General features: G+C 42.8%; 3 protein-coding genes, 1 long non-coding RNA gene and 1 pseudogene across 9 annotated transcripts; 4 read left to right on the top strand and 1 right to left on the bottom strand.

Moving 5' to 3' along the window:
- The first annotated feature begins 11,909 nt into the window (after positions 1–11,909).
- On the top strand, positions 11,910–26,446 carry LOC106586243 (N-chimaerin). Of its 2 annotated transcripts, XM_014173305.3 has the most exons (8): positions 11,910–12,144; positions 12,300–12,629; positions 14,439–14,523; positions 21,932–22,105; positions 22,738–22,815; positions 23,634–23,771; positions 25,597–25,702; positions 25,849–26,446. In XM_014173305.3, the coding sequence occupies exons 2-8, from the start codon at positions 12,375–12,377 to the stop codon at positions 26,018–26,020; spliced, it is 1,008 nt and encodes a 335-aa protein (XP_014028780.3). In that variant the 5' UTR covers positions 11,910–12,144; positions 12,300–12,374; the 3' UTR covers positions 26,021–26,446. The 2 variants fall into 2 exon arrangements, with proteins under 2 accessions (XP_014028780.3, XP_014028779.3); XM_014173304.3 differs by having other exon boundaries at positions 11,962–12,629.
- A 5,524-nt stretch (positions 26,447–31,970) lies between these two features.
- Positions 31,971–37,258, top strand: LOC106586082 (acetylcholine receptor subunit alpha). The gene is made up of 8 exons (XM_014172944.3): positions 31,971–32,153; positions 32,259–32,303; positions 32,653–32,762; positions 33,147–33,342; positions 33,560–33,797; positions 35,269–35,492; positions 36,056–36,295; positions 36,388–37,258. Exons 1-8 carry the CDS (start codon positions 31,971–31,973, stop codon positions 36,517–36,519), a joined length of 1,368 nt encoding a protein of 455 aa, XP_014028419.3. The 3' UTR covers positions 36,520–37,258.
- A 215-nt stretch (positions 37,259–37,473) lies between these two features.
- On the top strand, positions 37,474–54,871 carry LOC106586242 (lysosomal cholesterol signaling protein). Of its 2 annotated transcripts, none has more exons than XM_014173301.3 (15): positions 37,474–37,559; positions 38,313–38,838; positions 39,035–39,434; positions 40,196–40,367; positions 40,464–40,619; positions 42,461–42,544; positions 42,746–42,866; positions 43,044–43,128; positions 43,229–43,319; positions 43,405–43,627; positions 45,270–45,388; positions 47,794–47,889; positions 47,990–48,054; positions 48,150–48,287; positions 50,086–54,871. In XM_014173301.3, the coding sequence occupies exons 2-15, from the start codon at positions 38,412–38,414 to the stop codon at positions 50,279–50,281; spliced, it is 2,373 nt and encodes a 790-aa protein (XP_014028776.1). In that variant the 5' UTR covers positions 37,474–37,559; positions 38,313–38,411; the 3' UTR covers positions 50,282–54,871. The 2 variants fall into 2 exon arrangements, with proteins under 2 accessions (XP_014028776.1, XP_014028778.1); XM_014173303.3 differs by having other exon boundaries at positions 50,034–54,871.
- A 6,352-nt stretch (positions 54,872–61,223) lies between these two features.
- Positions 61,224–62,598, bottom strand: LOC106586081 (secernin-3-like; annotated as a pseudogene).
- A 1,720-nt stretch (positions 62,599–64,318) lies between these two features.
- LOC106586241 (corepressor of RBPJ and splicing regulator) lies at positions 64,319–70,592 on the top strand. Of its 4 annotated transcripts, none has more exons than XR_014382616.1 (7): positions 64,319–65,349; positions 65,584–65,634; positions 65,740–65,788; positions 66,137–66,302; positions 66,908–67,014; positions 67,418–67,503; positions 67,621–70,592. It is a non-coding gene; the product is annotated as a corepressor of RBPJ and splicing regulator (long non-coding RNA). The 4 variants fall into 4 exon arrangements; XR_014382617.1 differs by having other exon boundaries at positions 64,319–65,433; positions 66,173–66,302; XR_014382615.1 differs by having other exon boundaries at positions 64,319–65,433.
- The last annotated feature ends 654 nt before the right edge of the window (positions 70,593–71,246 follow it).

Genomic DNA, 71,246 nt, shown 5'->3' with positions numbered 1-71,246 from the left:
TCAATTAAAAATCATTATTTATAACCTTGTCAACGTCTTGACTATATTTCCTATTCATTTTGCAACTCATTTCAAATATGTTTTCATGGAAAACAAGGACATTTCTTAGTGACCCCAATCTTTTGAACGGTAGTGTAATATATATACATTTTTTGTGATTATAGATCATATAGTGATGGGCAATTCCAGGGTAACGGAATTAGGCTTTGACTCAGATTTTTTACATTAAAATATATGCCAAACAAAAAATATTGATTTAAAAGTTTGACAAACCATACAACTCTATGCTCAAGGACTACTGAAATGTACACCGAAAAGTTCACAGAAACACATTTACTGGATGAAATGTGCAGATGCAAAGTTTGGTAACAGAATTACAGTAACATTTCCCTCCATTTTTTAAGCGAACACATTTTCCAAAAACTCTGCTCCTAATTCAGATTCAAAGATGTCTGCAGAAAGAATCGGGTGTCAGCTATGACATGACAAAAATCGATTTTGATTATTGAACTACAGTAGGTGAAGTGAATTTAAATTCAGTAACAGAAAGGGGGATACCTAGTCAGTTGTCCAACTGAATGTATTCAACTGAAATGTGTCTTCCGCATTTAACCCAACCTCTCTGAATCAGAGAGGTGCAGGGGGCTGCCTTAATCAACATCCACGGCGCCCAAGGAACAGTGGGTTAACTGCCTTGCTCAGGCACAGAATGACAGATTTTTACCTTATCAGCTCAGGGATTTGATCTAGCAACCTTCCGGTTACTGGCCCAACACTCTAACCACAAGGCTACCTGAAGCCCATCATGGGTCCCTGATCTGTACTACACAGAAATTAATAATGATGAATATGAATATCATTCTATTCATGGTGATGTATCCTGAATAGATACACAAAGGTAGAAATATGCAATATCCTTCTTTTGCATGTTTGGGTATTATTCTACACACTGGCTATTATTGTAATGCTCTCTGCCCCCAAACAAGACAACATTTGGTTGGTCCGAACTAGACCAAATCTGAAACAATCCTAGATGTCTATATTTCACAGCGCAGTACAGCACAGTAAAGCACATTAGAGTACAGCACAGTAGAGTAGAGTTCAGTACAGTAAAGTAGATATGTACAGTACAATACAATACAGTACATTATACTGTACTCTTGAGTGCTCTACTGTACTGAACTCTACTGTACAGTACAGTATAATACTTAATTGTACTGTTCTGTACTGCACTGTAGTGTTCTCTACTGTGCTCTACTGTACTGTACCATGCTGTCAACTTGTTTTTTTTATTTATTTTTAATTTCACCTTTATTTAACCAGGTAGGCTAGTTGAGAACAAGTTCTCATTTGCAACTGCGACCTGGCCAAGATAAAGCATAACAATTCGACACATACAACAACACAGAGTTACACATGGAATAAACAAAACATACAGTCAATAATACAGTAGAACAAAAGAAAACAAAAAGTCTATAAACAGTGAGTGCAAATGAGGTAAGTTAAGGCAATAAATAGGCCATGGTGGCGAAGTAATTACAATATAGCAATTAAACACTGGAATGGTAGATGTGCAGAAGATGAATGTGGAAGTAGAGATACTGGGGTGCAAAGGAGCAAGATAAATAAATAAATACAGTATGGGGATGAGGTAGGTAGATAGATTGGTTGTGAAACATAGACGTCTTTGATTGATTCAGATTTGGTCCGGCCAGGGCGGACTGACCAAATTTAAACCAAGTTTCAACGTCCATGGACAACACAACGTCTGGTGTCGGTCGGTGCTTAGTGGGTGAGGATACTTGTTACAGTAAATGGAAAGAGGGTAGATGGTAGGTGTCAGTAAGAGCCAGGAGAAGTGACATTAATTGGAGAGAGAGAGAGAGAAGAAAGAGCGGGCAGAAGAGGGAGAGTGAGAGGGAGGAGTTGTCCAGACTGTTTTCACACTCTTGCTTTGAAGACCAGATGACAGAAAGAAAGAAAAAAACAGTTATGAGCTGAACATAACAGTATGTAAGTGGAAGGGAGGACAGTAGCAGGTGACCCAACTGTGACCAAACTGTTAGTGACTACTATGATTTCCCATTGTAGCAAAATTCAATTGCAGTAATTATGTTACAGATTTGTTTTACTTTACTTCAACATTATTGTGTTTTGATGTACTTCTAATACCGTTTAAGACTTTTTCTGGTAAGTATTGTTGTCACATGTGCTCCCTTTCCGGCCTTTAGGTCACCAGGCTGCTCGTTATGGTGCACACCTGTCACCATCGTTACGCACATTATGACACTCACCTCCTTGATTACCTGCCCTATATATGTCACTCCCTTTGGTTCCTTCCCCATGCGTCATTGTTTCTGTTTCATGTGTGTGCTGTTAGTGTTTCTTGTTTTGAATTAAGTTCCGTTTATTTTATTAAAACACTCACTCCCTGAACTTGCTTCCCGACTCTCAGCGCACATCGTTACAATTGTCTAAGACTCCTTTTCCATCTGTTCGACCAGAAATCAAAGCATTTGCTCATTCCTAATTTTTAGCATAGATAATGGTTGAAAAATGTATATATGCATTAATTTAAAAAAAATAGATATACACTCTAAGCTTTCATTTTACATCCAATTTGATGTGCTCTTATGAACTTCACATGTTGGTTCTCATGGGTCCTTTTACATGGAAATGACTTGGTGCTCATGGGTCCTTTTACATGGAAATCCCCTGATTTATCCCGTCTCTTCCTAGCTTTGAGTTGGTGAGCTCTCTGATTCTTTACAATTAAATGCACATCTTGTCTCTATGTGAAAATGGCCATGCAGCCTACAGAAGCACTGTCAGCGCTAGCGCTTATGAAACATTCCTTGTAACTTTAATGCGCAGGGAGCTGCAGCTGTGAGGACTTCTCTCTGGTCATGCGGGGGAGTGTTACACAGGTAGCACGGTTGCATAACCACAGAACACAGAGAAATGGACAGAGTGGTCGCTACAAAGGAAGGTATTAATACTAGGCCTCTGTGTACTGTATGATCGGTGAACTTCTCAACCAACGCTCTCTGTAATCCCTCCCTGCTATCCTTCATCAGTTTCAGGAAGAGAAATCAAAAGGCAGAAGAGTTTATCTGATAACTGGGATTAGATAAGTGTAAATCTGTGGACAATGTATTTGATTGCTTTTTAGAGAGGATTAATGTTGCTAGTGTATGCTGATCGTCATCCGTTGTTCAGTCAGAGACAGAGCATCGTTGCCCTAATATTAGACATGGATAAAGATAGTAGACGTTTGACCAGAGAATGGTCAGTCTGAGTTTACATTTGCTGGTTATTTAACATATTTAATGAGATCGACAAGTCATTCTTATCAAGGTTGACTGGTACAGTTTCTCTAAAATAGCTAAATGAGCATGTTTTTCGAGTTGATGAAAATTCATCGTTTGTTCAGGAGAGAGATACTGTATTACCCTATACCCCACATACCAGTGTAGTGTGGATTAACACACAGTACAGTACCTATGCATCCCATAAACTGCGTGGATGTGTCCTTGTATAACCCTGCTGTGGGGACTCCACTGTGGATGGCAAAGTGGGATAGCAGCACACCATACATCACTGTCGAGGCAACAGCCAAAATCACAGCCAGGTAATGTATTTGTCTTGGAGAAATACGGTCTGAATGGTTTCTCTTTTTTGCTAGGCAAGCAAAAATTGTGAGATTTTCAGCAACAGTACCATTTCCCAGGGAAAGGTTGCCCAAGCCACAGCTGTAATGATATCAATACTGAACTGTAGTCTTCCCCTCTATGGAAGCTCTCAATGACGTGGGGGGGGGGTGCGTAATGAGCAGGTACAGTAGGGATGGTTTCATTCTGTTGCCAGATTAGGCCATAGTTGATTCCAGCCATCACTGTTCCTAATGAAGACATTAGTTATGAAAAAATTGACAAGCCCCAATTTAGAGTGGTACTGGTCTGGGTACCAGTCTGTTTAGCTATCATTGCACTCATGTCATGATAAACACTCTTGCCATCTTTAATTTAACTTGGCAAGTCATTTAAGAACAAATTGTTATTTACAATGACAGCCTACCCCGGGCCAAACCCTAACCCAGACGACGCTGGGCCAATTGTGCACCGCCCTATGGGACTCCCAATCACGGCTGGTTGTGATACAGCCTGGAATCAAACCAGGGTCTGTTGTGACACATCTAGCACTGACATGCAGTGCCTTAGACCGCTGCGCCACTCAGAAGCCCAACATATGACATGGAGTACAAGGAGTTGAATGTTACCTAAACAGACTGTTCCCCCAGCCTGGTCTCATAGATTAGACGTAACATAGTAAATGTAAATCAGGGACACTCAAATTAGTATGATATGTTACGTTTGGTGTGGTTACCTAAGACATACATGTATGGTTACTTCAGGCAAAAATGAAAGTAAGGTCGTTGGTCCTGGTGGATGGGTGGGCATATAACACTAACGTCTAGCAACCCAAAGGTTACCAGTTCAAATCTCATCACAGACAACTTGAGCTAATTAGCAACTACTTAGCATGTTATCTCACCTTAACCCTTTAACCTAACTCCTGAACTTAAGCCTAACCTTAACCCCAACACCTAGCCTAGCTAATGTTGTCAACCTAGCCACATAGCTAGAATTCGTAACATATCATACGTTTAGCAAATTCATAACATATTGTACGTTTTACATATTGTATGTTTAGAAATTATAAACTATAATACAACTAGTAACATACTGTATTATATGAAAAATGGTGATGGACATCCACAAATGAATACATAACATACAAAACTTAACATATCATACTAAATGGAGTGTCTTAGATTTATGTACTAAATAATACGAAATTGTCATGTCCACTCCCACTCCCCCTCTCCAGCGATCAATGTCGCCGGTCTACTAACCACTGGTCCTGGCAACCCATCCTGACGCACACCTGGCAACCTTCATTACGCACACCTGCACTTCATTAGGCACACCTGGACTTTATCAACTCCCTGATTACTGCCCCTTTATATAGCACTCCGTTGTTATCATCAACCAGGCAATATTGTTTATGTTTCCATGTTTAGATGCACTTCTTGTTTTGGTTCGTTCAATGTTCTTCATCATTAAACTCACTAACTGCACTTGCTTCCTGACTCATTGCATCTACGTTACAGAATATTGCCCCCAGAATAGAAGCAGCAGCCAACCGAGACATCTCCCAGATTCTCGGTGAACAGGAAGACCTACTTCGCCAACACCACGATCAGCTGGCGCAACTGGGGATGATGATGGATGAGGTCCTCTGCGTTCTTCAATGTCTAGATCTTCCCCAAGGGGCGTCACTCCCAACGAGCGGAGGATCCTCTACCATGAGTCGACCAAGCAAGCCAATACCCCAGCCTATTCAGCAGTCTGCCTAAGTCAGCGATGCCCGTTTGTCCCTTTCAGACAAATATGACGGGACTCCATCCAAATGCCGTGGCTTCCTCTTCCAGTACTCCCTCTATTTTGCTCATCAAACGGGAGCCCTCACCTCCAAGTTTGCCATGGTTATTTCCCAGTTGACCGGGCAGCGTTGGAATGGGCTACGGCCGTCTGGGAGAAAGGAGAGGAGGTTCATGGCTCAGTTCAGAGGAGTCTTCAATCACCCACCGGAGGGCAGAGAGGGGCGTGAGTGCCTACTGGAACTTCGTCAGGAGGACCAGACCGCTGCGGAGTATGTCCTCACCTTTCGTACAGTGGCAGCATCCAGCCGATGGAATGAGCCGGCGCTCCACACCTTATTCAAAAGAGGTCCAGACGGAACTGGCATGCCGAGATGACACCCTCTCATTGGACACTCATCGCGATGGCCATCCGTCTGGATAACCTCCTTTGGGAGCGTCAGCACCCTCATCGCATCTCTCCCTCCTTCGTTGACCGATCTGAGTCAGTGCCTGAACCCATGGATGTAGTCGCCACATGCCTCTCCTGCGGCTGAGCGACGCCGTCGGAGACAACTGGGCTCTGTCCCTATTGTGGCCAGGAGGGACACCAGCTTCAACGGTGTCCGCTACGCTCTAACCCGAGAGTCACTAGAGCAGAGGGACGGTCCAGTGATCATCCGTCTCCTGGTGTAGGTGTGAGTATCCCATCATCTTCACTCTCCACCAAGCCTTCTTAGTACAGATTTCACTAGCTGGCTGTCCCTCATGTGTTGTTTCCATAGCTCTAGTGGACTCCGGAGCTGCGGGAAATTGTATTGACCAGGCCCTTGCCTCCTCCCTGAACATAACATCATACCCGCTCTCCTCTCCGTTTCCGGTTCAAGCACTGGATAACCGACCACTGGGATCGGTTGAGAGTCCTGTGGTTGCCCTCCAGGCCGACATCCCGGAAGTTTACCAGGATCTCCGTGAGGTTTTCTCCAAGACTTGCACCACCTGTCTCCCTCCTCATCGCCCCTGGGACTGTGCCATCGACCTGCTAACAGACTGCTCCTCCGCAGCCACATCTACCCCCTGTCGGTGTTTGAAACCAACAGGGTTTCATCCGCCCATCCACCTCCACTGCTTCGGCTGGTTTCTTCTTTGTGGCCAAGAAGGAGGGGGGTCTTCGTCCGTGTACTGACTAGAGAGGTCTCAATGCCATCACCACCAAGTACCGCTATCCCCTCCCGTTTGTGTTGGCCGCCATTGAACAGCTCCGCGGGACCCAGTTTTTTTACCAAGCTGGACCTGCAGAGTGCATACAATTTGATCCGCATCTAGGAGGGGGATGAATGGAAGACGGCCTTCAGTACGGTGTCTGGACACTACGAGTACTTGGTGATGCCTTATGGTTTAGCCAATGCTCCGTCGGTGTTCCAGGCATTTGTGAACGAGGTGTTTTGAGACATGCTTGGGCGCCAGGTGGTCGTGTATATCGACGACATCCTGATCTACTTGGCCACCTTGGAGGAGCACATCGTCCACGTCTGGGTAGTACTGACACGCATCCTGGAAAACCATCTGTACGTGAAAGCAGAGAAGTGCCAATTCCATCAGGTCGCCGTCTCCTTCTTGGGATATCGGATCAGCCCGCAGGGAGTGGTTATGGAGGAATGGAAGGTCGATGCGGTCAGGTCATGGCCAGTCTCAAACAACATAAAGGGACTACAACGGTTTTTGGGGTTTGCCAACTTTTACTGCTGATTCATCTGGAACTTCTGCTCCATCGCCTATCCTCTCACCTCTCTCCTCAAATGTTGCCGTGAAATCCTGCAGCTGATGAGGCCTTCCACCTGCTGAAGGGGCGTTTCACCTCTGCTCCATTGCTGAAACACCCAGACCCTACGCTGCCCTTCGTGGTGGAGGTGGATGCCTCAGAAGTGGGAGTGGGGGGCGTCCTGTAACAACGTCAAGGTAATCCACAAAAACTGTATCCATGTGCATACTACTCTAAAAAACTGTCCCCTGCAGAGAGGAACTATGACATTGGTGATTGGGAGGTCCTGGCGGTGAAGTTGACATTAGAGGAGTGAAGACAGTGGTTTGAGGGCACCACGGACCCGTTTCTCATCTTCACTGGCCATCGGAACTTGGAGTACATATGGACAGCGAGGCGACTGAACCCACGCCAAGCAAGGTGGGCCCTTTTCTTTACTAGAGTCAACTTCACCTTGTCATACCGCCCAGGTTCAAAGAACATCAAAGCCGATGCCCTGTCCCGACTACACGATTCAGGAGAGGTTCCTGTCCTGAGTGGTCCCATCATACCGCCCTCCCGAATCATTGCCCCCGTGTTCTGGGACATAGACATGGACATCCGCCAGGCTCTGGAGAGGGAACCCGCTCCGGCTACCTATCCTCCGGAGCGTACCTACGTTCCCACAGAGGTAAGGGATCGGCTTTTGACCTGGGCGCACATATAGCCTTGCCGCTGGACACCCAGGTATCACCCGCACCACTCAATCCATCTCCATTAAGTACTGGTGGCCCACCTTGGCACAGGACATCAGCCGCTATGGCAACTCCTGCTCAGTATGTGCCCAAACCAAGTCTCCCTGGAATGCACCAGCAGGGAAACTCCTTCCCTTCAGCGGCCTTGTACCCATCTATCGATAGATTTTGTCACTGATCTTCTCCTGTCTGATGGTTTCACAACTGTTATGGTTGTTGTGGACAGATTCTCAAAATCCTGCTGTTTTTCCCTCTCTCTGGTCTCCTTATCACTCTCCAGGTCGTTGAGGCACTGTTTCAGAAGGTGTTCCGGCACTATGGCCTTCTGGAGGATATCGTCTCTGACCGTGGTCCCCAATTAAAGTCACGTGTATGGAGAGCCTTTGTGGAGAAGCTGGGGGTCACAGTCATCCTCAAATCCAGATACAGGCTTAGGTCCAACGGGCAGGTGGAAAGGAACAACCAGGAGCTGGGGAGGTTCCTGAGGAGTCACTGTCAGGACCGGCAGAGGGAGTGGGCCCGGTTTCTTCCCTGGGTGGAGTACGCCCAGAACTCAATTTGTCACTCCTCCACTGGGTTGTCTCCCTTCTAGTGTGTCCTGTTGTACCAGCCGACCCTGGCTCTGTGGACCCCGAGCCAGACCGAAACCCCTGCGGTGGATGAGTGGTTCCGTCGTGAATGTAACATTTGGGACACTTCCCACGTGAGGCGCCAGAATGAGCAGGCGGACCGAAACCACAGTGAGTCACCCGTTTTTCATCCTGGTGATCGCGTCTGGCTCTCCACTAGGAACCTCCCGCTACGCCTGCCCTGCCGGAAGCTGAGCCCCCGGTTTGTGGGACAGACTGATATTCTGCAAAAGGTACAAGGATTGGACTGCTGAGGACTGGGGTAAAGTCATTTTCTCTGATGAATCCCCTTTCCGATTGTTTGGTGCATCTGGAAAAAAGCTTGTCCGGAGAAGACAAGGTGAATGCTTCCATCAGTCCTGTGTCATGCCAACAGTAAAGCATCCTGAGACCATTCATGTGTGGGGTTGCTTATCAGCCAAGGGAGTGGGCTAACTCACAATTTTGCCTAAGAACACAGCCATGAATAAAGAAGGGTACCAACACATCCTCCGAGAGCAACTTCTCCCAACCATCCAGGAACAGTTTGGTGACGAACAATGCATTTTCCAGCATGATGGAGCAACTTGCCATAAGGCAAAAGTGATAACTAAGTGGCTCGGGGAACAAAACATCGATATTTTGGGTCCATGGCCAGGAAACTCCCCAGACCTTAATCCCATTGAGAACTTGTGATCAATCCTCAAGAGGCGTGTGGACAAACAAAAACCCACAAATTCGGACAAACTCCAAGCATTGATTATTGTCACGCCCTGACCAGGTGAACTCGGGTATATTGGGTCAGGGTGTGTCATGTTAGGTATTTTTCATTGGTTTGTGTTTGGTTTACGTTTTAGCCTTGTGTAGGCTCTAGGTGGGTTATTTCTATGTTGGGTTCTGTCGATTCCCAATCAGAGACAGCTGTCGCTAATTGTCTCTGATTGGGATCACATTTAAGTTGCTGTTTTCCCCACGCTGTTGGTGGGGTGTTGTCTCTTTGTTTGAGCACGTAACGTATCTGCATTTTGCTTGATTTTTGTGTACATGTTTAATTCCAGTGTGTTGAATAAACATGTGTTCGCTCCCAGCTGCGTTTTGGTCCGCTTCCTCGTCACCAGGCGACGAACGTTACAATTATGCAAGAATGGGCTGCCATCAGTCAGGATGTGGCCCAGATGTTAATTGACAGCATGCCAGGGAGGATTGCAGAGGTCTTGAAAAAGAAGGGTCAACACTGCAAATATTGACTCTTTGCATCAACTTCATGTAATTGTCAATAAAAGCCTTTGACACTTATGAAATGCTTGTAATTATACTTCAGTATTCCATAGTAACATCTGACAAAAATATCTAAAGACACTGAGGCAGCAGACTTTGTGAAAATGTAATATTTGTGTCATTCTCAAAACTTTTGGTCACAACTGTACATTTGTATTAGTGCAACAGAAATTCCAAAAGAGTTTCAATACAACAGAAATTTATTTTCTATTTGCGTGAAATGTATTTCTATAAACTCCACACAAAATGCTTGTTGTTGGATGGTTGTACAGAAATCTTGTTTAGACCACATCAGAGACATAATCAGAGACATGGCAGGTGCATTGGGAGACAAATGAACCCAGATGCCCAGACTTGCCCAGATGGACATGTGTCTAGGTGGAGAAGCAAAAGCTATTAAGGTAACTGCTTTTGCATCCATCCTTTCTTCAAGAGGCCCAACTTGGGACATGTTTGAGAAACAAGTCCCGTCAATCAGTGTCAATTAGAGGAGCGTTCAAAGTAAGGCCACATCCTGGGTGTCAGATGTTCTCTCCATACTTAACAGCAGGCTACATAATTACTCGGCACAGCCTCCTAAAGAACCCGGGGTCTGTGAGTGTGGACGGCTGCATATGAAAGGGCTGCCTTTCATCCGCCTCTTACATGTAACTATCTACCTCCTGAAGTGAGAGGGTTCCACAGTGTGGAAGAGGAGCGCTCCATTGGAAGCCTCTGTTTCATGTCTTTCATGTCCAGCCTAAGTCTCTTTCAGTTATGCACACAGCAGTTATGCGATGCCATCATACCTGCAGTGATCTTCAAAGCCAGCTCGTCTCTAGCAGCTCTCATTTTGCCCCATCTCTCTGTGTTTGGGGATACACACACCGTCAATAAGCTCTTCCTTTATTGATTGCATGAAGAGTGAGTCTATGTGCACTCATACTGGGCTACTCCACCTCCAGTCTCTTTTAAGAGGTGTGAGGATGGCTTTCTAACAGCTGAGCCCAAATCAGCCTCTGGGATGGGGGAGTATAATCACATTTGACTCGCTGTGTGGATTGTAGCAGGTTTCAGATCATTCCCAACGTGGCGCTTTAATTGTGATCTGTATGTGATGCAGAATTTGCATACCATCCGTGCTGGCATCAGTAATAAAATAAATGAGCACAATTTCAGACCTCTTCCATTTCTCATTATAGTAATTAAGAAATATCATACAAGTCGTCTGTGATTTTTTCTTTTTTCTAAAAAATTTAAAACTAGACTACAGTATCTATGAATTTTGCTATTAGAGAAATGTACATTTGTTCAGTATAATTCTGTGATTAATGTTTCAATATTCAGCGCATTATTTTTCCGTAGCCGATATTGGAAAAATAAACGATATTGCTCTTCCACAGAATTTAGATGAAATAGTATTTCATGATTTCCTTCATAGACATATTACTTTAATCTGTTTATGTATTTGAAGCCAGGAAACAAAACAAAGCTCGAAGGTACCCCAAGGAGCTTGTAATTGTGTGGGATGAGCACATCTGGGATAATTCTGTCTGGGTTGTCTGCATGGTGACTGAAATATAGGCTTACAGGCAGACTATTGCAGTTGAAAAACATGGCCTTGCATCACCTCTCCCTATTCATAACGTTTCCAACTAAATTATTCATATTTTTGTGAATTCTATTTTGTGAAAATGCATGTGTTTTAAATGTTTCATGTGCTAAATTCATGTGGTTTAAACATGTATCGAAAAAGATTCTAGCTGAAAATATGAGATGTTTATTTGTTTTTCTGTGTATCATATTGGAGTATGGGGACAGATCTCTGTGGTCCCTGGAACAGGAAATGGTTGGTAACCAGATTTAGAAAATAACCCTTTCTCCAACAGCCCACCTCTGTCGCTGTGAGCAGTGGCAGCTCATTGATGATGCGTGACTCATTCATTGCTCATTATCAGCCCACGCACACTCTGACTCTTCCGACACAAGCTCTCCTGCTTTGGATCTGAGAGGGGGGTTGTAGAGGGCGGGGAAACGGCAACGATGAAGCATAAGCAGCCTCCTGCCTCACTGTGATTGGCCAGTGCGATCCATCTAATCTGTTGTGACTACTCCTCTTTCCCCTCACTCTGGTAATGCTGGCAGCATCCATCCACAGTACACACTGTGCTGTCTCAGTTCCAGAGAGAATATATCAGTTCTGCACAGGGAGGAGAGGATTAACACAACATCAGCTCATCTGCGTACACATTCAGGGAACAAATGAGCACCCAAGGCTTCTTCTCTTTTCTATCCAACTCCAACCATCACAGGACTTGAGACTCTCATCGTTGGAGCATCGTTCATCAAATTCTTACTGTGGTGAGAGGATTTAAAGGAGGGCACATTTTTTTGCGTATTGGATTTAGCGATTTGTGTGTGCTGTTTTTGTTCACTTAGTTGAGAATTGTCAAATTGGAACAATGCAATTAATATTACATAGTTTAAACTAGCTCTAAGCATCCAGTTTTTTCCAGGGGGCCTCTAACTTTTTGGACTGCGCTAGAAGGTTTGCTGTTTGTTCATCTGATTTGGCCAACCTGAGTGTCAGAATGCCATCCAGGGAGTCTTACGAGGTCGGGAAGGGAGAGAAGTCCCTGGTGCAGAAGGCCAAGCAGGAGGCCAACCAGCAGGACATACTGGCAGCTGCTCTGGGGATGAGGATCTCAGGACCCCAAAAACCTCCAGCCACAATCTGGCAGCCTCTCAAACTGTTTGCCTATTCACAGCTCACCTCGCTGGTCCGCAAAGCCACGCTGAAGGACAACAGCCTGCCTCACAAGTACGAAAAAGTCCACAACTTCAAGGTGAGACAGATCGCCACAGGAACAGTAGTTCTGTTGCACCTCTTCATGCCATTCCACTCTAAAATATGGCTTGTATTTCAGCATGTTGTAGACAGGCGGTGTTTTTTTGTAGTATGCTGCTGTGGTGGCAGTTGGCCACCAGAAGGTCTGTTTGGGGGGTTATGGGGCGAGAGAAAGCCTGAGAAAACAGGACTGTTTTGGATCTGTCCACTGTGTCTTTTTCAAAAGGAAATCTGTTGGGCGGTCTGTAGTCCACTGTTGTTGGTTCGGGCACCAGATGGGGAGATTAGGCGATGGAAGGGGGGGGGGGCAGTGGAGGAGTGGTATCCCCATTAGGCTCCAGTCAGCAGACTTAGCCCCTGCTCTGCTCTGACTGTTTGGGTTAGTTAATGAAGTTGGGAGCTGGAGGAGAAACATTCCCTCAAAGCTTCTAGTACTGCTGACAGTTACAGGACTCCTGCTTCCCTCTTTCCTTATTTATTTATTACTCTGCCATGCAGTCCATGCTGAATGCGCCATTAAATAGTTTTAAGGCTCTGTCACACATATAACTGTTTCAAGATCCCTTCACAACAGGAAGCAGTCTGGGCTGGTATGGTTAGAGTGTAATAGTTATTGACAGAGCATTAAAATGAATAATCATCCTAAACCTTCTGTACAACCAAGATATCTCTTTGAAGTTATGATTACAAAATATGATTTAAAAAATGAACATTGGAGACAAATGTAACCAAATAGGCCAGACATAACAACCAGTGCTAAGTTTTACGGGTTAATTAAATGTTCTGTTTTTTTTCCACACACACACACACACACACACACACACACACACACACACACACACACACACACACACACACACACACACACACACACACACACACACACCCACAAAAACATGTTTTATTGTCACATACACCAGATAGGTGCAGTGAAATGTGTTGTTTTACAGGGTCAGCCATAGTAGTACGGCACCGCTGGAGCAAATTATGCTTAAGTGCCTTGCTCAAGGGCACATCGACAGATTTTTCACCTTGTCGGCTCAGGTATTCCAACCAAATAGAATAAGGTTTTCTTTCCCTGTAAACCATGAATCACAAAAGAGATTCTAACAATCCTGCAAATAGTATAGAACTCACAGTTCATCCGACTTGATACCATCTTCTCCATTGTATACCGTGGCGGATTGTTTTACTGCTTATCGTCTCATGCTTTCCCTGCTCCCATAGTGAGTTTACACAGTGTATTGGTGATGGCGCTAGTATTCTCACCTCATATCAAAGAGGCCATTATTGCCTCCGTCGTGTAGGAAAACACCTCAGAGGGTGGCAGCACTGCCTCCTCCCCAGAGGTCTGGATCAGGCACTCCTGATTGGCTGAGCTGTTGTTATGTTGCCTGGCGGAGTGGGAGCTCCCTTCCCTGCGTGAGAATCCTTTAACCGTTGCCGTAGCACATTTCCATGACAACATGCCCCCTCACACTGCCACAGGGTCAACGGTGCCCACCCATCCTCCCCCGGTCTGCATCACCATCACATCACCCCCACCGCTATTCAGCCTGGACACTCATTAATGGTTAGCATGGACTAGGCATCCTGTCAGATTTGACTGGGCTCTAAACGCCCCTAATCTACAACACACACAGAGATAATCCCTTTATTTGACTAGTTTAAGACACCGGCATCGTGGTTTTCTCCAGGGCAACCTGGGGAAGGTGTGGTACCTGTGCAGTACATGACTCTAGCTTTTGACTGCCAGTTCTCTCGCTCTCTTTCTCGCTCTCTCTCTCTCTCTCGTTCTATCCTCCAGGTCCACACGTTCCGGGGACCTCACTGGTGTGAATACTGTGCTAACTTCATGTGGGGGCTGAAGGCTCAGGGAGTCAAGTGTGCAGGTACGTACTGTGCTATACTTAACAGTAGACAGCCACTATACAGCTGCTGCTCTTACTTAACAACACGCTGTTCTCTATTTATGAAATGGACTTTGATGTTCTCACCCCAGTATGTGGGTAACCTGGTTTTTAATGTGAGGGTTTGTAAGTATGTGTCACATTGCGTCCGTTAATCTAAAATCCCACCATGTGTTGGGAATAGATTAGAGGAGTTGTATAATAGAGTGAAATAAGAACTCAATATCAAGCATTTACTCAGTGTGATGTAATCCATACTCCCACTAATGTGAAAGGCATGCTTTAAGAGCAGATTGTGTGTTTCTGTACTAATGAATGAGAGGTCAAGTTGATGAGTTTGCTTATGGCTACTATTCCACTGTTCAAATGACAAGCTATAATGAAAATATTCCCATATTCTCACGTAATGTTCAAAGTAGTTGTTTTCCACTCAACGTCAGACTAATAGTGTACTTATATGCACTCTATATCCACTCTAGATCCTGTCATATTGATCAGTCCATTATCATAATGTACAGTGGCGTTCGGACTCAGACTGTCTCTCGCTCTCTCGCTCTCTCGCTCTCTCGTCCTCTCTCCCTTTTCTCTTCGCTCTCTCGCTCTCTCGTCCTCTCTCTCTTTTCTCTTCGCTCTCTCGCTCTCTCGTCCTCTCTCTCTTTTCTCTTCGCTCTCTCGCTCTCTCGTCCTCTCTCTCTCTCTCTCTCTCTCTCTCTCTCTCTCTCTCTCTCTCTCTCTCTCTGCGCTCCAGTTGCAGTAGAAGTGGGGGGTTGAGAATGCCTCTGTGGATTCATGCGGAAATACTCACTTGATGGTCTCTGAATAGATTCACAATGTTCTAACACGTGTTCGCCGAGGCCTATTTATCCAATCAGGGCTGATATTACTAGTTGAGTGATTTTGCTGCCTTGTGAACAATAACCAGTAGCTGATGTTTTGGTGCCATTTACAAGATGTACAGTATAGTCATGAGATTCCTTTGTTCCCATCTAAGTGTTTTAAAAGTGTTTTTTTGAATGTATTATAGTGATTTTATATCATTTTTAAATCACAGGATATTAGGTAACAAGCCATTTTATAATGCTAGGATAACGTAAAAATGTGGCATATTTGTGGCATCCCATGAATGTCGTATGTCAAAAATGGGATCATATTTCTGCAGTGAATGCATGCTTTGCCATTGTAAAGGTCTCTAAAATGGATTAACTAATTAGCTTGAGAGCAAAAGTTTTTGGAACACACCACCGTTACAAAAAAGAAAATTTGTCAAATCGTATTTTGACATGTGAAATCGCACTTTCACATATGAAATACAGTATCTGTTTTCACATGTTGAGCTTAAACTTCCTTCATTTCACATGTTAACACCACCTTTTAACATGTGAGGAGAATGACATGTTTTCACCTTACATGTGAATTGCAGTTTCACATGAAATTGGATATGCAGTTTCACATGTGAAAAACAATCACATGTAAAAATCTAATTTGCAGTTTCATATGTGAACAACTTTCACGTGATGGTTTCACATGTAAGAAAACTTGATATTTACTCCAATGTTTGTATGCAAAGTAAATGTAAACAAACATGTTTAAAATGAAAATGTTGATATCATGGATGGTTATTCCATGCATTCTTAGCGTAATCTATGGATTTAAGAGTGGTTGCATTTCTCCAGACCCATCCCTCAGCTTTTTACCGATACTGTGGCGGGGAGTACACTTTGTTAATGTTTAAATTAAGGATTGCGGCTTTAAACACCTTCAATAGAGTAATAGTGTTATTATATGGTGTAATCCTCTATTAAGTGAGTTACTTTTGCGCCATTAATATCAAGCAAAACTTCTGAAGTCGAGAACAACATTCTTCGAATTGCCAACAAAAATAATGATATTGAAAGCAAACCCCAAAGTATTAATAGCAAAACCAAATATTGCAAGGAAATCCTTTTTAAATGCGAGGGTAAAAAAATAGTATTCAGTGATAATAAAAAAATAATAATGATAACGCAATTTAATATAACGCCTCCCTCTTTCCTGCAACTTATTTGTTGTTACCCTGGCCTTTGCTTTCAGTGCCTTTTTGAAGTTTTGGCACATTCATTCCAGCAACATAGCCCCCTGCATCCCACTTCTGGTTTGCCTCTGAAGCTAAGCAGCGTTGGTTCTGGTTGGTCCCTGGATGGGAGACCAGATGTAGCTGGAAGTGGTGAACATAATGATGTGAAAATAAATGTAATGTGGGGAGAAAACAAGTGAGAAATTCACGTGTCCGAAAACCACGTGTCTGATTTCACATGTACAAAATGTATGGGATTTTTTGATCATTGTTTTTTGATAAACAGAAGATCCCAGGTGTTGATAATTCCTCAGTAAGGTATTAACGTGGACTGATGTGTGTCTTTAATATATTATTGATGGGTCACAGTGAGCCACACATATGTCTGTGGAAGCTGAGCCATGAATAATTTATGCGCTGCCTTAGAAAGCAGATGACAATCGAATGAAAAGCGCCTATTTTTGGAGATTCTCTATAGAGTTTTTTGCCATTCCTTCAGACGAAACCCATGGCGACCAGAATCTAGGACAGTGAAGTCTTATGCGATGTTTGAATTTGCATTCCAAAAATGTGCTCCCCTTTTTCTTTCTGTATGTGTTTTTGGGCAAGTGCCAGGAAGCCAGACCCTGCCAGTGCTTATTGTGCCACATGTCCTCATAAGAGGACGCCCCCCAGTCTCATACCATCATGCCCGTGAAGAAAACAAAGCTCTGGGCTCTGAGCACTGGGAAGGAACTCCATTTCCACCCGCATTAAAAACCAGAGAGCTAGGTCACACAGCCCATTCTCTATTCATCCTCATTCTATGCAACTACGATGGCGCCAGAGGGGAGGGCTGCCGTCTTATCGGCTCTTAACCAACCATGCTATTTTGTTTGTTTTTCACGTTGTTCGTAACTTGTTTTGTACATAATGTTGCTGTTACCGTCTTTTATGACCAAAAATAGCTTCTAAACATCAGAACTGCGATTGCTCACCTCAAACTGGACGAAGAGTTCTTCTTCAATGAGTCGGAAGGGAGGGATATACTACAGACAGCCGACCAGGCCCAGATCCCTGTGATTCGCTGGAGAAGGAAACTGAGATTTAGTGAAAAAAGATCAGGGTGCCTTGCGAGGATCAGGCGACGAGTGGCTAACCTGCCCTTGCCTTCCGTCCTGCTAGCTGATGTTCAATCGCTGGAAAACAAATGGGACGAGCTGAAAGCACGTATATCCTACCAGCGGGACATTGAAAACTGTAATATCTTATGTTTCACCGAGTTGTGGCTGAACGACGAGATTAAGAACATACAGCTGGCGGGTTATACACTCCATCGGCAGGACAGAACAGCAGCCTCTGGTAAGACACGGGGCGGGGGCCTATGCATGTATGTGAACAACAGCTGGTGCACAATATCTAAGGAAATCTCGATGGTTTTGCTCGCCTGAGGTAGAGCATCTCATGATAAGCTGTAGGCCACACTATCTACCTAGAGAGTTTTCATCTGTATTTTACATAGCTGTCTACGTACCACCACAGACAGATGCTGGCACTAAAACCTCGCTCAATGAGCTGTATACCGCCATAAGCAAACAGGAAAACGCTCTTCCAGAGGCAGCGCGCCAAGTGGCCGAGGACTTTAATACAGGAAAACCTAAATCAGTTTTACCTAATTTCTATCAGCATGTTAAATGTGCAACCAGAGGAAAACAAATTCTCGACCAACGTTACTCCACACACAGAGACGCGTACAAAGCTGACTTTATCAATAAGTGCATCGATGACGTCGTCCCCACAGTGACTCGTACATACCCCAACCAGAAGCCATGGATTACAGGCAACATTCACACTGAGCTAAATCAGAGAGCTGCCGCTTTCAAGGAGCGGAACTCTAACCCGGAACCTTATAAGAAATCCCGCTATGCCCTTCGACGACCCATCAAACAGGCAAAGCGTCAATACAGGACTAAGATCGAGTCATGCAACACCAGCTCTGACGCTCGTCAGAAGTGGCAGGGCTTGCAAACTATTACAGACTACAAAGGGAAGCACAGCCGAGAGCTGCCCAGTGACACCAGCCTACCAGACGAGCTAAATTACTTCTATGCTCGCTTCGAGGCAAGTAACACTGAAACATGCATTAGAGCATCAGCTGTTTCGGACAACTGTACTATCACATTCTCTGCAGCCGATGTGAGTAAGACCTTCAAACAGGTCAACATTCACAAGGCCGCAGGGCTAGACGGATTACCAAGAAGTGTACTCTGAGCATGCGCTGACCAACTGGCAAGTGTCTTCACTGACATTTTCAACCTCTCCCTGTCTGAGTCTGTAATACCAACATGTTTCAAGCAGACCACCATAGTCCCTGTGCCCAAGAACACTAAGGTAACCTGCCTAAATGACTACCGACCCGTAGCACTCACGTCTGTAGCTATGAAATGCTTTGAAAGGCTGGTCATGGCTCACATCAACACCATTATCCCAGAAACCATAGACCTACTCCAATTTGCGTACCGCACCAACAAATCCACAGATGATGCAATCTCTATTGCACTCCACACTGTAATTTCCCACATGGACAAAAGGAACACCTATGTGAGAATGCTATTCATTGACTACAGCTCAGCGTTCAACACCATAGTGCTCTCAAAGCTCAACACTAAGCTAAGGACCGTAGGGCTAAACACCTCTCTCTGCAACTGGATCCTAGACTTCCTGACGGGCCGTCCCCAGGTGGTAAGGGTAGGTAACGACACATCCGTCACTCTGATCCTCAACACGAGGGCCCCTCAGGGGTGCGTGCTCAGCCCCCTCCAGTACTCCCTGTTCACTCATGACTGCACGGCAAGGAACGACTCCAACACCATCATTAAGTTTGCTGATGACACAACAGTGATAGGCCTGATCACGGACAACGATGAGATAGCCTATAGGGAGGAGGTCAGAGACCTGGCCGTGTGGTGCAAGGACAACAACTTCTCCCTCAATGTGATCAAGACAAAGGAGATGATTGTGGACTACAGGAAAAGGAGGACCGAGCATGCCCCCATTCTCACCGACAGAGCTGTAGTGGAGCAGGTTGAGAGCTTGAGAGCTGGCATGGGTCCTCAGATCCTCAAAAGGTTTTACAGCTGTACCATCGAGAGCATCCTGACGGGTTGCATCACTGCCTGGTACGGCAACTGACCGCAAGGCACTACAGAGGTTAGTGTGTACGGCCCAGTACATCACCGGGGCCAAGCTTCCTGCCATCCAGGACCTCTATACCAGGCGGTGTCAGAGGAAGGCCCTAAAAATTGTCAAAGACTCCAGACACCCTGGCCATAGACTGTTCTCTCTGCTACCGCATGGCAAGCTGTACCGGAAGCGCCGAGTCTAGGTCCAAGAGGCTCTTAAATAGCTTCTACCCCCAAGCCATAAGACTCCTGAACAGGTAATCAAATGGTTACCCAGACTATTTGCATTGCCCCCCCCCCGGAATGCTACTGCTACTCTCAGTTATTATTTATGCATAGTCACTTTAATAACTCTACCTACATGTACATATTACCTCAATTACCTCGACACTGGTGCCCCCACACATTGACATTGACTCTGCACCGGTACCCCCCTGTATATAGCCTCGCTATTGTTATTTACTATTGTTTAAACACTACTCTTACTTTTTTTAAACATTTCTTTTATCTATTTTCTTAAAACTGCATTGTTGGTTAAGGGCTTGTAAGTAAGCATTTCACTGTAAGGTCTACACCTGTTGTATTCGGCGCATGTGACAAATAACATTTGATTTGATGATGGAAAACTACATATAATATTATATATGCTGCTGTCATTAGAGATGGTGTATTATGCTGCTGCCATTAGAGATGGTGTATTATGCTGCTGCCATTAGAGATAGTGTATTATGCTGTGGCATTAGAGATGGTGAGATAGAGAACCACTGGGGATCCCAGGCACTGTAAAGGTTAAACTACATGATAATGTGTTGATTGGCTACCAGCGGGACTGGCCCCGTACCTCTTTCCCCACCTCCAGTGTCCAACCCTTTTAGCCATATCAGAGCAGCGCTTATCCTCACTGGAGTGTCTTCTCCTCGCCATGGCAACAGAGCTGACAGTGGAGTAAAGCAGTGTCTTTCTGCAGGCTCCTAGGCTCCCTTGGGGCTCTCCCACCACATCAGTGTGTGTGTGTGTGTGTGCGAGCGTGCTCACATGCACAACACCAGTTCAGCAGCCCTGTGCCTGGTGAGAGGCTGCCCTCTATTACACTGCCTGTCTCATACCCTTAAGAGAATCATCTCTTAAAGGTAATTACATTTCTGCATCAATGCACATGAATAAAGCCTGGTGAAATGTCTCTGAGGGCCCATATTAATCAAAATATGTATAGTTATACCAGTAGATCATAGTCTTTTTGTGATTTTTAATTATTGATGTTTGAGGAGCAAAAATTATGACATATTTCCTCTGAATCTAGGTCTAATGTTTCCCGCCGCGGCAGGAATTTCTGCCTGCACGGCCATTGCGCGCGAGCCCAGATTCTGGAGGAGAATGGAGCATGCATGCCTGACTCTCCCTCCTCCAGGCCACGTTGTTTTCAGTGGCCTCTAATTCCTTCTAAGAGCCTCTATTACAAAGCGGAGCAGGAGTCGCTCTGCATCTGTTCTCTGTAGGCTGCTGTGCTGTGCTCAGTGTGCTGTGCTCCCTACAAGCTGAAACCTGCTCTGATTCTGAGGCAGGCAGTTGCACCTCAGGCCCCAATCACTAGTACTGAAGACCAAAGCAGCGTGGGATGCTCATTAATACTACATATTCACTGCTTAGAAGAGCAGAAATGAGGAGCGTGTTGGGCTACAAATTATTTTGGTGTGTAAAAATTACAAAACAAACCAAGCCACATAGGAAAATCAAGAATAAATTTGGTAGCTATAAATTTGGTAGCTATAAGATCAAACTTTGTGGAATTTGTTATGATTTATTTTTATGCATGAATGGCACACTGTCTGAATGAGTGATTGTTTGTGGACCTGTGTTCCACTCCAGTGCTCAAGGTGACTCCAATAACACCCCTGGCAGCTGACCAGTGAGTGAAGTCAACAGCTAGGACAGAATTCTCCAGTGGTCCAATGACATGCTGACGGCAAATATTGATCAAGAAGATGTAGGCCTTAGCAAGCAAAAACAAAACAAGCCAGTCAACTAAAATGAAATGAGCAATTTGGGGGATGCAGGTTAATCATTTTGGTACACTTCAATGCTCAATCAGGTCTATTATTTCTCTGGAAGATAGTATCATTGGAAGACAACCTCTTAGGTTGTCCACTCTGACTCTCCTCTTCCTCTTTTCATTCAGATTGTGGTTTGAACGTCCACAAGCAGTGCTCCACTATGGTACCCCACAACTGCGTGCCAGACCTGAAACACGTCAAGAAAGTATACAGCTGTGAGCTCACAACTCTGGTGAAAGCTCACAACACCAAGCGACCCATGGTAGTGGACATGTGCATACGGGAAATTGAATCAAGAGGTGAGCAGAAGATCAATGGCCATGGCTCTATTAAAATACTTGGAAATTACACCATTTCAGGAAATGTTATATTTTGAGAATTGTAACGGAATTGTAATGTAATGTAATGGACATGCACACAAACCCAATTCAGTGTAAGTAGTAGAAGGTGAAGGACTAATGATGGTAATGTTGGTCCTATCCATTAATATGACTTGGAGAGCTGATGGGAGGCCTGGTAATTGTACATGTGTAATGGAGAATAGTTTACTGTGTTGCTGCTGCTGCCTCAGTTGATTGCATTCCTGTTGAATCACTCAACGATGTAAAACCCTCATTTCTACCTCATTGTCTAGCCCGGTAATCTACGTCTGTAACTAATGCTATGTTTGATTTATGTCTTTATTATTTTGTCCAATGGTGCAGAAAACTATTTGCATCTGTCCATGTTATTCCCTGTGTGCTATTGTAGACATTCTTAATTTCTCATGCATATTGAAGAGCTGTTAATGACATTCTCTATGTTGCCCAAGGTGACCGCTGAAGGTGAATTTGCCTCTATTTATTTTGCTCTTGGATGCCCACTTCAGTCCTATGTTATGTTATGTAAATGCTGAATTTTTCATTAATCCCTCTCTATCCCTCTGTCATAGGTCTGAAGTCTGAAGGGCTCTACAGAATGTCTGGATTCAGCGATTCAGTCGAAGATGTCAAGTTGGCATTTGACAGAGGTATGTCTTCTTTGGACACCCTATCCTTCTGTTCGGGTGTTAACAAACCCCTCGGGTGCCTCTCACAGTAGCATGCTTGTCAGCTCTTAGCGCCTCCATGTGTACTCAATGTGATGGTTTACATTTAACTAATCTTTGAGTTAAATGTTGGCAATGCGATGTGTTTGCATATTTGTGATTAATGGGAAAGTGACACATTTGGGGAGGGATTAATCTCCATCTGGAGAGCATGGCTTGTCCTGACACGGTCCACTCACAAGATTTACAGACAGGGCCATGGGCCAGCTCTGGGGATGGCAAATTATTGGACTAGTCCAAAGGCCGTAGCTGACCGAAATGTAATCCACCGTAGGATTAAACCTCCAACTTAATTTATCTACTCCAGTTAAAGAGGTAGTTAGTCTGCCTCGTTCTCTGCCCAGTGCAGAATGAGTTTAGAAAATGGATTGGGGGGAACCCTGGGGCTATGGGCTAAACCTTAGCTAGACCAGTGTATGGGAGATCACCTATGACAAGAGTGTCATTCCAGCTCACAACACTGTGATATGTAGACCCTCAGAATTAGGCCATGGCCTGCTCTGGATACTGTGTAGGACTCAGGAACAGTCAGAGTAAAGCAGGCCAGGCTAATCAAAGCAGAGGACCAGCCTAGATTTCATCCCCCACAGTGACACAATCCCTTTAGTCCTCACCTCACACTACACCACAAGCACACTCAATTTCCTTGAGTCCAATCAGCAAGACAAATGTAATGCAATGTCTCATGCACATCCAGTTTTTACCCTCTTTTCAAACAAATGTGTTATGTCTCTTCACAGATGGTGAGAAGACAGACATCTCTGCAAACGCTTATGAAGATATCAACATCATCACGGGAGCACTTAAGCTGTACCTCAGGGATTTACCCATTCCTGTCATCTCATACGACGCCTACCCCAGGTTCATTGAGGTTGCAAGTGAGTTCAACAAAAACAGCTTTTTCCTCTTCTCTGCTGGTTAAAACAATGCATAATTGTTTCAGTCACGCACCAGCACCACGGAAAATGTACCATGAAAGAAGAACTACCATTGGTGTGCCTTTTCATATATGTGGTTGAATTATGTAAATCCCTCAACATTAAAGCCATGATCCGTTATGGAAGCATTCAGTGAACATTTATCCAGGTCTTCCTTTTTGCTCTGTGAGTGCTCAGAAATGATTCTGCAAAGTAGATCAGGATGTTTTTGAGTTTTCATTGTTGTGCTTTACTGAATTTCCACTATTTATGTATCATTATTAACAATCCTGGGCATTCAGTGGAGAATGTAATGTACTTTCATGCAGTCCACATAAAATGAGCATCAGCTGCTTCTCTCCCTTTGAAGTTCTTATGGTTCTGTTTTAGAAAATGACTCTTGTGTGGTAGTCAGTTATATCGACTTCAACAACACATCTTGAGTGCACTCTGATGTGAAGGGGAAAACCCTCATTCCATGTCATTTCGCTAAGCCATGACACCCACCATCTCAGATTGTTCTGAAATTCTTTCTGTAGTTAGAAACAGGTAGGATTCACATTCCTGAAACATTATTTTGTTGAAATTAAATGTTATCTCAGAGAAATTAAGCTAATTGATTGCACCAAAATTGGCAATTTTAATTTATAGAATTCAGATAATATTCAATAAATATAGTACCCAACATCCGATTTGTACCAAACTTTTTCCTACCAATGAGTAAGACACAGTGAATCCAAAAGAATAATCAAAAGCCACCCACGGACGCCCACACCCCACACCCCACGCCAACCCCACCCCAACAACCAGTATACAGTATCAGTTCTCTATGTTTGACAAGTAGTATAAAGCCGCGGCTTGGAGTATTGCTTCTCCATACTATGAAATGTATTCTCTGTGAATACAGAATGTTTTTTTCCCTTGTTCAGAGAAATTAGTAATTTAATTCACTTGCATTATTTACCATAAAGTAGTGTGAAAATACCAGGTTTTGACCACTAGATGCCACTGTACCTGCTATACCACCACACTATTTTATCCAAATACTTGTCTCATTTGTTTTATTCAATAGTTCACAACATTGCCTTTGCAACTTTGGGTAGAAAACCAATAGATTTGGCTCATGATTAAAATAAATTGTGTGGTCATCCTCACAATTCAAGCCGGTCCTCCATGAAAGCAAATCAGTTTGTTCTTCTTTTACGCTTTAACCTGTGTCCAGGAAATGACCCCTTCAAAAAAGGTCTGGATTAGTTACTGTTAGACCATTCCTGGTGAACAAGCAAACCATTAGGCTACAGCTGTTCTAATGGTTTCAATGTTATGGTCTCTAATGGTCTTCAATGGTAAAAGGCCCAAACACATACTGTATAGTGTTCTGCAATTGTAATGGAATTGGGTTGCGTTGGGTTTAATGGTAAATGTCACTAATCACAATACATATAGAGCCACAGCTTCAGATATACATTAAAATGGCCAATTTGGGTGCAATCAATTAGCTTAATTTTTCAGAGATCAAATTATATTTCAACAAAATAAGATTTCAGGAATGCTTATCTTATCTGTTTCTAACTACAGAAACAATTTCAGAACAATCTGAGATGGTGAGTTTGAAAATCGTCTTTCTTATGCTTTTTGAGGTGGAACAACCCACATGATAGTAAATCATTTCAGTGAGAACCATTGAGCATGGATATTTCTATGGGAGGTTTTGAGAGTATCTTGTGAGAGTCTGTTGACAGAGAGACTGCTCTGCTTTGACCCTGTGCTTATTTTTGCTTCTCAGAGCTGGAAGACCCAGAGAAGCAGCAAGAAGCCTTCCGTGAGGCTCTGGAACTGCTGCCTGCAGCACACAGTGAAACCCTGAGGTACCTCATGGTCCATTTAAAAAGGTGAGTTATTGACAACCTCTAGCTTCTCTACAAAACAATGTGTTACCCTGGTGATTTGTAAGAGCATGTTTGTTTATCTGAGACATATGGTTATAATTGAATGCTCAGATTGTTAATTGCCTCTCCTTGATGTGCCTCTTCTACAGGGTAACGTTGAATGAGAAGGACAACCTGATGAATGCCGAGAACCTGGGCATTGTTTTCGGGCCCACCCTCCTGCGTGCCCCAAACCTGGATGCCATGACGGCACTCAACGACATCCGTTACCAACGGCAGGTGGTGGAGTTCCTCATAAAAAATGAAGACATCCTCTTCTGAAAACAGACATCCATTCTGCTGAGATATGGAAGGAAAGAGCCACATTTTTTTGTAAAACAGCTTGATGCTGCCTAATCACTTTTTTTGTGCAAGGACTTGAATAGTAAGAAATCTTTGTATTGCATTTGTTATATATCCATTTCCACTTCTAGTGGATTAGTGCTGAACCACACTTTTTCTTCCCCTGTAACGGGTGTGGATGATGATGTACCTTAAACTTGCATGTCTGTCTCCCCATTTTTGTCGGGGCTTGTGTAGAACACTGATGGACCAGACTTGGCCGTGTCTTTATTTTGTATAGCTTTGTAGAAGTAACCCAGCATGTGGTAAAGTTTGTGAAACATTGTTACTCTGCTATTATTTGTCCTGTAGATTTACAGTATCTCCCACCCGGTTGCCTATTAGGCAATTGTTTTTGTGAAACATTTTATACCTGGATGTGAAATAGACTACTGAATCTTCTCTGAACCTTTGTAATGATCTTTGACTGATCCTGTCTTTTTTTGCCTGTTCAGCTGTTTTATATGCAAGTCTTCTTTAGGGGAAATTCAAAGCCTCTTTCAATCAGAAAACAAGTAATCAGTGTACCTTTAAATGTTCTGTTACATTTCCTGACAGTCAAAACTGTTTTGCATTCAAACTACTACATTTGTGCAGTTAATGTTTTTTTTTAATTGTAATATTTGTTTACTTAATTTGCTCATGTACATTTTAATTTATTAAACCTTGCTTTCTGAAAATGCACTGGTATGCCCTGAGTCATCTCAATTGTTCCAGTAACAATGAAGCTATTGAATAAGCATTTAGTGCAGTGTATGTTCATTTTAGAATATGGCAAAATATGTCCAGACACCAGACATTGAGGTACATGGCATGCTATATTTGCGTGCACTTGCAAAATGACCTTGATAAAGGGGGCTGTTCCTCTCATTCTGCATATTGAATGAACAGGCAGTGCTATAGACGGCCCAGGGCCCACATGACCGTGTGCAGCGTCCCCTCAAACTATGCTTCAATCACAATGATTCGCTCTGAGATTAAAACAAACCCACAATACCTTTAGGCACGGCCTTCTCTCCATCCAGATTTTTAATTGCTGGATACATATGAAAACATTGTCACTTGGGGTTTATACATTTTAGGTTTAATTAACCCACAAGCAATTTCTTTCCACACATTTTCCAAAAGCCAGTGACGTCTTATCTTCCTTACTCGCGGCTCATTATAAGATCAAAGTGTACCCTTGCATTTGTGCTGCCAGTGAACTAAAGCTGTTGTTATTTTGGTTCGTGTGTTTTTCCTGATTGAGTTTCAAACACTTTCCACTGGGGGGTATACTATCAAATAGGATCAATGAGTTAGCCAGCTAACTTTAATAAGCAACCATAAAAAACGATTGATTTTCTGATTCATTAAGAAGGCTAAACAGTCAGGTCCATAATTACTGGCAACCTTGATAAAGATGAGCAAAAATGACTGTATAAAATAAATAATACAAATACTGAGCTATATTGTATGCAAAAAAAACTACATGAAATTAGAGCTCTTTGGCCATGCACACCGCTGGTGGGTTTGGCATTGAAAAATAGAAGCATATGAAGAAAAGTATCTCATACCTACAGTAAAATATGGTGTTGGATCTTTGATGTTATGGGGCCATTGTTAACGTCAACTTTACCAAGTAACAGGACATTTTTGCCAAAAACCTGGATGCCTCTGCCAGGAGGCTGACACTTGGCCGCAAGTGGATCTTCCAGCAAGACAATAACCCCAAGCACTAATCAAAATCCACAAATAAATGGTTAATTGACCACAAATCAACATTTTACAATGGCCCTCTCAGTCGCTGAGCTTGAACCCCATTGAAAACCTGTGGTTTGAATTGAAGAGGGCAGTCCATAAGAGAAAATGAAGGATATCAAGGATCTGGAAATATTCTGTATAGAGGAATGGTCTAACATCCCTCCCAACGTGTTCTCCAATCTCATAAAGCATTTTAGAAAAAGGCTCAGTGTCGTTATCCTTGCAAGGGAAGGGTGCTAGAGTATTGAAAACAGGGGTGCCAATAATTTTGACACCTATCTATTTTAGCACATTATTTATTACTTGTTAAACAAATGTTATTTCACTGAGCAATTGTATTAGTATAAAATAATATCATTTCCCAAACAATTTTTGCATAGAATATTCCTCAGTATTTATATTATTTATTTTATAAAGTAATTTTTGCTCATCTTTATCAAGGGTGCCAATAATTATGGACCTGACTATATATGTGTTTTTGGTTGTTGAGTCAATTAGAGCGTGCCCATTTTAAGCTTAACTTTCTTTAAAATTAAAAGTTAATTCAAAAATATTTAGGCAAGTTAGCTGGATAATTCCTTGATCCTGCTTTGTAGTATACTCCTTAGGAGATCTCACTGGCCATGGTTTCCTGGTGGAGAACCACAGCCATCCTGAATGACAGCATGTGAAATCCCATGTGAAATCCGATGATGTGAAATCCCATTAAATGCTCTGCCATTGTTCTCGTAGTGGAAACACCACGCTTTTAGGTTGGATTATTAAAAACGATAAAATTGAACCTGCCCCAAGCTTTTCTGTGTTTAGCACCTCATGCTTTTTTATGCCCTCCCATTTTCTACTCAAATCTTTGTGGCTACTGTATTCATGCTTCAGTATGATTTATACCTGTTCAGGAATTCTTGACATCTTTATAGCTGGGGTTTATCATTTACATTAGGTTTGAATTAATGGTGAAATAATGCAGCTCTAGTTTTGGTTGATTGGTCAACAAAATTGTAATTTCTTGTAATTCTATTTAATTTCAGCTATTTATCATGCGTCTCTATTAGCTGCAGCCAGTAGTAGACCAAACCAAGAAACCCATGTAAGTGTTCAGACTACTGCTGTGATAATGTTATGACAGACCTATCTTCATGCAGATCAAATAGAATTTGATAAATATACCATGGGATGGCTGATTCATATTCACATTAATGAATCTAAATGTTTTAGTGCTTCTGATCCATGAGATAACTGTCTTCTCCCTGTTGATTGGATGAAGCTGTGTGACATTTTGCCCTGCATAGACTGACCTACATTTCCAAATGCTAAAATATGCTGAAATATTCCGTTCAGCCATGTGAAGTGAAAATGTATGTAATGCTTGTCCCAGATACGGTAGTCGTATATTGAGTTCTCAATGTGGACATTTACTATATTTTTCTATAGCCTATGTCACTATCATATTGTAGAAATTTGGGGACATTTTTAAATTGCATAGGCCAACGCTGAATAAAATTGCATCACCAAATACAAATATCCCATACTATACAGCCCTTGCGACCCTTCCCCCACCCATCATACCCATAAAACAAAATGTACATGAAACAATTGACCTACTGTAAAATACCCTTACAACATCAAAGAGCTCTTAGAATAGCTTTAATTGTAATTCATGTTAAATTATAGAATACATTGATTGTAAATATAATTTATCTTCAGAACATTAAACAATACACGTAAAACTAAACTGCTATTTTTGGGGTTAAATATTGTGTCAAAATATCCCAGTAACACACTCCATGGAAAGTGTAATCCACAGAATCTCGTAGGGAGTAGAAACAGGCAGCGGGAGATGCTCAACGCACTGCCATGATGAGCAGATGTTCCACACACACCACATTACTATTATTCAGATTAAGAGAGCGTTTTAATCACATGTAGAAAAGAGACTAAAAATAGGTCTGACTGAGAGAAACTCCCGCAGGGCTATATAAGGGCCGACTCCTGCTGAAAGAATGAACTGGTTCTCAACCGCAATGATAGGATGACACAGTCCCACTGCCTGACCACGGTGAGGTTGAATGAGCAGAGTCAATGGGTTTCTCCAGGGTCACATGGGTTGGGTCCAGGCAGGAGGTACTTAGAGGTTGTAGGATTCAGGTGGTCTATGATTGGTATGGGGAGGGTGGAGAGGGTAGAGAGACAGATCTCTCTTGATTCAGACATTGACAAAATTGCAATTTGCCACTAAATAAGATGAATGATGCGGCTGGTTGAGTGACTGGCTGATTGAACAGGTGGAGGCTGTAGGGAAATGGATTTGCCTGGTCCCATCATTGCCTTGGTGGGGAGGGGCAGGTGTACAGTGGAGATGGGGTGTTGGGGTGTGATGCTTGGCCATCTGGAAACTCATTGCAGTAGCTAGATGGGATAGATGTTGTGGATATGTTGGTCCAAAATGACCCTCAGAGGGAGACAAAACATATTTATAAGAGATCAAACAGGACAACTTGGGTGACAGTTTGATTACTGCATTTGACATGTAAAATCATTGTGTTTTTCTCAAACTACTCGTATAGGATTCCCAAATAATTATTCTGGAAAGGACATTATAATGTAACACAAGTTAACCAATGGGACCCGTATCAAATATACTGATAGCCTGATTGTCAATATATCACAACAAATGGCATGATTTGGGAAAGCATTTACTGTCTAATGATATGGGAAGTATGGCACTGTGAGATATTTCAGTGCCAGATTAGCCAGCCATGTAGAGCTTATAACATGTGAGGGATGACAAAGAATGTGACCCTCTCAAATGACAGCTATTGGTGGTGGCTCATAACATGTGGTGTCAGCGAACAACAATACTGTTCCCCGTTACAGAACATGAAGCAGCAAGTCAGCGTTGCCATTATTTTGACCACGTTTTAAAGTAGACAGAAATCAATGTTGTCACCTTACTAGCTGCTTACCCTCTATTCGAAGACTCAGGACATTGGACACCCCAGATTTGATGGGAAAATAACACAAAAATTAATCGCCTGCTCTTTGTTTCTCATCTTCTTATCGTTCTGGCAGGTAAGGAATATTCTAACCATGCCTGTTGGCTGACTGACTGTTCTTCTGTCGACTATAACATACCTTCTCCAGGATATTTTAGGTGGTAATCTATCCTAAACCAATATTTGAATATCTTACAAATCTAGTTCATTCATGGGATATCTACATCAGATAATTTCTCATTGATTCTTGGTAATGCTTTATCCTTTAGTTAACTATAAGATTTCAAATCTTACTTGAGGTATATCTTAGCTAAGCAAGTGACTGTTGGATATGCTGGAATAGTTTAAAAGGCATCCCGCATTAGGCTCTGTTGATTGACAGGGGCATGTGTGCTCTGTGTTTGACTCCACAAGTCGATTGTTTCGTGAAATACACTGTATATTTGTAGCCAATATCCATAGATTTACCGTTTTGAATGTCTCAAAACGTCTTTCAAGCTCTCGGGGTACGTTCTTGCGCAAAATAGGTTTCATTTCAAGGGCAGGCTGGAAAATGAAATGGGATACCGCTCCGGCATGGGTCAAATATGTAGCGGAAATAGTGGATGTCACGTCTGAAACATTATCTGTATTGACGGAGCTCTCATCTCTATCACCTCCAGCATCCCACGATGATAGTATACCACTGGTCTATAACAGTGTATGATTCTGTAAGGGCTGTCTTCAGGAATGGACCAAAATGCAGCAGAGTTAGTATTCATCCTTCAATTTAATTGGAAAGAACACTATACAAAACAAAAACAAGGAAACTGACAGCCAATAGTCCTGTCAGGTGCAACCACACTAAACAAGAAACAATTACCCACAAACCCCAGTGACAAACAACTCCTACATATGTGACTCCCAATCAGGAACAACGATTCCCAGCTGTTCCTGATCAGGAGTCACAAGACACACACCAGACTGCCACGTCCTGACCCCCAAACTACTACACCAGCTCCATCTGCTGGTCAGGACGTGACAGATTCAAAGTAATTAAGGAAGGAAGGAATGAGGGAGGAAGGAAGGAAGCCCTTTAATAATAAATATACTATTTGCACTTACATTAACCACTGCCTATCATTCTTCTGATGCTGTAAACCCCAAACTGTACCATGCGAGCCATACACCAAGCTGTCTCTGTGTTCCTTGTAGGTTCTGCCTGGGGCTCTGATGATGAGACCCGTCTGGTGAAAACCCTATTTACTGGTTACAACAAGGTGGTGCGTCCTGTCGCTCACTTCAAGGACCCAGTGGTGGTTACAGTTGGCCTGCAGCTCATTCAACTCATCAGTGTGGTAAGAAAGATATCATACCATCCCATATCAATCAATATTTATCATGCAATTCACATCACTGTCAAACACTATGTAGAAACTAAAATCAATTATCTTTCTCTGCAGGATGAGGTCAACCAGATTGTTAACAGCAACGTTCGACTGAAACAGGTTTGTTTCTGCCATTTCCTGTATCAACATGGCAATATAAATATGAGATTAAAGTATTTTTCTTTCTGGCTATTTTGTAAGAGAGTAATGATAAGGAAGTTGTAAGTATGGGTAATTAATAGAAGGAATTCCAGAATTATTTCTGAAGATACAGTAAACAATCCCTTTAAACCGTTGATTTATATCAATTTTAAAGAAACTGTAACAAAACATTATCTGGAATAATTCCATGTTGAAATGATCCCTCTTTGTCAATTTCATCTGAATCAGACTTCATTTCAGGAACTTCAAATAGTCTTTCTGAAATGTTCTTTGTATGCTCTTTGTACCTTGTACTGTCATTTTCCAGCAATGGAAGGACGTGAACTTGCAATGGAATCCTGAGGATTATGGTGGAATCAAAAAGATAAGAGTGCCTTCCACTGACATTTGGCGCCCTGACCTCGTTCTCTATAACAAGTAAGATTCGGGACATATTTGCATTAAATGTCTTTATTTTTTACCATTCTCTCACTGTGATAAAATGTCACCAGACAGACAGACTGGATGTCATGATGTTTCCCATCTTTCCCTGTGCCTAGTGGGTAACAGCTCACATAGCATCGGGCTAAATCTGGCTTCTATATCACAGGTTCCCCCCACACCATATGCTGCGTCTGACACACTGCTGTTTCTCCCTGACAACCAGCTCCTATGCCACAGCAACCTGTACCAGTCTCAGCTCTGGTTGGTTGGCCTGTGTGGATGCTGTGATGGCAGGGCCATGCCAAGCCCCAGGCAGTGACGTCCCTCTGTGTTAACATTATCTCCCATGCTGATGCCCGTGTTTGTGTGTGCCCACAGTGCTGATGGTGACTTTGCCATCGTTCACGAGACCAAAGTGCTGCTGGAGCACACTGGCATGATCACGTGGAACCCCCCTGCCATCTTCAAGAGCTACTGTGAGATTATCGTGTTGCACTTCCCCTTCGACCTGCAGAATTGCAGCATGAAGCTGGGTACCTGGACCTATGATGGCAACTTGGTTGTCGTCAATCCCGTAATAATCACCATCACTATTTTGTCATATTTCTCTAATTGATCCCCTGTGTATCTCCTGTGATACAGCTGTGTATGCACATACAGCCCAGTGCTGATTTGACATATTGTTGTAAGTCCCATTACAAAACACCCCACGTCCTAAAACTTTCCAATAAGGTTGTGCCATTTCTGGTCAGTTGCTTCCTTAATACATTTTTATTACCTGTCTCCACCAGGACAGCGACCGTCCTGACCTGAGTAACTTCATGGAGAGTGGAGAGTGGGTGATGAAGGACTACCGCAGCTGGAAACACTGGGTGTACTATGCCTGCTGCCCAGACACGCCCTACCTGGACATCACCTACCACTTCCTGATGCTGCGGCTGCCCCTCTACTTCATCGTCAACGTCATCATCCCCTGCATGCTCTTCTCATTCCTCACTGGCCTCGTCTTCTATCTGCCCACTGACTCTGGTTGGTATTGCATCACTTCAATCATTTCAGTTCTAAATCCCTTTTATTTTTCAAGTGGCTGAAGATGAACTGAAATATATGTTGTCATCATAGCTGCGACATTGATCGTTTATGTAGTGGTTGTGAAGTACCTGTATCAGCTGGTACAACTACACGCTTGTCCTCCTAACTGACTCTGGGCGTCAGAAGTTCCTAGTAGTTACATTAGCTGTAACAGTGATGTGTCTCAGCTAGCATCTGGCCCTGTTCCCAGTGTTGAGGCCTGCCTCATTACCCAGAGACCCTGTGTGCTGCCATGTCTGTGAGCAGGCCTTTCCTTTCATGTATAATACATCTCTGGCTGCCTAACTCGGATAGGGCTGCGGCTACAGTATGATGCTGTGGAGGGTCTGAGATGCAAAATGGAAGTCCTCTTGGTTTACTGATTTGACTGAACAGCAAAAACAACACATAGTTCACATTCTACTGTAGAATCTTTGTGAATAAGTTGTGGACACACACCCCAGCAGACGTGTGAAGAATAGCAGGAAATTGGCTTCTGGTTGTGAAGGTGCTCAACTAAAAATAACACATACTAAGAATTGTATTGTCTGTGTGTCTGTGTGTCTGTTTGCTTACCTGAGGTTGTTTGTGTGTAAGCCTATGCGTAAGGAAGGGACAGATTAAATGATTCATTTCTTTACTCCTGCTTGTAGCTATGGTATAGGCAATATTGTTCAGGCTCCAACTCACTGTTCTTTTTTATAAGCAGAATTCCTACCCATCTAGTGGAGGACTGAATGAGAGGTTGGAGGAGGTCAGTGGAACCAAGCCTGTAAGAGTTGTGACAGAGACTACTCCTCCCTGTGGTCAGAACGAGTTAGTGCCCTAAAGGGTGTGACGCCACTGACAGCCTCTCGCTATCAGTCTCTCTCTGAAGCTGCAGTGTGCAGCAATGCAGAAGATCAATTATCATAATGATCACTTCACTCACTTCACACCCTCATGTAATTAATCTGAGAGAAGGGGACCAACCAGAGGGGGGATTAGCTCCCCAAGTCCTGAGACCAAATGACTATTTATTGATTTTTTTTTCTTTCAATTCAATTGTAAAGGGTGTCACAGTTGAGTTGCACTGGAGCAATGCTGTGACTGTAGTATTTGCTTTACCCATTCTTACCTCGTTATTAACTGCTCTGACATTGTTCAACAACAGTTAGATGTTATGAAGCTTAGTTGTCTTCCTATGAGCATGTGTTCAGTCTCTTCATGAGCCTGGGTTCTCCACTGAACTGTTGAAAGCTGTCTGCGTGCTGAATGAATGGCTGATTTAGTATGTGACAATTATAACTGTGAAAATGATAACCTTATGTCACAACGGAACATAGTTTGCATTCATCGCAAACTCCAACTGTGCCTTTCTTCATAGGTGAATGCTTCTGTATGTGTCTGCTTTTGCAGACTTGAGTGTTGTGAACATCTGTGTCCTCAGGTGAGAAGATGACTCTGAGTATCTCTGTCCTGCTGTCTCTGACTGTGTTCCTGCTGGTCATCGTGGAGCTCATCCCCTCCACATCCAGTGCTGTGCCGCTCATCGGGAAGTACATGCTCTTCACCATGGTTTTCGTCATTGCCTCCATCATCATCACTGTCATCGTCATCAACACCCACCACCGTTCCCCCAGCACTCACACCATGTCCCCCTGGGTTCGCAAGGTTGGAACAGCTGGCACATTTCTAACAATTCGTTTTTGAAAAAAATAAAAATACATATGAACGGTGTTAGAGTGTCTTAAGTTAAATGTAAGTCGCTCTGGATAAGAGCGTCTGCTAAATGACTAGAATGTAAATATTAAGTTTGAATAGCATGGTGCTTTGCTAAAAATAACATTTGGGTTCATTTGCATGGTAAATGACATGACACGGGATGACTTGTGCATTCCGATTTGTGAATCTTATGAGTGTGTGAGAGTTTAGAAATGTATCTATTTTTAAGCATACAGTATTCACAAATTGTTCATGAAACAACATGGCAGACACTGTGGTATCAAGTCTTTATAATAGTTCCAACAACAAAAAAGTGCCCTCCCCAGTACTGCCATCTAGTGACAGAATATAGATGACTGAAGTTGTTTACTGTATAACTATATAGTTGACTGTATTTTCTGATTTGACCATGATATTGTTAAATTGAGGAGCCAGATAAGTGTCTGAATTTGGCACATTGTAGGTATTTTACCTGTCTCAGTATAACTTCCTTTCTTATTTTTTCTTCACAGATTTTCATTGACACCATTCCCAACCTCATGTTTTTCTCAACAATGAAACGTCCTGCAAAGGAAAAACAGGATAAAAACATCTATGGTGCTGACTTTGACATCTCAGACATCTCAGGCAAACCCACCCCTACTGCAGTCACCTACCAGTCCCCCATCATCAAGAACCCAGATGTACGCAGTGCTATTGAGGGGGTGAAGTACATCGCTGAGACCATGAAATCTGATGAGGAGTCCAACAGTGTAAGACTCTGGAATTAATTTCCGTCCTTCCCACAGATTTCTCCTTAAATATATCCGTTTATGTGTTTCTAACTGTTCTCCTCTTTTCCCAGGCTGCTGAAGAGTGGAAGTTTGTAGCCATGGTGCTGGATCACATTCTGCTGTGTGTGTTCATGGCGGTGTGCATCATTGGCACACTGGGGGTGTTCGCAGGCCGTCTCATTGAGCTGAGCATGACGCCCTAGAGGTCTGCTGTGTGTCATGTATAGTGCCAGACGTTTTTATTTACCTGACCAGGAAAAACTCTGGGCCCAAGTGACTCTAAAAGTAAAATATTGCTGTGTGAAGACTTGCTTGCTGCTGTTTTTGACCCTCATGTTAACAGTATAAACATTAATTATCATTGGGTGGTTTGCAATTTGTCACACCCTGATCTGTTTCACCTGTCTTTGTGATTGTCTCCACCCCCCTCCAGGTGTCGCCCATCTTCCCCATTATCCCCTGTATATTTATACCTGTGTTCTCTGTTTGTCTGTTGCCAGTTTGTTTTGTCTTGTCTAGCTTACCAGCGGTTTTCCTTCTGCTCCTGTCGCTTGATTGTTCCTGTTTCCTAGTTTTCCCGGTGTTGACCATTCTGCCTACCCTGACCCTGCCTGCTGTCCTGTATCTTTGACCCCCCTATCTGGATTACTGACCTCTGCCTACCCTTGACCTGCCTTTTGCCTGCCCCTGTTCTATTAATAAACTGTTGTTACTTTGACTTTGCATCTGGGTCTTACCTGAAACATACAATTAGCTCAGTTTGCTGGGTGCATGTTTATCCATATTTTCACTAATGTGTATTAATTATAGAGCAGTTGATCCACATTCTAATCAAGTTTATTGTAATCAAGGTATTTGTTCTAGGTCCTCAATGTATTTGATATGTTTTCATTCATTTATGTGTTTTCATTCATTATTTATTCAAATAAAGTTTATACTTGACCCTGGTTGTCAATTTTCTATATCTGTCTACTAAGTTGGATATTGTGCATATTTTAGATAAAAGAAAATGCTTATTGACAAGTGAAAGAACAATCAATGCTATCAAAAATGCAATAGTATCTCAACAGTACTGCTGCATGTGAAACATTGTGGAACGTTGAGGTCTGAATACTTCAAACGAATGAATTGTGACCACGTGATAGGCCCCCCGGCCCCACATGTAGTCTAATGTGATTGGTGAAGTAGTTTGCTGTCAGAACAAGAAGGAAATTGCGGGGTGTTGTGACATAGAGAGATACCGGTAAGTTGTCTTGTCTTTTTTTTTTTTACAGTCATTTTGTCGACTAGTCTAAATAGCACCCCGTATATTGGCATTTGGCAAACTAGCGTGTCATGTTGTCACCTATTTATAAATAGCGCACGTACTAACTGGCTAGAGTTCGGTGAATTGGCTAGCTAGCTAGGTCATTTAGTTAGCCAACCCTCTCGAACTCCATGCCTTGTTATCTGTAGGTACTGGTAGCTAGCTACGTTAGTTGTCTTTTTAAAGAATGGCGCTCTATTTTTCATCAAGCTAATAGCAATGCTAGACATGTTTTTGACCATACATTAATTAGCTCAGATTGCTGGGTGCATGCATGTTTATCCATATTTTCACTAACGTGTATTATAGAACAGTTGATCTACATTTTTTTTTGTGAGTGATACGTTGTATCTAACATTTTACATTGTAGCGATGTATCCTTCTGACAAAGTAGGTACTGTAAAAGACTACGAGTTTGTGCTCAACGTTGACGTTACATCTAGAAACCCCTGTAAATGGTGGTTATACCTTAGCTTCAGGACTCAACTTCGTGAGTCTGTTGGGACATTAATTGGGCTGAGAGGTTTACCTATGTAACTACCATGTATAAAGGGTTCAAATCGAAATCTAATCAAATGTTGTTTGTCACATGTGCCGAATACAACAGTGCTTACTAAGTTAGGAGCCCTTTTCCAACGATGCAGTTTTAGAGACGTCAAATTGAAATGGTAGTTTTGACTGTTCTCCAAGTATTTTAGATTTTCAGTAACTGGTAGTGACACCAGCAACCCCATCAGCGTGGCCAGGCATGAGAGCTGATATCTGAGGATTTAAACCACCAGCGCCACAATGGAGGTACCTGCCATCAGTAACAACCTCAACCTTTCATATGGGGACTTGGATCCCTCTGACACCCCTCCCACCATGTCCATTGACAAGCTCTTCCCAGCACTCCTGGAGTGTTTTGGGATCATCTTGTGTGGCTACATTGCTGGTCGAGCAAACATCATCACATCCACACAGGCCAAAGGATTGGGGAACTTTGTGTCCAAGTTTGCCCTCCCAGCATTGCTCTTTAAGAACATGGTACTCTTGGACTTTGGGAATGTCATCTGGCCATTTTTGTGGAGTATTCTCATCGCCAAGGTGTCTGTGTTTTTCATTGTGTGTGTGATTACACTACTGGTTGCCAGTCCTGACACTCGCTTCAGCAAAGCTGGCCTATTCTCCATCTTTGCTACTCAAAGCAATGACTTTGCTTTGGGATACCCGATTGGTGAGTGTTGTATTAGTCTTTCCATCCTTTCACTTTCAGTCCTTTTAAAATCGATAGCCTCCTGGCAGAACCTCAGAACAAAGGAAATAGGTCTTTATGTCATACTTTAAAATCTTGTTTGTTTGTGACAAAAAGTTTAATTCACTCTGCTCTCCCCCCTAAAAGGGAACTTCCTGAACTGTACCTTTCTTCACAGTTGAGGCCTTGTACAAGAACACACACCCAGAGTATCTACAGTACATTTACCTGGTAGCACCGGTGTCCCTCATGCTTCTCAACCCCATTGGGTTTGCCTTCTGTGAGATCCAGAAGTGGAGGGATCAGAGAGACCGGCAGCAGAGCAAACTCCAGATAGTGGGTGTGGTCATCCTGCAGGTTCTGAAGAACCCCATGGTCTTCATGGTTGTTATTGGCATTATCTTCCACTTCATCCTGGCCCAGAAGATCCCTGCTTTCATGGAGCAGTTTGTGGACGGCCTGGCCAACTCTTTTGGAGGAGCAGCTCTGTTCTACTTGGGCCTCTCCATGGTGGGCCAGTTGGGGAAGCTCACCAGGTCCACGGTTGTAGCCCTTATCCTGCTCATCACAGCAAAACTGTGAGTGTTTACGGGGATTTATGATGGATTGTTTTGAGTTTAAGAATGTTAAGTTATTATTACACATGTAGGCTTCTATTATTTCATATTCATAATGGCCTACAGTTCATACACATTCATACTGTACTTAAAAACACAGTGTCAGGACATGAGATCACATCTCATTGTAATTAAGTGTTAGGTGTACTGTTATTGACTCAGAGCTAACTGTGGATTCGTATTGGTCTGCTACACCAGGCAACCTTGGCACATGACTACCATTTTGTTTTGTGTACTACAAACATTCTTGAATACTGGCACCCATCCACATTTCAGTATTTTTGACCTTCAAACCTTTTATTTATTCTCATGCAATCTTAAAGGGAGAATCTGCATTTCAAACGATAACAAAGCGGAAACCCCACCACTGTTTTGGTAAACGGCTGAGGGATGTCTAGACTGTCAAAAAATGGGCAGCCTAGAGAGAACGAGAGAAAATAAACAGTCCTAAATGAAAAGCTGCTCTCGGTGTTTTACTAGCATCGTGTTGCCTTGAAGTTAAACTGAGGCAACATTATAGGAGGAAGTAAGCCTCAAGTCCATGACAATGGAGTAGGCTAAAGCACAAACAGATCTGGGACCAGGCTACGAGCCAGACCCTTGAAAATATAGTCTCTTTCTTTCTTACCTGATGATTCATTGTGAATGAATCAGGCATTTATCTTGTAACATTTCGCAACCGTAACATTACAATGAAACTTAACATGTATGATCTTCCGGAGGTTGGTGATGCCGTTGATCTGTCGCGAGACGGTGGAGCTGCTGGACGCTGACAACACCAGCTCTAATCTCGAACACTCCAGCCTCTCCAACTATGCCTTCCTCTATGGAGTCTTCCCTAGTGCCCCCAGTGTGGCCATCTATGCTGCTCACTATAACATGGAGCTCCAAGTTGTAAGTCATCTCCTCTCTTCTATATGGATAGAAGTGCATGTCATATGAAGACATGGACAGTGTCACATTATTTTCTTGTGTATTCTTTTCTAACAGGTTACCTCAGGGATGGTAATAAGCACATTCCTCTCAGCTCCCATAATGTATGTTTCTGCTTGGTTGCTGACAATACCATGGATGGACCCTAAGCCATTGATGGATTCTCTGCAGAATGTCAGCTTTAATGTCAGCATCATCAGCTTAGTTGCACTGGTGAGTTTCTCCCCCCCCCCCCCCCGCCTCCCATCATTATCAAAGAAGAACTATCATTAACTGTAATCTTTACTTTTCAACTGGCTTTGTGCTGGTTATTTATTTTATTTCAGGCAGGGTGGTCGGACTTCAGGAAATTATAACCTACAAGCAGGTGTTGATTGTACTAAAGCTTCTTTTCACATTATCCCATTCATATTAGAGGTCGACCGATTATGATTTTTCACCGCCGATACCGATTATTGGAGGCCCAAAAACCAGATACCGATTAATTGGCCGATTTTGTTTGATGTATTTGTAATAATGACAATTACAACAATACTGAATGAACACTTATTTAAACTTAATACATCAATAAAATCAATTTAGCCTCAAATAAATAATGAAACATGTTCAATTTGGTTTAAATAATGCAAAAACAGTGTTGGAGAAGAAAGTAGAAGTGCAATATGTGCCATGTAAAAAAGCTAACGTTTAAGTTCCTTGCTCAGAACATGAGAACGTATGAAAGCTGGTGGTTCCTTTTAACATGAGTCTTCAATATTCCCATGTAAGAAGTTTTAGGTTGTAGTTATTATAGGAATTATAGGACTATTTCTCTCTCTATACGATTTGTATTTCATATACCTTTGACTATTGGATGTTCTTATAAGCACTTTAGCATTGCCAGTGTAACAGTATAGCTTCCGTCCCTCTCCTCGCTCCTATCTGGGCTCGAACCAGGAACACATCGACAACAGCCACCCTCGAAGCAGCGTTACCCATGTAGAGGAAGGGGAACAACTACTCCAAGTCTCAGAGCGAGTGACGTTTCAAACGCTATTAGCGCGCACCCGCTAACTAGCTAGCCATTTCACATCGGTTACACCAGCCTGATCTTGGGAGTTGACAGGCTTGAAGTCATAAACAGCGCAATGCATTGTGAAGGGCTGCTGGCAAAACGCATGAAAGTGCTGTATGAATGAATGCTTACGAGCCTGCTGGTGCCTACCATCGCTCAGTCAGACTGCTCTATCAAATCATAGACTTAATTATAACATAATAACACACAGAAACACGACCCTTAGGTCATTAATATGGTCGAATCCGGAAACTATCATCTCGAAAACAAAATGTTTTTCCTGTCAGTGAAATACGGAACCGTTCCGTATTTTATCTAACGGGTGGCATCCCTAAGTCTAAATATTCCTGTTACATTGCACAACCTTCAATGTTATGTCATAATTACGTAAAATTCTGGCAAATTTGTTCGCAACTAGCCAGGTGGCCCAAACTGTTGCATATACCCTGACTCTGCGTGCAATGAACGCAAAAGGTGATACTGTGATACTGTTAGATGATACTGTCTAGACTAGGCTAAGTTGATTCGGTATTGAAAATGGAAACAATGATATTGAAAAGCTTAGAGCAGGAAGTCTATGAATAGTAGGGGTGGAGATATGACTTACAACCAGGCAGTTCAAAGTCATCAGCAGGATGTCTCTGTCTGGTGCCAATGATATGATACGTGAGACTGACTTCCTCCTATAATGTTGCCTCAGTTTAACTTCAAGGCAACATGATGCTAGTAAAACACAGAGAGCAGCTTTTCATTTAGGACGGTTTATTTTCTCTTGTTCTCTCTAGGCTGCCCATTTTTTTGACAGTCTAGACATATGACCTTTCTTATAACCTGTGATGTAGTTTCACTGAATGTTACTGCTCTAGAATGCATGTGGTGTTTATTGGGATCTGAGATGATGAAATTGCCGTTGCAGTTTACATAAGTATGCTATCCGTTTCTGTATGGTATGTGTAGACAAGCATATCTGATGTTGAGATCTCTTATCTTTTTGTTACAGGCTTGGACAGTTACTGTCATGTTCCTGAGTAAGAAGTTTAAGAGACTACCTCACATGTTCACCGTCAACCTGTTCTTGGCACAGGCAAGGCTTGCCTTTTGAATATCTGTTAGTTTTCACAAAACACCCATCCCATATGCGTATTGTATCAGTATGTCCATCGAATAATGTTGTACATATCATATTGTCCATAGTACAAAGCCGTAATGGCAATATCACTGTCTAAATGTCGTTTTAGGATTGCTTGCTGCTGTCTATTGACGTTTTGCCTCTCCATGCGTCCAGATTCTAGCTTGTGTTAGCATGATCATGTGGAACTTTGTCGTGAGACAAGACCGCTTCATTGGACACGTGTTGACATTCACACTGTTGTACGGCTCACTGTACAGTACTTATGTATGGCCAGGTATGTCTGTCACACACACACAACCGTCAACATTTATAATACCACCATTTTCTCTTATTGTATGCTTTTGTGTTGTATGTTAACATACTGTGATTCTTTTATTTTTATTTTTTATGTGAATGGTGCGGAGTCTAGCAATGATTCTCTCACCATAGAGTCCATGTTGCTTTGATTTAGGTCTGATAGCACTTTCCCTTGTGTTGATGAAGAGAGGTGGTGAGCTGAAGGTTGCGCCAGGCTTCCTGGTGATTGCAGGCTGGGGGTGAGTCAGGAGCTTTCCACTGAATAATTGAGTTATTGGAAACCAAGGGACCTTTTTTGTTGAATCTGCTGCTCAAACAGTTCGTATCTGATGTCAACAGAGTCCCAGCCCTTGTGGCAGCAGTGCTCCTCGTAACTGGGGAGAGGATGCCTGACACCATCGATTCGGCTTTCTTTTATGGAAGACCCCAGGTGAGACAGACTGGGGAAAGAAGACGGCACCTCTCAAAGAACATGACCTCATCATCCTGACCTTCTGTCTTTGTGTCTTCTGCAGATCATCTGCACCTCAGTTGTGCTTGCCTTCAGCATAGTGCTGGGCGGGTGCTCTTTGGTGGGCCTTCGTCGAGGCACGTGGGACTCAAAGTACCATGTCCTGGAGAGAGACTCTATGCTAGGCACTACTGAGGATCTGAGGCCCCAGACTGGCCCAGATACCCAAACTATCCCAGATATCCGTGACATGTTTGAGCCAGCCGGAACTGGAATCATCAACATAGGTATATGTTAGCTGGATTTATGTCATGTAAATAATACTAGTTAATCAAGTTTATAATGCTGATTACATTTTTTCTTATGGGGTATTGTGTGTAGATTGATGAGGAACAGTTTTATTTAATCAATTTTAGAATAAGGCTCTAACGTAACAAAATGTGGAAAAAGGAAGGTGTCTGAATACTTTCTGAATGCACTGTAAATACAAAAGTATGTGGACACCCCTTCAAATTAGAGGATTCGGCTATTTCATCCACACCCGTTGCTGACAGGTGTATAAAATCGAGCACACAGCCATGCAATCTCTATAGACAAACATTGGCAGTAGAATGGCCTTACTGAAGAGCTTGGTGACTTTCAACGTGGCATCGTCATAGGATGCCACCTTTCCAACAAGTCAGTTTGTCAAATTTCTGCCCTGCTAGAGTTTCCCCGGTCAACTATAAGTGCTGTTATTATGAAGTGGAAACGTCTAAGAGCAACAACGGCTCAGTGGCGAAGTGGTAGGCCACACAAGTTCACAGAACGGGACAGCTGACTGCTGAAGCACTTGGCGCGTAAAAATCATCTGTCCTCAGTTGCAACCCTCACTACCAAGTTCCAAAATGCCTCTGGAACTAACGTCAGCACAATAACTGTTTGTCGGGAGCTTCATGAAATGGGTTTCCGTGGCCAAGCTGCCGCACACAAGTCTACGATCACAATGCGCAATGCCAATTGTCGGCTGGAGTAGTGTAAAGCTCGCCACCATTGGACTCTGGATCAGTGGAAATACTTTCTCTGGAGTGATTAATCACGCTTCACCATCTGGCAGTCCGACAGATGAATCTGGGTTTGCGGATACCAGGAGAACACTACCATAGTGCCAGCTTGAAAGTTTAGTGGAGGAATAATGGTATGGGGCTGTTTTTCATGGTTCGGGCTAGGCCCCTTAGTTCCAGTGAAGGGAAATCTTAATACTACAGCATACAATGACATTCTAGACGATTCTGTGCTTCCAACTTTGTGGCAACAGTTTGGGGATGGCACTTTCCTGTTTCAGCATGACAATGCACAAGTGCACAAAGCGAGGTCCATACAGAAATGATTTGTTGTGATCGGTGTGGAAGAACTTGACTGGCCTGCACAGGACCCTGACCTAAACCCCATCGAAGACCTTTGGGATGAATTGGAACAACGACTGCGAGCCAGGCCTAATCGCCCAACAGCAGTGCCTGACCTCACTAATGCTCTTGTGGCTGAATGGAAGCAAGTCCCCGCAGCTGTGGGGCAGTAGGTAGCCTAGTGGTTAGAGCGTTGGGCCAGTAAACGAAAGGTTGCTGGATCAAATCCCCGAGCTGACAAGGTACAAATCTGTCGTTCTGCCCCTGAACAAGGCAGTTAACCCACTGTTACCCGGTAGGCCGTCATTGTAAATAAGAATTTGTTCTTAACTGACTTGCCTAGTTAAATAAAGGTAAAATGTAAAAAAATCCAACATCTAGTTGAAAGCCTTCCCTGAAGAGTGGAGGCTGTTATAGTAGCAAAGGGGGGACCAACTCCATGATTTTGGAATGAGATGTTTGACGAGCAGGTGGCCACATACTTTTGGTAATGTCATCACCCTGTAGGTCACTAACAGTGTGTTTGCTCTGTGGTCTCCCTCAGGTCAGTGTGAGTCACCAGGCTGTCTACTGGCCCAGGAGGAGCAGCAGAAGCAGGTGGCAGACAGACAGGTGGCCCGCCATGTGCTCTTGTGCCTGCTACTGACCGTCAGCCTACTAGCTGTGAGTGACTGACTCACTATTACAGAATGACGCTGAGACTGTTACTAAACCCTATTGTACTGTACTTTACTGACCTCTTTCTTTACTGTACTGTAATGTGCTGTCCAATTTTGTGAAACAGAGAGGTCTTTGATTCAGATTTGGACTGACAAGATGTCAACAATTTTTTTTTATGTCCATGGACATCGAATGTCCGTCTGCTCAGTGGGTGAGGACGCTGGTTACAGTAAATGGAAAGCGAGGGGGCTCGTGGATGGGTGTCAGTAAGAGCCGAGAGAGGTGACATTAACCCAATGAGTCCCACCGCGATGCTGACACGATTTGGACTTCTAACCCCTTTTAAACATTGTGTGTTTGAACTACAGACTTCTTGGTTGTATTCATCCATTAAATCAGTGGGGGTTTTTTTAACGTTTTTTATTTAAAAAAATGTATATATAATTTATTTATTTTTTTACAAAAATGTCTGTCGAGTCCAAATGTTTTCAGATACAAATTTATTAAAAGCTATCTAGAAAAGCTGAGACTCTCAAATACGCACATGTTTTGCTCTGACACTCAAGCTACACCAGAGTCGTCAGAAGGTATGGGGTTCTTCTAGAAAATCCAAGGACAGTATCTATAATACTGTAATCAGCTCACATAGTTGCTGTCACAAACTCCAATCTCCACACAGTTGTCACTGACTAGTTTGATATTACTTTCCCACTAATTAAAAGGTAGATTTTTTTTTTAATGTATTTTATTTAACTAGCCAAGTCAGTTAACAAATTCTTATTTACAACGACGGCCTACCCCTGCCAAACCCTAACCTGGACAACGCTGGGCCAATTGTGCGCCGCCGTATGATACTCCCAATCACGGCCGGTTGTGATACAGCCTGGAATCGAACCAGGGTCTGTAGTGACGTCTCTAGCACTGAGATGCAGTGCTGTAGAGCGCTGCGCCACTCGGGAGCCCTTTATTGACGTGTTTATTTGAAGCTCATGAATACAACTGTTTGTCATTGTTTCGTGTTCTACTTGTCGTCCTGAAAATAGAATGGTTAATACTTAATTTTGAGGCTAAATATAAGGGCTGGACATGCAGATGCATTAAAGTCAGATAAATTAAAAGCCCCCCCAAAATTCTGGGGTCTCGGGACTGATAAGGTTAACTGGAGAGAAAAGAAAGGTAGACAAGGAGAAAGGCTGGGTGAGAGAGTGTTTTCATAATGATCAGTTGGACAGTATGCCAGGGGAAGGAAGGAAGGGAGGGTGGTAACAGGTGCCTCAACTGGGGTTTGTGACTACTCTCATTTCCCATTTTAGCTCATTTAATTGCACTCACTCTGTTACTGATTTCTTTCCGGTGATTCTATTTTGGATTTCCTAACAGAATGACAGTTTAAATCCCATAATAAATCATTAACAAAATTGTTATCAGTAAAAACACTATAATTGGTAGGTTTACCTTTTTCTTGTTACTTCAGTGAATTTTCATTATCCTCCCTCATGAGGGAGAGAAATTTGAATACATCTTAAAGATATGTGGTTTTTTTGATACAAAATGAGAAGACACTAGGCAATATTTCGTAAAGTTACAGAAGGCAAATCAATTCTGCAAAATGAAATGTAAATGTTGATATTAGTTGGTAAGGGTCTTAAAGGGATAGTTCACCCAAATTCCAAAATGACATTGGTTTCCTTACCCTGTACGCACTAAGCCATCTATGGACAAGCTATGAATTCAATCCATGCTTTGGTTTAGTTTCCCTGGCACTGTTTCCACATGCTAATGTTTTAGCATTTGTGGCACAAATCCATTCAAGTCATGGGAATGATATTAGCGTTTTTTTGCACATGTTCAAAACATCTATAAGTGACTTTAAGCTTCACAATAATTTTTAGATACTTTCGGGTGATTTGGACATAATGCGTGAAAAAAGCCAATATCGGTCCCATGACTTGAATGTGATTTGTGCCACGTGGAAACTGTACCAGGGCAACTAAACCAAAGCATGGATTGCTTTCATACCTTGTCCATAGACTGCTTACAGGGTAAGGAAACCAATGTGTACATTTGGGTGAACTATCCTGTTAACTTTAACATTTGTGTTTTGATGTTTTTATAATACCTTTTTAAGGTTTGACCAGAAATCAAAGCCTTAGCTTATTCCTAATTTTAGGATGAATGGTTGGAAAATGTATATGCCTTCATTTCTCAAAAATATCCTCTTAGCTTTCATTTGACACCAAATTTGATGTGCTCCTATGAACTTCACATGTTGGTGCTCATGGGTCCTTTTGCATGGAAATGGCCTTGTGCGACAGAGCCTGTATGTTGAGTTGTTTTACTACTGTCCTGTCCTTCAATTTTGAGCGTGTGTGACAATCCCTGTTTCAATCTCTCTCCCCTGTTTTTAGAACCTGTCCAGCTGCCTGTGGTGGCTTTTTAGTCGAGTTCCTGGGAGACTTTACTTAGAGCTGCAGTTCTTCTGTGCTGTGATCAACTATGGACAGGTACCGTACATGTTGGTCTCCATAGACACATTGGGATTTGGAGCAACTGTATTTACTCAATGGTGGTGGTGTTTACATATCTGTGTTTTGCTGTTCTCAGGGCTTCATCTCGTTCGGGCTTTTTGGCCTGGACAAACATTTGATAATACTGCCGTTTAAAAAGAAGTAAGAGGCTCACTGAAATGCATTTCATATAATTGAGTAGTGAGCTGGGTATTGAATAAGAAGCCTTGAATACATTTTTTTTGACCTGTGGCCAGGATATCCTGTCTGTGGCATAGAAGGAAGCCAGAGGAGCAGCCTCAACTGGTTGTATCTGATGACATCATGATGACCTGCACTCAATTCATCAGATACCACAAAGAGCAGTGTGTCCAGGACATTGTCCAGCAGAAGAGGTGAGGGGTCAATTAGTCACCTTACAGGGCTGCTCTGCTCGGGGATTCAATAGACCCTCTGCTTTTACTGTGCACCCACTGTGTATTTCCTAAAACGGCTCACAGTATATATGAAACCTCCCATATTATGCAGTAATTCACAACTTTGCTTATGATTTGACAGTCTGACACAGTTTGTGTAACAACTGCATTATACCCATTGATCATCCCTAATATGAATATATTTTTTGCATGAGTTTTGGTGCATGGGTTGTGTTGAGCACTTCTCTCTTGCGTTTGTTTCGGTGTGACATCCTAGCTACAGTTCCTATAGAAAGTATTCACACCCCTTTACTTTTCCCACATTTTGTTTTGTTACAGCCTGAATGTAAAATGGATAATATTGAGACTGTTGTTTTTTTTTGTCACTGGCCTACACCCAAGACCCCATAATGTCAAGGTTGAATTTTAGTAATACATTTATTTTTTATTAATTTAAAAAGATAATGTCTTGAGTCAGTAAGTATTCAACCCCTTTGTTATGGAAAGCCTAAATAAGTTCAGGAGTCAACATCTGCTTAACAAGTTACATGAGTTGCATGGACTAACTCTGTGTGCAATAATAGTGTTTAACATGATTTTTAAAGGACTTCCTCATCGCTGTACCCCACACATACAATTATTAAGGTCCCTGTCGAGCAGTGAATTTCAAACACAGGTTCAACCACAAAGACCAGGAAGGTTTTCCAATGCCCTGCAAAGAAGGGCACCTATTGGTAAAAGGGTAAAAAAAAAAAAAAAAGCAGACATTGAATATCCCTTTGAGCATGGTGAACTACAAAGATACAGGCGTCCTTCCTAACTCAGTTGCCGGAGAGGAAGAAAACCGCTCAGCAATTTTACCATGAGGCCAATGGTGACTTTAAAACAGTTAGAGTTTAATGGCTTTGACAGGAGAACTGAGGATGGATTAACAACATTTTAGTTACTCCACAATACTAACCTAATTGACAGTGACAGAATAAAAAATATTCAAAAACATGCATCCTGTTTGCAACAGGGCACTAAAGTAATACTGCAAAAAATGTGGCAAAGCAATTCACTTTTTGTCCTGAATACAAGTGTTATGTCTGGGACAAATACAAAACAACAGATTACTTAGTACCACTCTCCATATTTTCAAGCATAATGGTGGCTGCATCATGTTATGGATTTGCTTGTAATCATTAAGGACTCTGGATTTCTTTCAGGATAAAAAATAAACTGAATGGCACTAAGCACAGGCAAAATCCTAGAGGAAAACAAGTTTGTCTGCTTTCCACCAGACACTAGGAGATTAAATATACGCTGGAGTTACTTACCAAGAAGATGGTGAATGTGGCAGAGTTAGTTTTGACTTAAATCAGCTTGAAAATATATGGCAAGACATGCAAATGGTTGTCTCGGGGGTTTAATAGTTATCTAATCAAGATATAGTGTTTTATTTTGCATTCATTGTTTTACAAATTCCACTTTGACATTTGAGTATTTTGTGTCGATCTTGACAGAAAATGACAAAATCAATTCGAATCCCATTTTAATACAACAAAATGTGAAAAGGGGTGTGTGAATACTTTCTGAAGGCTTTCTTTAAAAAGAATACTTTCTTTTTATCTGCTCCCTCTCTCTCTCTCTCTCTCTCTCTCTCTCTCTCTCTCTCTCTCTCTCTCTCTCTCTCTCTCTCTCTCTCTCTCTCTCTCTCTCTCATATTCCACTTGGACCTGTCAGCTGTGGGGAGTGCCTAACTGGCCGGTTGGTGAATCCTTCCTCTGACACACAGGTGTGGGGAGAGGACAGTGGCGGACACTTTTCTTGGCAGTGAGCTGGTAGAGTGGCTGTTGCAGGTGGGTCTGTCACAGGACCGAGGAGAGGCGCTGCTCTACGGGGTCCGGCTGCATCAGGGTGGGGTGCTCCAGCACATCACCCAGGAGTATGGCTTCAAAGATGACAACCTGCACTACTGCTTCACAGCATAAGGTGGCCCCTGGGTAGGCCCAGTCTCTGTTTCCCAGAGGCACATGATGAAAAATAGATCAGCTATCTACCAGACCTGAATCCAGGTGGCTACATACATAGCACTAGCAGTATGGGTTGACTTTTTTTAATGCTTTTATTGTTTTGCACATGGAAATATGCATCAGTAGAAGCATTGAGCACTTGTTAGTTTTCTTTTAAACTGCCTATTTTCTTTGTGGGTTTTGTATGGCACTGTATGCATAACGAGATTTAACAGTTGTCAAAGAGGCTGAGGTAAAAATGACCGGCCCAAATTATGGATGTCAAATATCTTGCATTATCGTCTCAAGTTATACAGACCAGCTTGTATCCCCTTGATGACACTTTTATACCGTAAGGCTCAGATTGTTATTTATTTAGTTTGGATGGCAAGAATGGTATTTGTCAGGTATTGAAAATGCAAGTCTGTAATGGGCCTCTCGAGTGGCGCAGAGTTCTAATGCACTGCATCACAGTGCTAGAGGCGTCACTACAGACCCGGGTTCGATCCCGGGCTCTATCATAACCGGCCGTGATCGGGAGTCCCATAGGGCGGCGCACAATTGGCCCAGCGTCGTCCGGGTTAGGGGAGGGTTTGGCGGGGGGGCTTTACAAGTGGGCCGTTATTGTTAATAAGAATTTGTTCTTAACTGACTTGTCTAGTTAAATAAAAAATGTAAATGCATGTTGCTGTGTATTCTAAATAACCTTAATTTGGCCATAATTTATAACTTAAAATAGATATGGCAGCTAGATCTATTTTTAATATATTTGAATAATGAAGACAGAATGGTGTCAAATTTTATGAATGCAGAATTTTATTGTTTGAATTCTCCGTCCGTTCGTACATTATTAGTCACACGATATCTCGGATTTTGACGAAACTTGGATGAATGATGCATCTTGCCATAGAGACCCGGCATTTACAAAATTACACTAATTGGCCCAAGGGGGGCGCTATAGTAATCAACTGAGAACTTTGAACAAGCATATCTCCTGTCCCGTCATTTTGTACATGCAGTGCCTTCGGAAAGTATTCAGACCCCTTTATTTTTCCCACATTTTGTTAAGTTACAGCCTTATTCTAAAATGAATTAAATTGAACAATTTTCCTCAGCAATCTACACACAGTACCCCATAATGACTAAGGAAAAACTGTTTATTTTTTTACATTTTTGAAAATGTATTAAAATTACACAGAAATACCTTACTTGCATAAGTATTTAGACCCTTTGCTATCAGACTCGAAATTGAGCTCAGATGCATCCTGTTTCCATTGTTCTTCCTGGATGTTTCTACAACTTGATTGGAGTCCACCTGTGATAAATTAATTTGATTGGACATGATTTGGAAATACACACACCTGTCTATAAGGTCCCACAGTTGACAGTGCATGTCGGAGCCAAAACCAAGCCATGAGGTCGAAGGAATTGTCCATAGAGCTCCAAGACAGGATTGTGTCGAGGCACAGATCTGGGGAAGGGTACCAAAAAATGTATGCAGCATTGAAGGTCCCAAAGAACACAGTGGCCTCCATCATTCTTAAATGGAAGAAGTTTGGAACCACCAAGACTCTCCCTAGAGCTGGCCGTCCGGCCAAACTGAGCAATAGGGGGAGAAGGGCCTTGGTCAGGGAGGTGACCAAGAACCCGATGGTCACTCTGACAGAGCTCTAGAGTTCCTCTGTGGAGATGGGAGAACCTTCCAGAAGGACTTCCAGATGGAAGCCACTCCTCAGTAAAAGGCACATGACAGCCCGCTTGGAGATTGCCAAAAGGCACCTAAAGGACTCTCAGACCATGAGAAACCAGATTCTCTGGTCTGATGAAACCATGATTGAACTCTTTGGCCTGAATGCCAAGTGTCACGTCTGGAGGAAACCTGTCACCATCCCTACGGTGAAGCGTGGTGGCAGCATCATGCTGTGGGGAAGTTTTTCAGCGGCAGGGACTGGGCGACTAGTCAGGATTGAGGCAAAGATGAACGGAGCAAAGTACAGCGAGATCCTTGATGAAAACCTGCTCCATACCGCTCAGGACCTCAGACTGGGGTGAAGGTTCACCTTCCAACAGGACAATGACCCTAAGCACACAGCCAAGACAACTCAGGAGTGGCTTCGGGACAAGTCTCTGAATGTCCTTGAGTAGCCCAGCCAGAGCCCGGACTTGAACCCGATCGAACATCACTTGAGAAACCTGAAAATAGCTGTATTACAACGCTCCCCATCCAACCTGACAGAGCTTGAGAGGATCTGCAGAGAAGACTGGGAGAAACTCCCCAAATACAGGTGTGCCAAACTTGTAGTGTCATACCCAAAAATACTTTAGACTGTAATCCCTGCTATAGGTGCTTCAACAAAGTATTGAGTAAAGGGTCTGAATACTTATGTAAATTATATTTAAGGTTTTTATTTGTAATAAATTAGCAAACATTTCTAAACAGTTTTGTTTCTTTGTCATTATGGGGTATTGTCTGTAGATTGATTGAGGGGGAAATAACTATTTCATCAATTTTAGAATCCGGCTGTAACGTAACAAAATGTGGAAAAACTCAAGGGGTCTGAATACTTTCTGAAGGCACTGTTGTATATGCAGCCCCTCATGAGCAACACGTTTCCCATAAGAACCTAAACTCAGCAAAAAAAGAAAACGTCCTCTCACTGTCAACTGCGTTTATTTTCAGCAAACTTAACGTGTAAATATTTGTATGAACATAACAAGATTCAACAACGGAGACATAAAATGAACAAGTTCCACAGACATGTGACTAACAGAAATTGAATGTGTCCCTGAACAAAGGGGGGGGGGGGGGGGGGTCAAAATCAAAAGTAAGTCTGTATCTGGTGTGGCCACCAGCTGCATTAAGTACTGCAGTGCATCTCCTCATGGACTGCACAAGATTTGCCAGTTCTTGCTGTGAGATGTTACCCCACTCTTCTACCATGGCACCTGCAAGTTCCCGGACATTTCTGGGTGGGAATGGCCCTAGCCCTCACCCTCTGATCCAACAGGTCCCAGACGTGCTCAATGGGATTGAGATCCGGGCTCTTCGCTGGCCGTGGCAGAACACTGACATGGCCAGGCTGGTGGCATTGTCATGCTGGAGGGTCATGTCAGGATGAGCCTGCAGGAAGGGTACCACATGAGGGAGGAGGATGTCTTCCCTGTAACGCACAGCGTTGAGATTGCCTGCAATGACAACAAGCTCAGTCCGATAAGGCTGTGACACACCGCACCAGACCATGACGGACCCTCCACCTCCAAATCGATCCCGCTCCAGAGCACAGGCCTCGGTGTAACACTCATTCCTTCGATGATAAACGCGAATCCGACCATCACCCCTGGTGAGACAAAACCGCGACTCGTCAGTGAAGAGCACTGTTTGCCAGTCCTGTCTGGTCCAGCGATGGTGGGTTTGCGCCCATAGGCAACGTTGTTGCCGGTGATGTCTGGTGAGGACCTGCCTTACAACAGGCCTACAAGCCCTCAGTCCAGCCTCTCTCAGCCTATTGCGGACAGTCTGAGCACTGATGGAGCGATTGTGCGTTCCTGGTGTAACTCGGGCAGTTGTTGCCATCCTGTACCTGTCCCGCAGGTGTGATGTTCGGATGTAACGATCCTGTGCATGTGTTACACGTGGTCTGCCACTACGAGGACGATCAGCTCTACGTTCTGTTTCCCTGTAGCGCTGTCTTAGGCGTCTCACAGAATGGACATTGCAATTTATTGCCCTGGCCACATCTGCAGTCCTCATGCCTCCTTGCAGCATGCCTAAAGCACGTTCACGCAAATGAGCAGGAACCCTGGGCATCTTTATTTTGGTGTTTTCATAGTCAGTAGAAAGGCCTCTTTAGTGTCCTAAGTTTTCATAACTGTGACCATAATTGCCTACCGTCTGTAAGCTGTTAGTGTCTTAACGACCGTTCCACAGGTGCATGTTCATTAATTGTTTATGGTTCATTGAACATGCATGGGAAACAGTGTTTAAACCCTTTACAATGAAGATCTGTGAAGTTATTTGGATTTTTACGAATTATCTTTGAAAGACATGGTCCTGAAAAATGGGACGTTTCTTTTTTTGCTGAGTTTATAAGCTCCGCCCATTCAATATTCATTATTTCTGCATCATTCATGGGGGACAACATGTTTACTGATGCCTTGTTAACTTATTTTAATGATTCTTGGCTAAAAATAAATATATTGGGTTTTTTAAATACACAACTATAATTCCAGTTTGTTTTGGTTTTAGGTTTGTTGGGAGAAAAAAAAGTACAATACCGACTGTGCCAGATGAAATGCAATATTCTTTATTATTGGAGTTATTTTGGAGTCATGTTACTTTTTCCTTAATGGGATTGTGCTTATAACTGTTGCCAGTAAGGTAATTGAGCCATGTATTCACCTTGTTTGGCATTATGAATGTTTGAATGATGATTTGTCTTTACATTTTTACATGTCACTTGACTAAAAGAGAATGTACGGTATCATGCACTTTGAAGCTAACTAATGCTGCATGTTCTTCTATGATTCCCATGCCTTTTTTTTTTTAAACAAATAAACTGCTGTATTGCACCTCTGGCTTATGTGGTTCCTTTTATACTGGGTTAAAACAGAACTGATGGATACATGTTGTGGTAAAGTGCGGGTGTGGCTCTTCCTGCCGGGCCTTTCGGGGTGGAACAGGATGCCTGAAGACCGAATGTGACAATGAAAAGATGTCCTCTCTTTTTACTTCAAATAAACCTATACAAATCACTCAGTAAACTGCTCAATGGTAAAACGAGGCCAAGCTCTTGCCTCCACTACTTATGCTTTGTTTACTCTGTATTATTTTGCATAGTGGGACATGCAGGAGTTGGTCTTGAAACAACCCCTGGCCATTTAGATAGACACCGACCGGTGTCATTTTAAGATCAGAGATGACTATTTTTTATGATCATGGCCTTATTTCTATTACAGCATATTGGAGGACTCATTCATATTCCATTCACCCAGCTAAATATAACATTGGTAGGTTTAGGTTATTACATGACACTCATTTTCCCAATACCCATCGTGAGGTTGCTACAACCTAGCTTAAGAATGAAAGTTTACAACGTAAGTGCACAGGTCTAGACAAAAAATGTGAGTAATCAAGGTGACAATGACACATTCAATACAGCCTTGCACACTCTTGCCTGCATCTCACTGATCTAGGGTTTAATCGTTAGTCCAACAGTTGCAAATGAGACTATATATTGGACGTACAGTTGAAGTCAGAAGTTTACATACATCTTAGCCAAATACATTAAACTCAGTTTTTCACAATTCCTGACATTTAATCCTAGTAAAAAATCCATCTTAGGTCAGTTAGGATCACCACTTTATTTTAAGAATTGAAATGTCAGAATAATAGTAGAGAGAATGATTTATTTCAACTTTTATTTCTTTCATCACATTCCCAGTGGGTCAGAAGTTTACATACGCTCAATTAGTATTTGGTAGCATTGCCTTAAAATTGTTTAACTTAGGTCAAACGTTTCGGGTAGCTTTCCACAATACGTTGGGTGGATTTTGGCCCATTCCTCCTGACAGAGCTGGTGTATCTGAGTCAGGTTTGTAGGCCTCCTTGCTTGCACACGCATTTTCAGTTCTACCCACAAATTTTCTATAGGATTGAGGTCAGAGCTTTGTGATGGCCACTCCAATACCTTGACTTTGTTGTCCTTAAGCCATTTTGCCACAACTTTGGAAGTATTCTTGGGGTCATTGTCCATTTGGAAGACCCATTTGTGACTTCCTGATGTCTTGAGATGTTGCTTTAATATATCCACATAATTTTCCATCCTCATGACGCCATCTATTTTGTGAAGTGCACCAGTCTCGCCTGCATCAAAGCACCCCCACAACATGATGCTGCCACCCCCGTGCTTCACGATTGGGATGGTGTTATTCGGCTTGCAAGCCTCCCCCTTTTTCCTCCAAACATAACTATGGTCATTGTGGCCAAACAATTCTATTTTTGTTTCATCAGACCAGAGGACATTTCTCCAAAAACTACGATCTTTGTCCCCATGTGCAGTTGCAAACCGTAGTCTGGCTTTTTAATGGCGGTTTTGGAGCAGTGACTTCTTCCTTGCTGAGCGGCCTTTCAGGTTATGTCAATATAGGACTTGTTTTACTGTGGATATAGATACTTTTGTACCTGTTTCCTCCAGCATCTTCACAAGGTCCTTTGCTGTTGTTCTGGGATTGATTTGCACTTTTCACACCAAAAAACGTTCATCTTGGAAAGACAGTACCGTGCAGTATCGAAGAGCCCTCACTGCTGCTCGATCATCCTATTTTTCCAACTTAATTGAGGAAAATAAGAACAATCCGAAATTTATTTTTGATACTGTCGCAAAGCTAACTAAAAAGCAGCATTCCCCAAGAGAGGATGGCTTTCACTTCAGCAGTAATAAATTCATGAACTTCTTTGAGGAAAAGATCATGATCATTAGAAAGCAAATTACGGACTCCTCTTTAAATCAGCGTATTCCTCCAAAGCTCCGTTGTCCTGAGTCTGCACAACTCTGCCAGGACCTAGGATCAAGGGAGACACTAAAGTGTTTTAGTACTATATCTCTTGACACAATGATGAAAATAATCATGGCCTCTAAGCCTTTAAGCTGCATACTGGACCCAATTCCAACTAAACTACTGAAAGAGCTGCTTCCTGTGCTTGGCCCTCCTATGTTGAACATAATAAACAGCTCTCTATCCACCAGATGTGTACCAAACTCACTAAAAGTGGCAGTAATAAAGCCTCTCTTGAAAAAGCCAAACCTTGACCCAGAAAATATAAAAAACTATCGGCCTATATCGAATCTTCCATTCCTCTCAAACATTTTACAAAAAGCTGTTGTGCAGCAACTCACTGCCTTCCTGAAGACAAACAATGTATACAAAACGCTTCAGTCTGGTTTTAGACCCCATCATAGCACTGAGACTGCACTTGTGAAGATGGTAAATTACCTTTTAATGATGTCAGACTGAGGCTCTGCATCTGTCCTCGTGCTCCTAGATCTTAGTGCTGCTTTTGATACCATCGATCACCACATTCTTTTGGAGAGATTGGAAACCCAAATTGGTCTACACGGACAAGTTCTGGCCTGGTTTAGATCTTATCTGTCGGAAAGATATCAGATTGTCTCTGTGAATGGTTTGTCCTCTGACAAATCAACTGTAAATTTCGGTGTTCCTCAAGGTTCCGTTTTAGGACCACTATTGTTTTCACTATATATTTTACCTCTTGGGGATGTCATTCGAAAACATAATGTTAAATTTCATTGCTATGCGGATGACACACAGCTGTACATTTCAATGAAACATGGTGAAGCTCCAAAATTGCCCTCGCTAGAAGCCTGTGTTTCAGACATAAGGAAGTGGATGGCTGCAAACGTTCTACTTTTAAACTCGGACAAAACAGAGATGCTTGTTCTAGGTCCCAAGAAACATAGAGATCTTCTATTAAATCTGACAATTAATCTTGATGGTTGTACAGTCGTCTCAAATAAAACTGTGAAGGACCTCGGCGTTACTCTGGACCCTGATCTCTCTTTTGAAGAACATATCAAGACTGTTTCAAGGGTAGCTTTTTCCATCTACATAACATTGCAAAAATCTGAATCTTTCTGTCCACAAATGATGCAGAAAAATTAATCCATGCTTTTGTAACTTCTAGGTTGGACTACTGCAATGCTCTACTTTCCGGCAACCCGGATAAAGCACTAAATAGACTTCAGTTAGTGCTAAATACGGCTGCTAGAATCCTGACTAGAACCAAAAAATGTGATCATATTACTCCAGGGTTAGCCTCCCTACACTGGCTTCCTGTTAAGGCAAGGGCTGATTTCAAGGTTTTACTGCTAACCTACAAAGCATTTGGTCCTGCCATACATACCTACACGTACGCTACGGTCACAAAACGCAGGCCTCCTAATTGTCCCTATAATTTCTAAGCAAACAGCTGGAGGCAGGGCTTTCTCCTATAGAGCTCCATTTTTATGGAATGGTCTGCCTACCCATGTGAGAGATGCAGACTTGGTCTCAACCTTTAAGTCTTTACTGAAGACTCATCTCTTCAGTGGGTCCTATGATTGAGTGTAGTCTGGCCCAGGAGTGTGAAGGTGAACGGAAAGGCTCTGGAGCAACGAACCGCCCTTGCTGTCTCTGCCTGGCCGGTTCCCCTCTCTCCACTGAGATTCTCTGCCTCTAACCCTATTACAGGGGCTGAGTCACTTATTGGTGTTCTTCCATGCCGTCCCTAGGAGGGGTGCATCACTTGAGTGGGTTGAGTCACTGACGTGGTCTTCCTGTCTGGGTTGGCGCCCCCCCTTGGGTTGTGCCGTGGCGGAGATCTTTGTGGGCTATACTCGGCCTTGTCTCAGGATGGTAAGTTGGTGCTTGAAGTTTTCCCTCTAGTGGTGTGGGGGCTGTGCTTTGGCAAAGTGGGTGGGGTTTTATCCTTCCTGTTTGACCCTATCCAGGGGTATCGTCAGATGGGGCCACAGTGTCTCCTGACCCCTCCTGTCTCAGCCTCCAGTATTTATGCTGCAGTAGTTTATGTGTCGGGGGGCTACGGTCAGTCTGTTATATCTGGAGTATTTCTCTTGTCTTATCCGGTGTCCTGTGTGAATTTAAGTATGCTCTCTCTAATTCTCTCTTTCTCTCTTTCTTTCTTTCTTTCTTTCTTTCTTTCTTTCTTTCTTTCTTTCTTTCTTTCTTTCTTTCTCTCTCTCTGAGGACCTGAGCCCAAGGACCATGCCTCAGGACTACCTGACATGATGACTCCTTGCTGTCCCCAGTCCACCTGGCCGTGCTGCTGCTCCAGTTTCAACTGTTCTGCCTGCGGCTATGGAACCCTGACCTGTTCCAGACCTGCTGTTTTCAACTCTCTAGAGACAGCAGGAGCGGTAGAGATCCTCTCAATGATCGGCTATGAAAAGCCAACTGACATTTACTCTTGAGGTGCTGACTTGTTGCACCCTTGACAACTGTGATTATTATTATTTGACCATGCTGGTCATTTATGAACATTTGAACATCTTGGCCATGTTCTGTTATAATCTCTACCCGGCACAGCCAGAAGAGGACTGGCCACCCCTCATAGCCTGGTTCCTTTCTAGGTTTCTTCCTAGGTTTTGGCCTTTCTAGGGAGTTTTTCCTAGCCACCGTGCTTCTACACCTGCATTGCTTGCTGTTTGGGGTTTTAGGCTGGGTTTCTGTACAGCACTTTGAGATATCAGCTGATGTAAGAAGGGCTATATAAATAAATTTGATTTGATTTGATCTATAGGAGACAGAATACTTCTCCTTCCTGAACGGTATGACGGCTGCGTGGTCCAATGGTGTTTGTACTTGCACACTATTATTTGTACAGATGAACGTGGTACCTTTAGGCGTTTGGAAATTGCTCCCAAGGATGAACCAGACTTGTGGAGGTCTACAATTGTTTTTCTGAGGTCTTGGCTGATTTCTTTTGATTTTTCCATGATGTCAAGCAAAGAGGCACTGAGTTTGAAGGTAGGCCTTGAAATACATCCACAGGTACACCTCCGATAGGCTAATTGACATAATTTGAGTCAATCAGAAGCTTCTAAAGCCATGACATTTTCTGGAATTTTCCAAGCTGTTTAAAGGCACAGTCAACTTCTGACCCACTGGAATTGTGATTCAGTGAGTTATAAGTGAAATAATCTGTCTGTAAACAATTGTTGGAAAAATTACTTGTGTCTTGCACAAAGTAGATGTCCTAACCGACTTTCCAAAACTATAGTTTGTTAATAACAAGAAATTTGTGGAGAGATTGAAAAACTAGTTTTAATGACTCCAACCTAAGTGTATGTAAACTTCCGACTTCAACTGTATACAGTTATGTTTATCCCCTTCCGTTTAACAAACGTTTTTCAGTGGAATGAATACACCCCTGATCACATGCAAACACAGTTCACTGTTATAGCAGCCACATACAATCAGCATAATTCCTTCTCGCGTCTATGCGCTCTCTTCCTCCCACCTTTTCCCTTGCTTGTGGACTTCCGTGCACAACACATCAGCTGTCTGTGACCAGGCGAAAAAACCTTTCCAAGGCAAACCTTCATACCATAACCACTACACACAGCCTACATTGTAGTCACTATATTAGCTAACGTCATAGTCAACATTGCTACTAGAACTAATGCGTTAGACGACCCGCTACAATCATGCAGTACATACAGTATACTGTCAGCAAGCAGTTTAGCAGTTACACCACTTAAACTTACCTTGAGTTGGAAAAGTTCCAGTGTTGGATAGCCATAGCCAGCTAGCTAACATAGCATCCCTCTCTGTTTGCGTAGGCTAAACTAGCTAGCTGCAGTCGCTGGCTAAGTAAGTGAAAGTGGGAAAAATACAATGAAATATAGCTATCTATCTCTCGTTCTCTCTCTTGCTTTCATCTTCATTTTTTAAGAAATGAATTTGTTCAAAACTGTTCAACTATTGTCTTTCTCTTTGAATCAACTATTCACCAGATGTTATGCACTGCAGTGATATCTATCTGTAGTTTATGCTTTCGGTACTAAATTAATTCTCTGATCCTTTGATGGGGTGACATGTCACTTTATGCTGTAAGAGCTCTGATAGGTTGCAGGACGTCCTCCGGAGGTTTTCATAATTACTGTGTAAATCCATGGAAGGGGGTGAGAACCATGAGCCTGCTAGATTTTTGTATTGAAGTCAATATACCCAGAGGACAGAAACTAGCTGTCCTCTGGCTACACCATGGTGCTACCCCACTGAGTGCTGTTGAAACTACTGTAGACCTTCTTTGCAAAACAGTCTTTTAATCAATTATTTGGTGACGTGAATATATTTTGTATAGTTTTATCTTAATGTTTCACTATTTTTATTTTTATGAAATTCACTGAGGAGATTGGTCCTCCCCTTCCTCGTCAGAGGAGCCTCCACTGCTGTAAACACTCATTTCTTACTGGATTGAGTTAGAAAACAGGTGACCAATCGAAGTAGGGTCTTCAATACCAGTTGTTAACAGTTTCTCTATCTCAGCCATCATCTTTTTCTAACTCTCTCATATTCTGCATGATCTTCTTTCCTTTATCCTAAAAATAATACGAATCCAAAATTAAGCCAAATATTCGCTTAAACTTTAAAGAGTTAAGATGTACTGTATAGATTTGGAAAGGTTTTGTACCATGGTGATATCAATGATGCAGCCACCACCCCCACCTGATGTTTGACAAACAGTGGATGTTTGTGATGTGGCTTGCTCTGGAAGCGAGGTATCTTCTTCGCAGTGTCATCAGGACCATAACCTAGAGTGCTATTCTGCTTCAACTGTTTAATGTCTTTCACAAAGACAAAAGGTTTGAAAACCGACCTGTTGGGTGAGAAAGGATCCTTAATTTACATACATTTGCATAAACTTGAGATGGAACAATAACATGGCTAGGTAGGGTGTGTGAGCGGTGGCCAGCTCCATACTGTACCTCTCAGGGTCAGGAGTTCCAGTGATGTAGTGCACCCCCGGCAGGTTGGGGTCTGTTAGTACGACAGACACCATGCTTCCTGTTGTCATAAAAATCCCCTCCATGTTGATGCCACTCTCCTTGTCCCTCAGGATATCCATCATCGTCTCAGCAGTGATACGTCCTAAATACTCAGATTCATTGTCAATAGTTCGCAAGCTATATGGATTCAATGCTGTTTCAAATTATCCCATCAAACTCAATTCTTCTACACTTGACTCAAACAACTAAACCTAAAGACGTACATAATCTTCATATTTAACCATCTAACCTTTGCTTCTCTCCAGTAGGTTCCGCACTTCACAGTAACGGCTGCCAGAGGTCTCTATTCTGGCTGTAGTCATGAAAGAGTACGTCTCAGCGAAACTGAACGGGGCCTTCCCATCCCACCAGCCTTGGCTCTTGGCATACTCCCAGGGTGTTCCTTGTCTATCTTGGTTGTTATTGAGTACTGATAGGAGATATTACGATACAGAGGATACAACATATTATCAACAAAAAAACTGTTATTGCTCAGTCTGCAAGTTTTCAAGTTGGGCAAACTCAAACCCAGATAGCTAATTAATTTCCACTCTCTCTGCTGCCCAGTACTTCCCAGACGTCTCAATCATCCAGGCCTCAGTATTGTCTGAGATGAGGAAGCTATTGTGGTAGGCAAAGCCAGACTGGTCCTCCATGCAATTTCTCCAGCAGCTCTGCCTTCTCAGCAGTCTCAGCTCTCTCCAGACCAAGTGTGCAAGACATACCCATCACATCGATGAGTCCTCATTCTTTGCAACCTTGTCCCCATTATTTGCTTCATAGTGCAATGCATTTTTATTTTACAAGCAATAATTAACAAATACCGGAGCAATACTTAGTTGAAGAATAACAAACTACAGACAGGAACATATACTGCACAGTATTTTTGTTATTTTGGCTCTGTACTCCAGCACCTTGAAGTGATAATGATGAAGAGGTCACATTTACATTTTAGTAATTTAGCATATGCTCTTATCCAGAGAGAGTGCATACATTTTCATAGTTTTTTTCTATACTGGTCCCCCCCATGGGCATCGAACCTTGGCGTTGCAAGTGCCATGCTCTACCAACTGATTCACACGGGACAGGTTAAAGTGCAGACTGGCAGCTTTAATTTGAGGATATTTTCATCCATATCGGGTGAACTGTTTAGCAATTACAGCACTTTTTGTACATAGTCACCCCATTTTAGGGGACCAAAAGTATTGGGACAAATTCACTTACATGTGTATTACAGTGGTCAAAAGTGTAGTATTTGGTCTAATAGCACGCAACAACTACATCAAGCTTGTGACTACTAATTTGTTGGCTGCATTTGCTGTTTGTTTTGGTTGTGTTTCAGATTATTTTGTGCCCAATCGAAATGAATGGTTAATAATGTATTGTGGCATTTTGAAGTCGCTTTTATTGTAAATAAGAATAGAATATGTTTCTAAACACTGCTACATTCATGTGAATGTAACCATGATTACTGATCATCCTGAATTAATCGTGAATGATGATGAGTAAGAAAGTTAGATGCAGAAATACCATACCCCCCCAAAAGAAACGCTAACATTGCGTTATTGTTTCATGTGTAACTCTGTGTTGTTATATGTGTCGAACTGCTTTGCTTTATCTTGGCCAGGTCGCAGCTGTAAATGAGAACTTGTTCTCAACTGGCCTACCTGGTTAAAAAAAAGGTGAAATAAATAAATAAATATATATATTGTAATGGTAAAGAGGTTACCGTGTCCTGAGGGTATGATATTTGTCTGTAACTTTCTCACTCCTCATTATTCACAATTCATTCAGGATTATTCATAATCATGGCAGAATCCACATAAAAGTAGACGTGTTTAGAAACATATTCTATTTTTGTTTAAAAATAAAAGTGACAATACATTATTTACCATTACTTTCTATTGGGCACAAAATAATCTGAAACACAACCCAAAAAACAGCAACTGCATCCAACAAATTTGTAGTCACAAGCTTGATGTAGTTTTTGGTGCTATGAATATGGGACCAAATACTACATTTTTGTCTACTTTAATACAGATGTAAGTGAATTTGCCCCAATACTTTTGGTCCCCTAAAATGGGGGGACTATGCACAAAAAGTGTTGTGATTTCTAAACGGTTCACCCGATATGTATGAAAATATCCTCAAATTAAATCTGACAGTCTGTACTTTATCCTCATAGTCATTGTATCATTTCAAATCCAAAGTGCTTAAGTACAGAGCCAAAAAAACAAGAAAAATCACTATCCCAATACTTTTGGAGCTCAGATGGCAGATAACGTTATTCGCTTGTCAAAATCCAGCAGCCAAGTACCGGATCACAAATTGTAGACGACAATATCGTTTTTACTTTCAGTTTATTTAGTTATTTACCAGATTTCACTAGTGCGCAATTTATGAACGTTGTGAACACTTCAGTGTTGTTGGTGGTACGTCAGAGGTCACGCACAGAGCTGACCCGGAAGAAGATTTGAACCACATTGTTTTGTTTTTCTCAGCGCGGGCAAGCCAACATTTGGCTTTTAATCACCTAACTAATTATTCTTCAACCATTGGGAAGTAATTTGCTAATTGTAAGTGCAAGAAAGATTGTCCATCCTGCATCGAAGTCAAATATAAAAAAAAAAGGTAACGTTCGGTGGCTAAATATTTGTTCTAGCCTTCCTCACTAGTAAGTAACCTATAGTAACTAGTTTAGCTACCTAACAGTTGGTTGTAGATATTCTAATGATCTGTGGCTACAGAACATGTTCCAGATACATTTGATCTCCATTGTTCCATCTATGCCTTTACATATGACTTTTTATTCGCCTCTCATTATTTCCCCACTGAAAGATATTGTAGCGAACGGGTGCAAACTCGGGTCGCAGGAGTAAAAGGCAAACATCCAACGCTTCGCGCCATTTAAACTGGGTTAACCCACTTCTTGGGAATTGTAATGTATATTATAAACTGGTTGGTTCGAGCCCTGAATGCTGATTGCCTGACAGCCGTGGAATATCAGACCGTATACCACGGGTATGACAAAACACTTATTTGTAATGCTCTAATTACGTTGGTAAACAGTTTTATAATTGCAATAAGGCACCTCTGGGGTTTGTGATATATGGCCAATATACCACGGCTAAGGGCTGTGTCCAGGCAGTGGCGGTTCTAGACCATTTCAACTGGGGGTGCCAAGCTGGGGCCAGTTGTACTGTTAGAGGGGCCAGTTACATTAGATGTTATTGTTGTCATATCGTTTTCTTCACGGCATTACAGGCAAAAGACCATGTTCCTCGTTGCCACTGTCTAATAACGGATGTAAAAAAAGAATGATAGCAAAAATTGTATGTAAAAATTATTTCATACTCCACATTTAGGGGGGGGCCACAAGGGGGTCCAAAATTGTTGTCACAGGGGCACTGCCCCTGGGAGATGATTGTGTGAAGAATGGTCTCAACTTCATGTATGAAGCTCCATCTGGGGCAGACAAAGGTAACTACATCCATGTTGGTTCTGCATCTTTACCACTCCTTCCACCCACACTCTGCAGTCTACTGAGAAGAGGAGACCAAGGAGGTACAATGTTTAATAAGAGTCCCTCTCTTGTTCACAGTTGCATACTTGTCTCTCAAAGCAAGCATTGCGAGTTTGGTAAATGTTGTAGATTGAAAGGCATGTGTTAGTTTATTATTGTTCAAAATGTTACATTTCTATATTATTTTACAGGAAGGAGAATCAGAATACAAGTTTGAGTGGCAAAAGACGTCCCCTCGAGAAGTAAGTAGCTAATTGTGTTGATCAACATAAATATTCAGATGACTTGAGTCCTCCTATTAGAGGTTACCTTTGCATTTGGTGATACTTTCGCTTTCATCTTTTTAGGTATGCCAAGGATGACATGGCTATTAGGGATCAACCATATGGAATTCAGGTGAATATATGAAACTTCTGTGTATATTGTGCAGTTTTCCCATTTGTGTTGAATTAACTTATGACATACCTATTCATGACAATCTACTGTTACGTGTGACTACCCTCATTGCTAGGCTAAATATTGTCCTATTAACAAAATACTTGTGTTGCATTTGACACTTGGTGGTGCTAAAGTCAAAGGATGATATCTAACTCGGGATAACGATGTGTTTATTTACATTATGGCAGGTGTCTGTGTAGTGTATATATGCTTTGCTTGTCGTCGTCGCAGTTGCGTTGTATGGGAGGTGTTATAAGTGATGGAATGAATGGATTTAAGCCCAGTCTAATGACCTGTGATTCTCAGGTGCGCAATGTGAGATGCATCATGTGTCACAAATAGGGCCATGTGAATACAGACAGTGCCCTCTCTTCGGCCTGTCTGGGATCAATGCCAGCGCTGCGCCCACAGAGGAAGCGGGTACAAATAACAATCTGACCTACCTGGATGAATAGAGGAAACAAGTTGACTGGTAATTCCAAATAATATTTCGCAGATGTAGCTAATGGTTTATTTTAAACTAAATGTTATCAAGTTTTTTTTCTTCTTCATATTTTCATTCTCAACAATAAAATCCTGACTTTGAAATCATTTGAATAAAGAACTTTATGGTGCAGCTATTGCAGACAAATTGCAACAATAATGTGTCTCAATAGAATGGGCATTCAGTATTACATTGGATATTTGTGGTAACTCGATAGTTGTAGCAGTAGTTGCCATCACTCCTGGTGTCCTGTAGAACTTCCAGAGTGGAGCTGGTTCTGACTCCTACAATCAGGAAGTGAAGTAGTAAAGTAATGTTTACAGAGGGAGAGTCCTGCGCATGGAGTTGATGGTGGAGGGCGATAATGGAGCCCCTCCTGTGCTGGGAGAAAAATGCATTTATTGTGTATTCTGATTCCCCTAACCACTGCTTTGGGAGAATGATATTGTATGATTTGCTCAGCCTGAAGACGAGTGAGTTGATTTGGTGTCCCTTTCTGTTAACAAAGCCGGCCCTGAATTCCCCACTGTGGAAGCAGTGGCGGATGTGGACAGACGTCAATGGGACTTTGAGGCTGTGATTTGTGTTAACAGGTCCGTCGATGCACCCCTCCGAGTTAATGGCAGAGATGCGAAACAGTGGGTTTGCCCTGAAGAAATATGTCCTTGGAAGAAATTCTACTGTTTGTGATCCATCGCAGGTAATCTTCTGTTCTTCCCCACATGAAGAAAAAGACCAACAATATCCATGGCAGATCCCCGGTCTAAATGTGATTGCTGCAAAATGGCCAATTATCAGAGTAAACCACCGAGCTCTTCCAGTCGCTGCAAGTTTAGTCAATTGGGCAGATGTGATGAGACTAACTGCTAAAATTATAGGAGTGTTGCAACACCAGATGTAGCAATATATAGTTTAACCCCCACCCCAAATAATCTCCCCTCAAACAGAAATCAGCAGAGATTATTCTGCTCTTACTTGCTTCGCTTCTAACCATTTGTGACATCTCTTCTTCATGAGGTTTTATTCATGTTTTGTTAGCGTTTGATGCATGCTTTTTTACATTTTCATTGTTTGATTTATTAGGAATTGTTTTTATGCTATAGGAGTATGTTGTCGATGAAGAAGAGGAGGATCCTGAGGTTGAATTCCTGAAGTCGTTGACCACTAAACAGGAAGAGAAGCTCCTCAGGTAGGAGAGCACCACCATTCATACGTTTAGTTGTTTTGAATATAATATGCTTATTGTAAAATAAGACAAAAAGATTAACCCGAACAACTAATATAACAATTTGTTTTCATTTTAAAGGAAACTTGATCGTCTACAAAAGAAGACGAGTGAAGGAATCAGAAGAAGAACCGTGATAGTAGTGACAGCTCTAGTGGAAGTAGCAGCAGTGACTCAGGCTGACAGCTCTAGTGGAAGTAGCAGCAGTGACTCAGGCTGACAGCTCTAGTGGAAGTAGCAGCAGTGACTCAGGCTGACAGCTCTAGTGGAAGTAGCAGCGGTGACTCAGGCTGACAGCTCTAGTGGAAGTAGCAGCGGTGACTCAGGCTGACAGCTCTAGTGGAAGTAGCAGCGGTGACTCAGGCTGACAGCTCTAGTGGAAGTAGCAGCAGTGACTCAGGCTGACAGCTCTAGTGGAAGTAGCAGCAGTGACTCAGGCTGACAGCTCTAGTGGAAGTAGCAGCAGTGACTCAGGCTGACAGCTCTAGTGGAAGTAGCAGCAGTGACTCAGGCTGACAGCTCTAGTGGAAGTAGCAGCAGTGACTCAGGCTGACAGCTCTAGTGGAAGTAGCAGCAGTGACTCAGGCTGACAGCTCTAGTGGAAGTAGCAGCAGTGACTCAGGCTGACAGCTCTAGTGGAAGTAGCAGCAGTGACTCAGGCTGACAGCTCTAGTGGAAGTAGCAGCGGTGACTCAGGCTGACAGCTCTAGTGGAAGTAGCATCGGTGACTCAGGCTGACAGCTCTAGTGGAAGTAGCAGCGGTGACTCAGGCTGACAGCTCTAGTGGAAGTAGCAGCGGTGACTCAGGCTGACAGCTCTAGTGGAAGTAGCAGCGGTGACTCAGGCTGACAGCTCTAGTGGAAGTAGCAGCGGTGACTCAGGCTGACAGCTCTAGTGGAAGTAGCAGCAGTGACTCAGGCTGACAGCTCTAGTGGAAGTAGCAGCAGTGACTCAGGCTGACAGCTCTAGTGGAAGTAGCAGCAGTGACTCAGGCTGACAGCTCTAGTGGAAGTAGCAGCAGTGACTCAGGCTGACAGCTCTAGTGGAAGTAGAAGCAGTGACTCAGGCTGACAGCTCTAGTGGAAGTAGCAGCAGTGACTCAGGCTGACAGCTCTAGTGGAAGTAGCAGCGGTGACTCAGGCTGACAGCTCTAGTGGAAGTAGCAGCAGTGACTCAGGCTGACAGCTCTAGTGGAAGTAGCAGCTGTGACTCAGGCTGACAGCTCTAGTGGAAGTAGCAGCAGTGACTCAGGCTGACAGCTCTAGTGGAAGTAGCAGCAGTGACTCAGGCTGACAGCTCTAGTGGAAGTAGCAGCAGTGACTCAGGCTGACAGCTCTAGTGGAAGTAGCAGCAGTGACTCAGGCTGACAGCTCTAGTGGAAGTAGCAGCAGTGACTCAGGCTGACAGCTCTAGTGGAAGTAGCAGCAGTGACTCAGGCTGACAGCTCTAGTGGAAGTAGCAGCAGTGACTCAGGCTGACAGCTCTAGTGGAAGTCGCAGCAGTGACTCAGGCTGACAGCTCTAGTGGAAGTAGCAGCTGTGACTCAGACTGACAGCTCTAGTGACAGTAGCAGCAGTGACTTGACTGACAGCTCTAGTGACAGTAGCAGCAGTGACTTGACTGACAGCTCTAGTGACAGTAGCAGCAGTGACTTGACTGACAGCTCCAGTGACAGTAGCAGCAGTGACTTGACTGACAGCTCCAGTGAAAGTAGCAGCAGCAGTGACTTGACTGACAGCTCCAGTGAAAGTAGCAGCAGCAGTGACTTGACTGACAGCTCCAGTGACAGTAGCAGCAGTGACTTGACTGACAGCTCCAGTGACAGTAGCAGCAGTGACTTGACTGACAGCTCCAGTGACAGTAGCAGCAGTGACTTGACTGACAGCTCCAGTGACAGTAGCAGCAGTGACTTGACTGACAGCTCTAGTGACAGTAGCAGCAGTGACTTGACTGACAGCTCCAGTGAAAGTAGCAGCAGCAGTGACTTGACTGACAGCTCCAGTGAAAGTAGCAGCAGCAGTGACTACGAGTCAGAAGAGAAAGAAGAAGGGGCAAGAGAAAGGACTCCTGTCGTGATGACAACACTGAGAGTGATGGATGAGTAAGACCAGGCCCAACCTCCAGACAGAAACAGCACAAAGATGATACCAGAGAGGAGAAAGAAACAGTAGAGATGAGACACGACAGCGGGGAGAGGCGGAGAACCAGCAGCAGCTCCCAGCCTGGCCCAGACAAGCAGAAGGAGAGAGATATATAAAGACAAGGTTCACAGTTGAGGCAAACAGTAGAAGAGAGATGGATAGAAGGAGGAGCAGAGATGGAGCAAAGAATAAAGGCGCTGCAAAGGGAGGAGTAGGATCCTAGATTGAGGGAGGGAGAGAGAGGGGAGGCTAAGGGAGGAGCAGAGGGAGGGAGAAAAGAGCCAGAGGGAGAGCTGAGAGAAAGCACTGAACTGTGAGAGTAGACAATCTTACAAAGTGGGCCATTGAAACCATTTTATTTTGCTGATGCAAACATTTTTGACACGAAATTGTGATGGGTTTTAAAGGTTTTATGATGCTATCGTTAATATGTACATTTTTCTTGATGGGCCCACTTATTAAACAAATGCATAGAAACCAAAGTTTTAGTAACACCATGTTTTGGTGTTACATGCTAGTTGGCTGCTACAAAAGAAAGAGTGCAGGGGCGTATTCATTATGCCGATTCTGTTGCAAAATGTTGAGCAGAAGTAAATGGAATGAAACGGGGAGGGGCCTACCTGAATTTGAACTGTTCAAAATGTTCCATTTTGCTACTGTTAGGACTAGTGATTACACCCCTGCTCCTCAAATAATTCTTATGTTCATCCACTAGAGGGCAGCAGAAGACCTCAAATAACTTGAACCACAGAAATATTTTGCATTCGTCAGATTATTGAACAAATGCATGTCTTGCATGCGCTATTATTCATGGTTGTCACTTTAGTCCAGAGAACCCTCTTCAGAGAATACTATTAAAAAAATATATATTGTACCTCGAACTTTAAATATAGTAAACTGTGCTCACATGGATTTGACCGTACTTCATTACATGTGTTACAAGTCTAGCCTAATTATGTAGGCTTGTTTGAAAGTGGTCTTCTGGAAGTGGCCTAAGCGGGAGCATGGTTGACTGATGACAATCAATCTGTGATTGTTCATTATGCGACGCATAAGATTAGGCCTGCGTGAGTGATTAGTGTGGAGTCATCAAGTTTGTTTCAAATATTTCATACTGAATACTTAATTCTGAATCGAGATCAATGCGTGGAACTTTACTCTTTCTGCAAAACCCAGTGCATGATTTACGCAACATTGCGCGCCTATCTGCCTTTAGAGATTACTTGTTGCATTACTTGCATGACATTATCATCATGATGGACAAAACAGAAGAAACATCGGGGTTCATTTGACATATTGAACTGTGTAACCTACGAGTTCCTATTTGTTTTGGAGCCATATATTTTTTATTGAAAAGCAATAACAACTACTGCGACGATATGATTTGTTAAGAATTCCTGATCAGGAAAATCGAGAATTTCTTGCATGTTTTATTTTATTTCAGTCGCTTCAGATTTGTATGTTCTGTATAGACCGACCATTTAACCTTTTGCAATGATGCCGCGAGGTGTGCACCTAAATACTGTAGACTTATGCCAATTGGTTTGATTAATAGTAGTTTTATCA

Source organism: Salmo salar, chromosome 25 (genome assembly GCF_965601325.2).
Source record: "Salmo salar chromosome 25, fSalSal1, whole genome shotgun sequence".
NCBI classification, from domain to species: Eukaryota; Metazoa; Chordata; class Actinopteri; order Salmoniformes; family Salmonidae; genus Salmo; species Salmo salar.
Note: the sequence above shows the minus strand (reverse complement) of the source record. Positions and strands in the feature narration are given on the sequence as shown.

What these genes read in the sequence shown, in the direction of transcription:
- LOC106586243 (XM_014173305.3), top strand. Translation starts at nt 12,375, where the DNA reads ATGCCATCCAGGGAGTCTTACGAGGTCGGGAAGGGAGAGAAGTCCCTG. An exon ending in CAGGTTCATTGAGGTTGCAA is followed by an intron (nt 23,772 to 25,596) that starts GTGAGTTCAACA and finishes TTTGCTTCTCAG; the next exon opens with AGCTGGAAGACCCAGAGAAG. An exon ending in CTCATGGTCCATTTAAAAAG is followed by an intron (nt 25,703 to 25,848) that starts GTGAGTTATTGA and finishes CCTCTTCTACAG; the next exon opens with GGTAACGTTGAATGAGAAGG.
- LOC106586242 (XM_014173301.3), top strand. Translation starts at nt 38,412, where the DNA reads ATGGAGGTACCTGCCATCAGTAACAACCTCAACCTTTCATATGGGGAC. An exon ending in CTGCTCATCACAGCAAAACT is followed by an intron (nt 39,435 to 40,195) that starts GTGAGTGTTTAC and finishes GATCTTCCGGAG; the next exon opens with GTTGGTGATGCCGTTGATCT. An exon ending in CTGGTGATTGCAGGCTGGGG is followed by an intron (nt 43,129 to 43,228) that starts GTGAGTCAGGAG and finishes TGATGTCAACAG; the next exon opens with AGTCCCAGCCCTTGTGGCAG.
- LOC106586082 (XM_014172944.3), top strand. Translation starts at nt 31,971, where the DNA reads ATGCGAGCCATACACCAAGCTGTCTCTGTGTTCCTTGTAGGTTCTGCC. An exon ending in ACTTGGTTGTCGTCAATCCC is followed by an intron (nt 33,343 to 33,559) that starts GTAATAATCACC and finishes TGTCTCCACCAG; the next exon opens with GACAGCGACCGTCCTGACCT. An exon ending in TGTCCCCCTGGGTTCGCAAG is followed by an intron (nt 35,493 to 36,055) that starts GTTGGAACAGCT and finishes TTTTCTTCACAG; the next exon opens with ATTTTCATTGACACCATTCC.